This window comes from Chiloscyllium punctatum, chromosome 18, assembly GCF_047496795.1.
Source record: "Chiloscyllium punctatum isolate Juve2018m chromosome 18, sChiPun1.3, whole genome shotgun sequence".
Classification (NCBI taxonomy): Eukaryota; Metazoa; Chordata; class Chondrichthyes; order Orectolobiformes; family Hemiscylliidae; genus Chiloscyllium; species Chiloscyllium punctatum.
The window spans coordinates 33884899-33956620 of record NC_092756.1 but is presented as its reverse complement, the minus strand read 5'-3'; the positions used below and the strand labels follow the sequence as shown (position 1 = coordinate 33956620).

The 71722-nt window shown below is 44.2% G+C and overlaps 12 non-coding genes across 12 annotated transcripts; all 12 read left to right on the top strand.

Annotated features, from left to right (window-relative positions):
- Positions 1 to 47275: 47275 nt before the first annotated feature.
- trnal-aag (transfer RNA leucine (anticodon AAG)) lies at positions 47276 to 47357 on the top strand. The gene has a single exon. It is a non-coding gene; the product is annotated as a tRNA-Leu (tRNA).
- A 2861-nt stretch (positions 47358 to 50218) lies between these two features.
- trnal-aag (transfer RNA leucine (anticodon AAG)) lies at positions 50219 to 50300 on the top strand. The gene has a single exon. It is a non-coding gene; the product is annotated as a tRNA-Leu (tRNA).
- A 1130-nt stretch (positions 50301 to 51430) lies between these two features.
- trnav-uac (transfer RNA valine (anticodon UAC)) lies at positions 51431 to 51503 on the top strand. Its single transcript has one exon. It is a non-coding gene; the product is annotated as a tRNA-Val (tRNA).
- Positions 51504 to 54388: 2885 nt separating this feature from the next.
- trnav-uac (transfer RNA valine (anticodon UAC)) lies at positions 54389 to 54461 on the top strand. The gene has a single exon. It is a non-coding gene; the product is annotated as a tRNA-Val (tRNA).
- A 1659-nt stretch (positions 54462 to 56120) lies between these two features.
- trnal-aag (transfer RNA leucine (anticodon AAG)) lies at positions 56121 to 56202 on the top strand. The gene has a single exon. It is a non-coding gene; the product is annotated as a tRNA-Leu (tRNA).
- Positions 56203 to 57332: 1130 nt separating this feature from the next.
- On the top strand, positions 57333 to 57405 carry trnav-uac (transfer RNA valine (anticodon UAC)). Its single transcript has one exon. It is a non-coding gene; the product is annotated as a tRNA-Val (tRNA).
- A 1664-nt stretch (positions 57406 to 59069) lies between these two features.
- On the top strand, positions 59070 to 59151 carry trnal-aag (transfer RNA leucine (anticodon AAG)). The gene has a single exon. It is a non-coding gene; the product is annotated as a tRNA-Leu (tRNA).
- A 2545-nt stretch (positions 59152 to 61696) lies between these two features.
- Positions 61697 to 61769, top strand: trnav-uac (transfer RNA valine (anticodon UAC)). The gene has a single exon. It is a non-coding gene; the product is annotated as a tRNA-Val (tRNA).
- Positions 61770 to 63428: 1659 nt separating this feature from the next.
- trnal-aag (transfer RNA leucine (anticodon AAG)) lies at positions 63429 to 63510 on the top strand. The gene has a single exon. It is a non-coding gene; the product is annotated as a tRNA-Leu (tRNA).
- Positions 63511 to 64834: 1324 nt separating this feature from the next.
- Positions 64835 to 64916, top strand: trnal-aag (transfer RNA leucine (anticodon AAG)). The gene has a single exon. It is a non-coding gene; the product is annotated as a tRNA-Leu (tRNA).
- Positions 64917 to 67461: 2545 nt separating this feature from the next.
- trnav-uac (transfer RNA valine (anticodon UAC)) lies at positions 67462 to 67534 on the top strand. Its single transcript has one exon. It is a non-coding gene; the product is annotated as a tRNA-Val (tRNA).
- A 1658-nt stretch (positions 67535 to 69192) lies between these two features.
- trnal-aag (transfer RNA leucine (anticodon AAG)) lies at positions 69193 to 69274 on the top strand. The gene has a single exon. It is a non-coding gene; the product is annotated as a tRNA-Leu (tRNA).
- Positions 69275 to 71722: the final 2448 nt, after the last annotated feature.

Sequence of the window (71722 nt, the reverse complement as noted above, 5' to 3'; positions counted from 1 at the left end):
GTGTCTTTATACGCATATTATTAATAGACTTTTCGTTATAATACCCGTCTGGTTGAAAGAAGAAGACATCACATTTCAAGATAGATGACAACGTTACCAATTTTGTTTTGAAACTGGGATTTATTTGATCATTTTACACAGTGAACAAGTTCATTTTAAATAAAGCAAACCACATTCTCTCATCTGGAATAAAAGTGTGATTTCAACATAAACATTGTCCTTGCTAACTCGCAGTTACTCAACATGAAAAATAGGATGTAGTGTTAATTAAGCATAGATCAATTAGCACCATTATCTTACTTCGGATTGACTGCAGTATGCACATGCTAAATAAGGTTTAAGAAAGAATTACTTTTGGAAATAATGATTCGGTGGTGACTAAAAATAATATTAGCTTCTCATGATGTGGATATTCTACCAATGGCTCCAGTGGTGGAAATGTTCAGTGGGCAGTATTTCTATGATGGTATAGAAGTATGTGAGCTGCCAGGGATGGGAGCTCCCACTTCATCTGGAGCAGCGTCTTTTGACGTGGACCAGGGAGCATTGTGACATCAGTCTGGGAGTTCCAACCTGGAGCAGCTTCCATTGACATGGAGCAGCAGGGAGCATTGGCACATCCGAATGCAAAATCTAACCTCAAATGGAGCAGCTTCAGTTGGCCTGGAGCAGGGAGCTTTGGGAGATCATTCTGGGAGCTCTACTCTCACCTGGAGCAGCTTTTAAGGACATGTCGCAGCAGGGAGCATTGGGACATCAGAGTGATAGATCCAACCTCAACTGGACCACTTCTATTGACATGGAGGAGGGAACATTGGGACATCAGACTGGGAGCTCCAACCTCACAAGGATCAGCGTTTACTGACATTTAGCAGCTGGGCGCATTGGGACATCAGAGTGGTAGGTCTAACCTGAACTTCACCACTTCTACTGACATGGAGCAGGGAGCATTGTGACATCAGACTGGGCACTCCAACTTCAAGTCGAGCCGCTTCTATTGATATGGAGCAGCAAGGAGCATTGGAACGTCAGGTTGGGAGCTCCAACATCACCTGGATCAGCTTGCATTTACATGGAAGAGGAGGGTGGATTGGGACATTAGGCTGGGGGAAAGGATATTCAACTATTTTAATCTGAAGTAAAATATGTTTCAACACCTCAGATGTTAATTGATTTATGAAGAATCTTTCCCGGGAAAATAATTAATTCTTTAGATAGTAAAGACAAGTCCTGCAAATATTCAACTCAGGAAAACGTATTGGTACAGAGAGAAATGGGAGTGATGTTTCATGTCTTTGTCTTTTCTTTTCTGGCCGTCTCTGCACTGGATTACATCACCGGAAGGACGTTGTCACTCATTTCCAGCAAATACGGACAGGTCACTAACATAATCTAAAACTGAAATTAATGGAAATATGCGATGTTATGATTATGCTGGAGTTTACTTCAAATTTTGGTGAAAACGTAGCAAAGTAAGTTGCAACTTCCAAGATCAGCAGTGACCTCATTGATCGGCTGATCAGATTGTGAATGGTCGTTTTTTTGAGGACAATTTGAAGTGAATCAATGATGTTGATTATCTTTGTTCTTTGTTCGCCTTGTGACTGTTACTGCTATTGCTCATGTCCTTGTTAACACCACTTCTCTGCAGTGTGTAAAACCTCAGCTGTGCATCTGGCCAGTGGCACAACCATTCGTATCGCTGGCTACGCATCAGGCGGTTGTAAGTTCAACTTTTACTTTGCGCAAGCGCATTATGGCGATTCATCACACATCCAACCTACTCATTTTTGTTATGCTGAGGTGGGTAATATTTGAAATTTTCATCTCCACGAACGAAAATTCTTTCACTGTCTTCAATCAGTTAAACATTGCCAAGAGCTATCAGAGTAAAAATCACACAGCACCAGATTGTATTGAACAGACGTATTTGGAAGCACCAGTGTTCCATGCACTGTTTCTTCATCAGGTGTTTCTCACCACTTGGAATCTAAAATTTCTTTGTGTGATTATTAAATGTATCCACCCCAGTCCAACATCAACACCTCCAAGTCATGGGGACCGTCGACACCACGAACGGTCGGTTAAAGTCCAGATGAACTTCCAAAAGATCCCGCATATTGACACACACACCACGTTTCTGCAGAAAAACACGCACCTGATGAATGAGCGACTCTCCAAAAGCTAGTGCTTCCAAATAAACCTGCTGGGCTCTGCGCTGATATTGTGTAATTTTTAACTTTGTCTACTCAACTCAAACACTGGCACTTCCATATCATAGACAACGTCAGTCATGTCCCACCGTTGCCAGAGAAGGCAATCCTGGAATAGCCCAATACATTGCTCATAGGTACGTTTCGTTTTCAGAAACCAACGCACTCAATCGCTGCAGCTTCTATGGATGAAAAGCACAGAAAAGAAATAGCTGAGACTCAGTTTTGACAATATTTTGAAACTCTTTGGGAAGTGGAATCAGAGGAGAATGAAGGATTAACTGTCCGACTGTGCAGAGAGAGGGAAGGCACTTTTCCCTTCTTTGAAGAGCTGGGGTATTGACTGATCAAAGGCATGAAACAGATTCCTGGTAGGCCTGCGCTCTCTGCATCAGGATCAAGAAGTCCTGATTTCCTGAACGGTAATGAAACCCAGGCCACTCAGTTAAAGCGCTGAATACTAACCACTAGACCGCCAGGGATGAGGGCAGAAGCATTTGCACCGTTTCTTCATAACACAGTTTTTGGAATTATGTCACTGCAGATATGTTTCCCCTCAAAAATGATTGAATTATCGAGTGTTTACAGCACAGAAATGGGTCCCTTCATCTCATTTCCCAGCACTTGGTCTGTAACCTTGTAAACTCTGACGTATCACCTGAATGCTAATTTCTCTGTAAAGTTTTAATCTCGTAAAACACGATAAATGGGATTACAATTTGAGATGGGAACTGAAGCCCATTTTTACCCATAGACTGAAGCACGCAGACACATTTCCCCAAGTGTGACACAGGCCTCGGGAGAAAACAAGCAGAAAGTAAGATTTCACCACCTTGTATGATGTTGTCCCATTTCAGAGTTCAACACCAATGTCTGGTTACAGCAAAGAAAGGAAGTATTCAGCCCCTCCCGTCCCAGTGTTCCTTGCCCATTTGAGTGGAAGCAGCGGCTGAGTAAAAACGAACCCGGAAGACTACAGCTAAGGTAAGACAGTTTGTTTTAAAATTACTTACCTTCACAGAAGGAGCGGGAGCAGCAGAGGAAGTGACAGCTACCAGAGGGGCAGCCGGAAAGGAAAGCAGTGAGTATATAAATCAGGAAGGCGGCTAAACCTGAGATTCGACACCGGTATATCCCCCACCCACCCTCCTTTCTAACCTCCTTAACTACACTGTTCTTCTTTAAGGTAAGGATTTTCTATTTGTTTACTAGTGACTGGTTAAAAATTTACTTTGTTTGTATATATATTTTAATTCTTTATTAGGGAAAGACTATAGAAGAGAAATATCAGAAAGTATTCTATCTCAAACTTGTACAAAATAAATAAGTAATTAATTAACTAAGCAGAGATGTCTGGGCAGGTGATATGCTGTAGCTGTATGATGTGGGAGCTGGCTGATCCCATTGTGAATGGCAGTGACCACATCTGCAGCAAGTGTTGGTTGCTGGAAGAACTCCGGATCAGAGTTGCTGATCTGGAATCTGAGTTTCCAACACTGTGGCACATCCGGAAGGGGGAGAGTTACCTGGACGCTTTGTTTCAGGAGGCAGTCACACCTGGGAGATTAAGTAATTCACATTCAGCTCGTGATCAGGCTCATCAGAGTGTGACTGTAAGTGAGGCAGGTAGGGGGAACCTGAGTTCAGGAGTGGAGGAGCCTCAGCCCTTGGCCTTTTCCAACAGGTAAGAGATTCTAGCTCCCTGTTCGTATGAGGAAAGGGGCTCTGGACAGGATGAACAAACTGACTAAGGCACCATGGTGCAGAAGGCCATTCAAGAGGGGGGAGTTAATAGACAAGTAGTTGTTGTAGGGGATTCTATAATTAGGGGGAACAGATAGTATCCTGTGCAAGCCGGATTGGGAGTCTCGCAAGGTGTGTTGCCTGCCCGGTGCCAGGGTGCAGGACATAACCAATCGGCTTAAAAGGATATTGGAGCGGGAGGGGGAGGATCCAGTTGTTGTGGTCCACGTTGGTACTAACAACATAGTCAAGACTAGGGTGGAGGAACTGTTTGGGGATTACGAAGCACTGGGCAGGAAATTGAAGCACAGATCCTCAAGGTTCATAATCTCCGGATTATTGCCCGAGCCACATGCCAATTGGCATTGGGACAAGAAAATTAGGCAAGTTAACACGTGGCTAAGGGATTGGTGTGGGAAATAGGGATTCCACTTCATGGGGCATTGGGATCAGTTTTGGAACAGGGGGGGGATCTGTACCTTTGGGACGGTCTCCACCTGAACCGATCAGGTACCAATGTTCTAGCGAAGAGGATAAATAGTGTGGTCAGTAGGACTTTAAACTTCTGAGTTGGGGGGAAGTGAAAATGAAAGCAACAGGGAGTATGGCGTTAAATGCAAAGATCAGCAGCAGGATAGCATGTGTCCAGGTGGATTTAAAATTGAGGCAGACTGGGAATGCAGAAAAAAGCAAGGATAAATTAGGACATCATATGACTTCCAATATCTCTAATGATAAGAAAGTTAGCATTAAGGCACTTTACCTGAATGCTCGTAGCATTCATAACAAAGCAGATGAACTAATGGCACAGATCATAGTGAATGATTATGATGTGGTAGCCATCAGAGAGACTTGGTTACAGGGGGGTCAGGACTGGCAGTTAAACCTCCAAGGATTTTCAACTTATCGAAAAGAGAGGGAGGTCGGCAGAGGGGGTGGGGTTTCCTTGTTAATTAAGAACAAAATTAAATCTATGGCACTGAATGACATAGCGTCAGATGATGTGGAGTCTGTGTGGGTGGAATTGAGGAACACAAAGGCAAAAAGACAGAATTGGAGTTGTGTACAGACCTCCGAACAGTGGTCAGGACCAGGGACGCAAGATGTACAGGGAAATAGAGAAGGCATGTCAGAAAGGCAAGGTCACGGTGATCATGGAAGACTTCAATATGCAGGTGGACTGAGTAAATAATGTTGCCAGTGGATCCAAAAAAAAGGGAATTCATGGAATGCTTACAGGATGGCTTTTTGGAACACTTGTCATGGAGCCCACAAGGGAACAGGCTATTCTGGACCTAGTGCTTTGCAATGAACCAGACTTTATAACAGATCTTAAAGTAAGGGAACCCTTAGGAAGCAGCGATCATAATATGGTAGAGTTCAGTCTGGAGTTTGAAAGAAAGAAGGCAAAATGGGATGTAATGGTGTTACAGTTAAATAAAGGCAATTATGAGGGCATGAGAGAGGAACTGACAAAAATAGACTGGAAGCAGAGGCTAGCGGGGAAGACAGTAGAGCAAAAATGACAGGAGTTTGTGGGTATAATTAAGGACACTCTTCAGACGTTCATCCCCAAGAAAAGAAACATTATCCGGGGAGGGATTAGACAGCCATGGCTGACAACGGAAGTCAGGAAATGTACTAAAGAAAAGGAGATCCTATAAAGAGGCCAAGAGCACTGGGAATCAAAAGATTGGGAAGGCTACAAAAACAAACAGGATAACAAAGAGAGAAATAAGGAAGGAGAGGATCAAATATGAAGGTAGGCTAGCCAGTAATATTAGAAATGATAGTAAAAGTTTCTTTCAATACATAAGAAACAAACGACAGGCACAAGTAGACATTGGGTCACTTCAAACTGATGCTGGAAGCCTAGTGATGGGAGAAAAGGAAATAGCAGGAGATCATAACAAATACTTTGCGTCAGTTTTCACAGTGAAAGACATGAGTAATATCCCAACAATTCAAGGGAGTCAGGGGGCTGAGTTGAGTATGGTTGCCACTACAAAAGAGAGAGTGCTAGAAAAGCTAAAAAGTCTTAAAATTGATAAATCTCCTGGCCCCAATGGGATACATCCGAGAGTTCTGAGAGTGGTGGCTGAGGAAATAGCGGAGGCATTGGTTGAGACCTTTCAAGAGTCACTGGAGTCAGGGAAAGTCCCGGATGATTGGAAGATCGCAGTTGTCACCCCCTTGTTCAAGAAAGGATCAAGACAAAAGATGGAAAATTATAGGCCAATTAGCCTAACGTTGGTTGTTGGTAAAATTCTAGAATACATCATTAAGGATGAGGTTTCTAAATTCTTAGAGCAGAGTCTGAATAGAATAAGTCAACATTGGTTTAGTAAGGATATGTCATGCCTGCCAAACCTGTTGGAATTCTTTGAAGAGGTGACAATTGGGTTAGATCCGGGAAAACCAGTGGATGTGGTCTATCTCGACTTCCAAAAGGCCTTTGATAAGGTGCCAAACGGGAACCTGCTGAGCAAGGTGAGGACTCATGGTGTTGAGGTGAGCTACTGGGATAGATTGAGGATTGGCTGTCTGACAGAAGGCAGAGAGTTGGGATAAAAGGTTCTTTTTTGGAATGGCAGCTGGTGACGAGCGGTGTCCCGCAGGGTTCAGTGTTGGGGCCACAGCTGTTCGCATTATATATTAATGATCTGGATGAAGGGACTGGGGGCATTCTAGCGAAGTTTGCAGATGATGCGAAGTTAGGTGGACAGGCAGGTTTTACTGAGGAGAAGTGGGGAGGCTACAGAATGATCTAGGCAGTTTGGGAGAGTGGTCCAGGAAATGGCTGATGGAATTCCACGTGAACAAATGCGAGGTCTTGCACTTTGGCAAAAAGAATAAAAACATAGATTACTTTCTAAACGGTGAGAAAATTCGTAAAGCCAAAGTACAAAGGCATCTGGGAGCGGGAGTCGAGGATTCACTTAAGGTCAACATGCAGGTTGAGTCCGTGATGAAGAAAGCGAATGCAATGTTGTCACTTATCTCAAGAGGGTTGTAATATAAAAGCACCGTTGTGCTACTGAGACTTTATAAAGCTCTGGTTAGGCCTCATTTGGAGTACTGTGTCCAGTTTTGATCCCCACACCTCAGGAAGGACATAATGGCACTGGAACGTGTCCAGCGGAGATTCACATGGATGATCCCTGGAATGGTTGGTCTAAAATGAGGAATGGCTGAGGATCCTGGGATTGTATTTCTTGGAGTTTAGAAGATTAAGGGGAGACTTAATAGAGACGGACAAGATAATGCAGGGTTGGAAAGGGTGGACGCTTGAAATTGTTTCCCTTAGGCGAAGAGACTAGGACCCGTGGACACAGCATTAAAATTCGAGGGGGTAAATTCAGAACAGAAATGCGGAGACATTTCTTCAGCCAGAGAGTGGTGGGCCTGTGGAATTCATTGCCGCAGAGTGCAGTGGAGGCCAGGACGCTAAATGTCTTCAAGCCAAATATTTATAGATTCTTGTTGTCTCGAGGAATTTAGGGTTACGGGGAGAATGCTAGTAAGTGGATTTGAAATGCCCATCAGCCATGATTGAATGGCAGAGTGGAATCGATGGGCCGAATGGCCTTACTTCCACTCCTATGTCTTATGGGCTAATGGTCTTATGGCCTATTGTTTCCCCATTGCTCTGTTGTTTATACTGACTTCCCTCTTTCTTGCTGCCAAACTTGATCACTGCTCACGCCCGCTATTTCCTGTCCTGCCAAACGGTTTGTCTCAAGTTCTTGGAATGAAAAACCGCAATGGCCTATTTCAAGCCCTTTTCTAGTTTACAAGGACAGTGTTATCACCACTGAGCAAGCACAGTGCCAGCTCAGAGAGAAGGTCTCATTCTTTAGAAACTGAAATGCAAAGATGATTGGATAGCCTCAGTATTGTAAACCAACCAACAAGACCGGAATAGGGCCGAGGGGATCACGCACAGAAGGATTGGAGAATAGAATGGCGAATCTCATGATGTCCAGGGTGATGTTAACAGAAATCTTCCCTGGTAGTATAGTGATGAGGATTCACTGATTGCACTGTCATGGCTTGTTAAAGGTTAACGTTTACAGTCATCAATTTGAAATACTACCTGATATTTCGAAGCAGAATGATGTGCAGCAGACAGAATAGTTTCCCTGCATGACCTAATAAGAGAGCTCAGAAGAGCCAGAAGGAGACATTAGAAGTTGTTGGCGGATCGCATCAGGGTTAAGCCCAAGACTTTCCATAGGGATGTCAGGAATAAAAGAATGACGAGAGTTAAATTAGAGCCAATCAAGAATAATAGTGGGAAGTTGTGTGTGGAGTCAGCGGAGACATGGGAAACACTAAATAAATATTTTTGACAGTGTGCACTATAGAAAATGAAAATGTTGGCGAGGAAGATACAGAGGTACTTGCATCGAGACTCGAAGAGATTGAGGTACACAAGGAAGAAAGTATTAGAAATATTGCAGAGTGTGAAAATAGACAAGTCGTCTGGGCCGGATGGGATCTATCCTAGGATCCTCTGGGAAGCAAAGGAAGAGATAGCCGAGCCTGTGCCATTGATCTAGAAATCATCATTGTCAACAGGAATAGTGCCTGAGGACTGGAGGATAGCAAATGTGGTTCCCTTGTTCAAGAAGGGTAGTAGAGATAACCCTGGTAATTACAGACCAGTGAGTCTCACTTCAGTTGTTGGTAAAGCGTTGGAAAAGGTTTAAAGAGATAGGATTTATAATCATCTAGAAAAGAATAATCTGATCAGGGACAGTCAGCACGGTTTTGTAAAGGGTAGGTCGTGCCTCACGAATCTTATGAGGTTTTTGACAAAGTGACCAAATAGGTGATGAGAGTAATCCGGTTGATGTACTCTATAGGGATTTCAGCAAGGTGCTCGATAATGGTCCCCCAGTAGGCTATTATACAAAATGCAGAGGAATGGGATTGTGGGAGACACAGTAGTTTGAATCAGTAATTGGCTCGCTGAAAAAAAACAGAGTGTTGCAGTTGATGCAATATGTTCATCTTGGTGTCCAGTTACTAGCAGCATTCCGCAAGGGGCGATGTTGGGTGCACTGCTATTCGTCATTTTTATAAATAACCTGGATGAGGGCTTAGAAGGGTGGGTTAGTAAATTTGCGGACAACACTATGGTCGGTGGAGTTGTGGATAGTGAGGAAGGATGTAGGAGGTTGCAGAGAGACAGAGATAAGCTGCAGTTCTGGGCTGAGAGGTGGCAAATGGAGTTTAATGTGGACAAGTGTGAGGTGATTCACTTTGGCCGGAGTAATCGGAATGCAAAGTACTGGGCTAATGGTAAGATTTTTGGGAGTGCAGATGAGCAGAGAGATCTCGGTATCCATATACACAGATCCCTGAAAGTTGCCACCCAGCTTGACAGGGTTGTTAAGAACGAAAACAGTGTTTTGGCCTTTATTAATAGAGGGATTGAGTTCTGGAATCAGAAGGTTATGCTGCAGCTGTACGGCCACATTTGGAGTATTGTGAACAGTTCTGGTCACCGCATTATAAGAAGGATTTTGACGATTTGGAAAGGGTGCAGAGGGGATTTTCTAGCATGTTGCCTGGTATGGAAGGAATGAATTACGAGGAAAGACTGAGGGCCTTGATGCTGTACTCGTTGGAGAGAAGACTGAGAGGTGACTTAGTAGAGACATACAAGATAATCAGAGGTTTAGATAGGGTGGACAGGGAGAGTCTTTTTCCAAGTATGGGGACGGCAAACACGAGGGTCACAACTTTAAAGTGAGGGGAGATAGGTATAAGACAGATATCAGAGGTAGCGTCTTTACTCAGAGAGTAGTTAGGGCGTGGAATGCTTTGCCTGTAACGGTGGTAGATTCACCAAGTTTAAGTGCATTTAAGTCGTCAATGGAGAGGCATTTGGACGTACATGGAACAGTGTAGATGGGATGGGCTTCAGATTAGTATGACAGGGCGGCGCAACATTGAGGGCCGAAGGGCCTGTACTGCGCTGTAATGTTCTATGTTCTATATGCTACAGTTCCACATCAGCAATGTCATCTGCAATTGCCTGACGATCAATTTGTTTAAAACAAGAACGGAGGGGGCGTCAGGAAAACGGAAGGGGAATAGTGGTTTGTGAGAGTTAACTACATGCCTCGTGGAGCCAGGTTCAATGTAGATCATGAATATCGGTTTTCCTGTTTACCTTGGTATACTGTTCACTGCAGATCAGTTACCCAATATCGTCTGCCCTTTGTGTGTTGTTCTTTGTACATTTCACATCGGTTCAGTGCCCCAGGGGATCACGCTTTTTTAAATTTGGCACATTTTACTGAGGTCGGTTTTGCAGCATCATATTGAGGCCAACAAGTTTAGGAACAGATAGACACCATTCACACCATCAAGTCTACTCCGCTATTGAATGATTTCATATCTGATCTGATAACCTTGAACTGCACTTTCCTGTCTTTCTCCATAACGCTTGATGTCTTTGCAGTTTGAAGATCTGCCGATCTCAGCCTCATTTCACCTAATGACACTTCCTTAACAGCCTTCTGCTACAAGAAAGTCCACTGAAACAGAACTGTCTGAGAGAATAAATGCTTCTTCGTCTCTATTTTAATTGTGAGATCCGCATTCTAATACGAAGTTAAAAATCGCACAACACCATGTCATAGTCCAACAGGTTTAATAGAAGCAATAGCGTTTGGAGAGCTGCTCCTTCATCAGGTGGCTGTGGAGTACACAGTGGTAAAATACAGAATGTATAGCGAAAGGTTACATTGTAATGTCACTGAAATTATACATTGGAAAAATACCTTGATTGCTTGTTAAGTCTTCCATCTGTTAGATTGACTATGTTAGGTTCATTTCTTTCTTATGTAAATCGGAAAACTTTATTTTAACAGTTACGTTCTCAGGTGGACTTTACCAATTAGTGTCATCACAGATAATATGTTGAAGGTGTTCGTCCCTGTATGCTGCGTACATGCCATAATATTTAGACTGACGCTAATCTAAAAAAAAACAACACGCAGGCAAGAATGCCCTAAAGACATGGTACATTGGCAAAGCTGAGCACAGGCGACAACAACGGAATGGGCGATGCACATCAATCAACAGACAGGTGTGCCACTTCCCAGTTTGAGAGCACTTCAGTGATGCAGGACATTCGATCTCGGATCTTTGGGTGACAATCCTCCAAGGCGGTCTTCGGAACAGGCAGCAGCTAAAAGTGCCCCCACAGAGACTGATCGCTAACTTCGGTACCCATGGTCATTGGGTTCACGTCACAGTACAGGTGATCCCATTGTCCTATCTACAAATAGAGACCCTCCTCCACACCCACACACACACACACACACACACACACACACACACACACACACACACACACACACACATATTTACGTCTGTGGGGTGAATTTGTACTTGCAGAGTTACATTGTACTTTGCTGAAAAACTGCACGAATCCATGTAAGACTCTGGCAACTCATTTTTATAAATTAGAATCATTCTAAACATTATGGAACAGACAGCAGCACAGGGTGGGGGGGGGGGGGGGGAGCAGACACCAGTTGTTCAACTTCACCTGAGAATGAAACTTTAAAATAAAAAAGTTTTGCACTTTACATATGAAGAAAGTGAAGCTAACATGGACATTCTAACAGATCGGCGACTTAGCAAACAATCACGGTATTTTTCAATGTACAATTTCAGTTACATCACACTACAAACATATGCTATAAATTCTGTGACTTACAACTGTGGACTCCACAATCACCTGATGAATGAGCAGTGATCCGAAAGCTAGTACTTCCAATTAAACCTGTTGAAATATAACCTGGGGTTCTATGATATTCAAATTTGCATACCCCAGTCCAAAACCGGCATCTCCAAGTCATTCGATACGAGGTGCTCTGGCAATAGAACCAAACTTTCTGCATCCAACTTATTAAATCCTTGAAAATACCGATATGTTTCAATAAGGATCATTTTGTAGTACTGAGTCTGAGCAGGCAAAGGCAACTGATTTCAGCGTTTCTTCCCAATTGATTTCATCTCCGATATGAAATTCTCACTGACTCTGACAGAACTGTTACCTTTGCTGTTTTGTAATGTCAGGAACTCATGTTCAATTTAAGATTTCAATAAGGAACAACAATTTTTTTTTCCCTGACTGGAAATCAACATTGGGAAATAGCAGTGAGACAGCTGCATTTCAGCACGTTCGCACCAAGGACGACATGTGCAATGCTTGGAACTTTTCTTGATGACTTTGTTTTTTGCCTATTTTGTTCAGGTTAAAAATGACAGTTTTTTGAGTTTATAAAAGCATGGCCAATGGAACTTCAGCCTATTGCATCATGATCAGTTATCAAACATCTGGCTTGGAAACACAGTTTCAGACGTGACTCATCGCCTGGTGTGTTCTAATATTTCAAGTGTTAGTAAAATTGTTATTCAATTTCTTAAGGGCTTGAGTCGAACAAAAAACATCTCTGTGAACTAACAGTTCTGAGGAGCAATTTGTCAGTTTTCCTCATGATGCTGCAGAAAATGTTTCTGCGCTGACATCTAAATTGATTTACCCTGTTTCTTCCTCAGCTTCCTGGTAATGTTAAAGTTCGATGAATAAAACCTGGAATGAACGCCTGATCTCAGGAACAGTGGACAAGTCTTTAATTTCCTGCAATCCCATTCATGAATTTCGCTTATACAGGGGATGCTACCGTCTTTACCCAATCCTGCCTACTTGTGTCTCCAGGACCTGAACAAAATAGCTGACCCTTCATCCGACAATGATGACCGTGTGGGAAAGCAGGCCATTCGGCCCATCCAGTCCACACCATCCCTCTGAAGCACATCCTATCAGACACACACTCCATACCTATTCCGTTCCCCTTCATTTCCCATGGCTGATCCCAGTAACCTGCACACCTTCAGACTGTGGGAGGAAACTCACACAAGCAAAGAGAGAATGTGCAAACTGCACACAGTCACACGAGACTGGGATCGAATCCATGTCTTTTGTGCAGCGAGACAGCAGCGAATCTGCAAGAATAACAAATGCTGTCCTGACCAGCGACATCCACACCCTGTGGGTATATCAGGAAGAATCAAAACATATTCACAACATGGACAACGGGACTTGCGTCTGCATGGACATGATTTGAACCAATCGTTCATCCTGGGTATATGCAAGGACACCGATATCACAGAGAAACCAGGGCAATGCGGGATTCAATTACCTGCTGAAGTGAAAAATCATCTACTCAGTCAAACTGCGGACAGACTATTCAACAATCCTGCGTGTGGGAAGGGCTCAATGAGCAGAAGAAACTCCAGAGTAACCAGCAAGATTACATATCCCAGAAGGAGATCAATTAAACTGTCGATGCTGCTGTAAATTCGAACCAGCTGCCAGTTTCATAGCTTCAAAGTCATCGACTCAAACAGCATGAAAACAGGCCTTTCACTCCGACCAGCTCATACTGAACATAATGCCAAACTCAACGAGTCGCATCTGACGGCTCTTGTAACTGCTGAGGGTTCATAATGCTCTTGTGATATTATTACTGCATTGTTCATATGAATGTCCACATATAATTCTGTGGACACGGGTTCAATCCCTGGCATGGCAGATGCTGGGATTTTATTTAAATAAACACCTAGAGTCGAATGTTGATGCTGAATCAGTAGATCTGATTCATTAATGCCTGATAGGGAAGGAAACTTCCATACCTATCTGGTCTGGCTGAGATGTGACTCCAGATCCATAATTTCGTGGTTGATTCTGAACTTCGCTCTGGGCAATAAATTATGTACTAGGCATGAATGAATGGATTTTGTTAATTCCACTGATACTTTCCAATTCATTTACTGATCCAAATATGCTGTAAATATTGTAAATGTACTTTCATTCATCACTGCCTCAGGAAGTGAATTGCACACATAAACCATCCTTTGTTTAAAAAAAGACTCTCATGTCTTATTTTAAATCCCTCCTTTCACTTTAAACATTTGCCCGCTCGTCTGGAAGTCCCTCCTCCTTGGAGAAAAGACAGTTACAGTTAACTCGAGCCGAACTCTCAATAATTTATAAATTTCTATCAGGTCACGTTTCAAACTCCAGTGCTCGAGTGAAAATATTCTCAGCTGATCCAGCCTTTCGTTATAACACAAACCTTTCCCACTAGCCATACGCTGGTAAACCTGTTCTAAACCTACTCCAGCTGAATAATTTCCTTGCTATTACTGGGCGACAAGAACTGGACACAGTATTCCAGAAGAAGCATCACCCAATGTCCTATTCAACTTCAACATAACGGATCAACTCCTACGCTCAAAGGACTGAACAACGAAGGCAAGATGACATTTTTTTTAACCATTCTGTCTATATATGAAGCAAACTAAAATGAATTATGTACTTGCATTCCTGGCTTCCGTGTTGCACAACACGATGCAACGCCCAATCAGTAATTGTATAAGCCCTACTAATATTTGATGTAGCAAAATGCTATGCCTTCCATTTATCCAAATTGAACTTCATGTGACATTTTCAGCGCAAAGACGCAATGGATTAAGATCCTTCTGGAATCTTAGATCACCTTCTTTGCAGTCTCCAATTCTGCTATCCTCTGCAAGCTTATGAACCATGGCTTCTTTGAGTTCTATTGTTTACTCATATAGGTCAACGATTTTTAATTATTTGTCGTGGCCATCATTTAGCTGTTTGCAAATCAGGTAACAATTAGTCATGTCGTTAACCATGAGGAAGAAAGTCGTAGACTGCAGGGAGATTGGAAACAATTGACAAGAAAATGTGCTGAAAGGAATTCAATCCAGTGAAGTGGGTGATAATGAATTTGAGGACACACAATGAGAAAAGTGTGAATATCGAGTGGTTTAAGGTAATATAAGAGATATTGGAGTAGACATTCACGAATGTTTGAAAGTGATTGGACAAGGGATAAATTGGTCTCGATGGATTGGATATACTTTCTGGTCTTGACCGCAGGTGGGAATGAAAGAGCAGGGAAATGATGCTGGAACTTCAGCAACTGCCGATTCAAGATCAATAGACAGGGGAATCAGATGGACGGAAGTGCGTACTGCAGGTGCTGGAAATCAGAATCAAGATTAGAGTGGTGCTGAGGAAGCACAGCAGGTCAGGCAGCATCCGAGTTGCAGAAAAAAAATAACGTTTCGCGCAAACGCCCTTCATCAGGAATAAAGCTGGGAACCTCGAGGGTGGAGAGATAAACGGGAGTACTGGGTCTGGGAAGAATTTAGCTGAGAGTGCAAGAGGTGCACAGAGATGGGGTTAAATGTGATAGGTCGGAGAAGAGGGTGGAGCGGATAGGTGGAAAGGGAGATAGACAGGTGGGGCAGGTCAGTAGGATGGTGCCAAGTTAGAAAGTTGGAACTCGGATAAGGTGGCCGTGGGGAGATGAGGAAACTGGTGAAGACCACGTTGATGCCCTGGGGTTGAGGGCCCCAAGGTGGAAGATCTGGCGTCTGGTGGTGAGGGAATGGCGGTGGAGAAAACCCAGGAACTGCATGTCCTTGGGTGAGTCGGAGGGGGAGGGTGTGGTAATTGATGTTTTTGGTCATGGGGGTTTGGAGTTGAATGTTGCGGGTGCCCTGGAAATGTTCTCTGAAGCGCTTTCCGAGAATGTGTCTGTTGGCGCCAATGTAGAGGAGACCGCATCGCAAGCAACAGATGCAATAAATGACATGTGTGGAAATGCACATGCACATTTGATGGATGTGGAAGGCTCATTGGAGCCTTGGAAGGATGTGAGAGGGAAGATGTGGGTGCAGGTTTTGCAATTCCTGTTGTTGCAGGGGAAGGTGCCGCGAGGGGAGGTTGGGTCATTGGAGGGCCAGGAATTGACGAGGTAGTCGTGGTGGAAACATTCTTTGTGAAAAGTGGATGGGGTGGGGAGGGAAATATAAATTTCCCTGTCACTGCAGGAATTGTAAAACCTGCACCCACATCTACCTCCTCACCTCTGTCCAAGGCTCTAATGGAGGCTTCCACATCCATCAAAGTTTCTCCTGCACTTCCACACATGTAATTTCTTGTATACGTTCCTCCCGATGCGGTCTCCTCTGAGTTGGAGAGAGGAGATGTGTTCTCACACAACACTTCAGAGGATATCTCCAGGATACCCACAAGAATCGACCCCAGTGCCCCTTGGGGAAACATTTCATCTACCCCTCCCACTCTCCCGAGGACATGCAGGTCCTGGGCCTCCTGTATCGCCACTGCCTCACGACGCGATGCCTGGAGGAAGAAAACCTCATCATCCGCCTCGGGACCCTTCAACCCCAAGGCATCAATTTGGACTTCACCCGTTGCCTCATTTCCCCTCCCCCGACCTTACACCAGTTCCCACCTTCCAGCTCAAGACCGTCCGCCTGACTTCTCCCATCTGTGCATCTTCATTCCCACCTATCCACTCCACCTACTTCTCTGACATTTCATGTTCACCCCCCGCCTGCATCCACTTACAGCAGTCTCAGCTACCTTCTTCCCAGCCCCACACCCTTCCCATTTATCTCACCATCCCATGTGCTCCCAGTCTCATTCCTGATGAAGGGCTTTTGCCTGAAACGTCCATTTTTCCTGCTCCTCAGATGCTGCCAGACCTGCTGTGCTTCTCCAACACCACTCTAATCTGGAGGGGAGTCAGTTGATTGAGAGGGTTTTCGGGTATTTTCTATTGTTGACCACAGGCTGTGGATGATAGCAGAACTTTAGCAACCACCAGTTTAGGGAACAACTAAAGGACTGAGCACAAGTCTGGTCATCGCATAAATCAACATTTTTCTTAAATTTCTACGATAAAAGACGGAAGGCTGAAGTATGCAACTTTGCCCATCAAGACCGTTTCACCAATGAGTTTCTAACTGATTCCTTTCCAAGTCAGGGTGCTATGGGCCTTGGAGGGTAACTTGAAAATGGTGGCGTTTCGTTGCATGTTCTAATCTTGTCCTTATAGTCAGTACAACTGTTGAGCTTTGAAGGTTGTCAAAAATGCCCGAATGACTTACTCCAGTGCATCTTATAGTTGGTGCACTCTGCTGCAATTGCGCCTTGGTGGTGGGGGGAATGAATATTGCAGGTGTTGAAGAGGATACACTCAAGTGACTGCATTCAGTGGACGGTGTCCAGTTCCTTAAGTGTTGTTGAAGTTATACCTATCTAGGCAAATGGAGAGAGTTATATTCCACGTCTCATTTGTGCCTTGCAAACGATGTCGGATTCACGGAACAATGAGTTGAGTTTATCATCAAAAAATGTCTCAAGAACAAGTTGTTGTTGTCTAAGTGTTTATGTAGCCAGTTTCGATAAGTTTTCCCCCCGAAATAATAGCTCTATGGACGATTACACGGGGTAATTTGTTTACAGTAAAGTTATTGAATGTCAATGAGATGTGATTAGATTCTCATTTGTCAGAGTGATACTTACTCTATTTCGTCCTTGTGTGGACAAATCTGATTCCAGTGGCTGTCTAATTTCAAGATCCAATTCCCGTCTGTGATTGAAATTTCAACCGTTTCTTCACATAAATGTCTCCACCTGCCTTAACAATATGTAGGGTCGCTGCAGGGGACAGCAGAGATTAAAGAACATGTTGTCAACACTGGAGAAAATGGAGCTTCGTGGAATGATTGGTCAGGCTGGGATTATTCTCCTTGAAACAAAGGAGACAGAGGAGAGCTCTATAATCACATAGTAACATTTATAAACGTTCAATATTCATGGGATCTTGACAGGGTAGATACGGGCAGGTGGTTCACCCTCTGATATGAGGAGAGCACCAGAGGACATGAACTCAGAATTAGATGTTGCCTATTTAATTCAGAAATGAGGAGTAATTTCTTTGGTCAGGGGCCAGTGGATCCGTTGAACTCCTTGCCGAAGTTGTTGTTGAGGCTGAGTTGTTGTGTACTTTCAAACTGTGCCAGACAGATATTTAACCAGAAAGATGATGAAGCTTTGTCGAGGCAATGCTGGAGAATGGAGTTGAGGATTATCAGATCAGCCATGAGTTCGTTGAATGGTGGAGCAGACTTGATGGGATGAATGGCCGATTTCCAATCCTACATCATTTGGTCTAACGCCCTATTTTATTGATATTTTAAGAATTCTGAGGGATGGGATGAAGTGATAGAAAAGTTTTCTCAAACTGATCAGACAGACCAGGAACTAAGCTCATAAGTTCATGAACAAGAAATGTGCTGTGGCCTGGATACAACAAATGGCACTGGGCACACCGCAGATGGGTATGTGCAAATGTTGTGATTGCTGAAGAAAATTGGTGGATCTAATATTGTTGCCAACTTGGTGATCACGCTGGATGATGGATCGCGGTATGATTCACACTGCAAATGGTTGTGAAAGAATGAAACATTCGTTTCATTGGAAAGATTTTCTGCGGTTTCAATTCAATTGACTGTTTAAAATACTGATTAGAACTTTGTGTGGAGTATTACATTAAAATTCACAATCCCACTGGATAAACTATTGCACCCGATCTCTCCTTATTTGTTCCCCTATCATTCGATGTAAATTCATAGAAAGTCAAGATGGAATGAAAGGAGGAAAGAAACGTTGCCCTCCTTTTCATTATCCCAATGTAACATACAACAGAAACAAATTGCTTTACTTCGACTTTGATGAGGTACCGATTTATCACTATTCTCCGGTGCAATGAAGGACAAAAGCAAGATTCTCCATCCAAAGTATCCGAAAGATGCGAGGCACAAAGGGAAACCACAGCTGCGTTTCATAGAAGTAACAGCCAGAGAAGGGTTCAAATCCACACATGCGCAATGGAAGAGAACCCATCGCCTGAACCCCTGGGAGACCTCAGCCCACTGTGAAGGGGCTCAAATGTGACCCCGTCAAGATTACATATGGTGCTCCTAGGCGGTAAGAAATTACCTGAGCGGAATCGAATCCACATCATTATCTTTCTGCTTTCGACGGAATAATAATACCTGCAAAATCCAAGAGATTCACCATGTCCTTGGAAGGAATACCTTGTCCTTGATTTATTCCGAGTCGGAACTGTCTCAGAACGAACCAGCAAACATGAAATTCCCGTCACATTCACACGCACATTTAGTCTTGACGCATAATTTCTTCTGACAGTTTCTCTCTCACGTGAGGAAGTATGCACGGAGAGAGAAGTGAAGGTGATGTTTTAGCTTGATGGGCTTTCTCATATGGCTGAACCTGAACTGGGTAAAATTCCCAGAATGCAGTTTTGTTCGTTTCGTTTTATTAATGTTGCTGCAACTTCACTCTGTTCATTCCAATGATCGGAAGTGAATTGGATTTATATGATTGGAACGCTCAATGTTGTGTTCAATTTTGGTCGGAATTTATTTCAGCTTAAAGAAAATACTGATGAGAAAAACAGAAGGTTAAACTACAAAACAAGATGCCAGTTTTGATGCTCAGTTACTTTGGTAGATTTCAGTGGGTATCAAATGAACCCAACATCATGGTGATCGTCCTCCCACCTTTAAGGCATGGGGTTAAAGCAGGAAATCGATCTCTAAGAGACTGGTCACTTCCTATTCATTATGAAATAGCTTGCCTTGACAATATGCCAAATCTGCTCAGTTCCATTTATAAAGCTTCATATCGAATATTAATAGAAATCTTTCTAAACTCTGAGGTTTTTTGCTGAATCTTACTCAGCTGCAGACGTTTCTGATATTTCTTTGCATCTGAAGTCGTCCAAATTAGATACTGTTTCCTCGCACCTTCTACCCCCCACACCCCACTTTTACACTTTTACCTGTCTCTCACCTGCAGGCTGTCTCTCACCTGGTGAAACTCATTGTTTGTGTGTCTCCAAATGTGCCTTTACAAATATTTTGGAAACGGATTCTCAGAGTGACAGAAATTCTGCTCCCATCATTTATTTGTCCTACATCGATGGTTTTGAAAGCCTGACATTCAGAAATATATGAACTTGAAAGAGTGAATTTTCCATATGTTGACTCTGTCCAAACCTCAATTACGCTGGAAAAATTCCATTCGGTTTTCCTTGGTTCAGGGTCAAATTTCCAAAACACAAATAAATAAAACTCCATCCCCAATAAACGCCGTCAGCATCGTCTCTAATGTCTTCGCGACCCAGTAAACGCTGGCAGTGTCCTCGCTGATAGAATCACAGATTTCCGACAATGCAGAAAGTGCAGTTCAGTCAATCAGGTCGGTAGGGAAACTCTGAACAGCATCTCAACCAGACCTAGCTCCCATCTCTATCCCCGCAGGCCTCTGGCTTGTGATTTCAAATATACCTGCTGGAATAAAACTTGGCATCGTGTGACTGCTGAACTTATCACTGGGTTACCCATGGCTAACTCACTTAACTTACTGAATTCACTCCCTGGACACATCAGCGCAATTTAACAGGCCAACCCACATAACCGACAGACTTAAGAGCAGTGCGAACCACTGAATAAATGTACCATCACATTGAACACTATCTGTATCATGTGTAATGGCTTTTCACACTGGCAGCTCTGCCGAGTGAAAGCAAGCTGCGCCCACAAACCCGAATTCAATGCATCCAAACGCGATTCTACGCTGTACAACCTCAGTAGTTCTGCTGGAAATGTTTCTGCACTCAGATCTGAATGGGTTTATTCTGTTTTCTTCCTCAGATTCCTGCTTTAAATAAACATATCAGTTAGGAGCAACTCTATTTCATGGTTTTCATTGCAACACAAACACAATGTGCAGTTGGCTGAAGTTACGTGTTTGCACTTTCACTGACACTCTCTCTCCCCAGGAGCTGCAGTCCTTCCCCACGCTGATTCAGACAGCACTGTCCTTCCTGTGACATGTCCCATCGACAATGGAAAGCCAGGCATGAATAACCTTCACTGGGGAACAGAGCGACAGGCTTAAAACATTCACGATTCCCCAGCGGAGAATTGAGCCCTGTGACAGGAGGGGACACTAACCACGATACTGTGGAGGATATCAACATCGAAGGAGACCCTTCAGCCTGTTGTGGCCGCACTTGTCCAACACAACTGCTTAACGACCTGAATCAAGTTCCATCGTTTAGCCCATAATCTTATATGTTTTGGCATCACAAATTAACATCTCAATTCTTTTAAAGGTTAGAATGATTTCCGCCTCTCTGACCCTTTCCACAAATCTACTCAAACCTTTCTGCCTTTTCCCAACATCTCTTGGCCCCGGTGTTCGATCCCTCCATCAATAACAAAGGCTTCTTTCGGTCAATCCTATCCATATTCCTCAGTATTTATTACATCTCAGTCATGTCTTCTCCAATCTCCTCTCCTCGGCGACAAACAACCCCAGTCTGTCCAATCTCTCCTCACAACTGAAACTCTTCAGCCCAGACAATATCCCAGTGAATCTCTCCTGCAACTTTCCCAGTGCGATCACATCGATGCAGTACTCTGAATTGCAGAACTGCACACTGTAATCTCGCTCGGGCCGAATGAACTTTTTTTTCTATTCTGTTACAGTATGAGGGCGTCGCTGGCTCGGCAGTATTGATTGCTATCCCTAATTGCACAGCGGGTAGTTGAGACTCAACCATCTTGTAGTGAGTCTTGAGTTACATGGAGGCCCGAGCAGGTCAAAATGGCAGTTTCATTCCTTAAATGACGTCAGATTGTTTTGTTTTATTTTCAATAATTGAACATGGATATATAGGGGTTATTAGATTCATAATTCCAGATATTTATTGAATCCCAATTCTACCACCTAGCATGGTCAGAGTCAAATCCAGGTCCGTGGTGTCTGAATTAACAGTTCAGTGTTCAGTGGTAATAGCGCTTGGCCATTGCAGAAAAGTAGTGAAACTGATCTTATCCAATTAAGTCGCTTTTCCCCGAAACTGTTCTGTGCCATTTTCCTGAGCTGGACTCCCCACCCCCACCCCCCAATAATATCTGGTCTCTATCAGTAAAAGCTGCTACATGAGTATTGATCTCACAATAGTGGTAACCAAATGGATCAAATTGTCTGCAGGTCCCGATGGTGGGGTTGGGGAACGTTCACCCAGCAACAGTGACCACAGCCACACAGACTAATCGGTATCAATGTGAGAGTGTGTATGAGATTCTGCAATGCCTTAGTGAAATAGGAAATGACTCTGCAAACACATGATGAAACAACAGCTCTCCGAAAGCTAGTGCTTCAATAAAACCTGTAAGACCATAACCTGGTGTTGGGTCATTTTTAACTTTGTACTCCATCGTCCAACACCGGCATCTCCAAATTAATGAGGTGGGGGTCTGGGATGGAAAGTTCGGTTAGTGATCGTAGGAGGGAAGAAATCTCTGAGAACACGTGGATTTGAATTCTGACACATGAAACACGGAGATGTGAGCGATCAGAGCTTGAAGGAAAAAAAAAATCACCTTGGAGAAAATCAAAACTTTCAAACAACTGATTCCTTTGTGTTTCACAAAAGCCTGGGACACATAGAGCAATTACTGCCTTGACTCGGATCCGAACCGAGGTTGCTGTGGCCACAACGCAGCAGACGAACCACTATACGATCACGGCAAACCACAGATGAACACGCAAAACGCTCATAATAAGCAAAGTATCATAAGAAATATTAGGCAGAGCAACAAATACACAATATCAGTGCTGAGCGAACAGTGGCAGATATGTGGGAACTCAGAATGGGCTGACCGTTTAACATCGGTTCCCCCAGTGGCTGTGGTGATTCCATCATTAATGTGTTGAAGGCTGAGACAAATAGATTTCTCCAAAACATCAAAGACTCCGGGTACAGTGCAGCTTTTGTTACCTGCACATCCACCAATATCATTTATTGAATCGGTTGCTCCCGGTGCAGTCTCCTGTACATTGGGGAGACTGGGCGCCTCCTACCAGAGCGCTTTATGGAACATTTCTGGGACAACCGCACCAATCAACCATACCACCCCGTGGCCCAACATTTCAACTCTCCCTCCAACTCTGCCCAAGACATGGAGGTCCGGGGTCTCCTTCACAGCCGCTCCTTCACCACCAGACACCTGGAAGAAGAACGCCTCATCTTCCGCCTCGGAACACTTCAACCCCAGGGCATTAATGTGGACTTCAACAGTTTCCTCCTTTCCCCTTCCCTCACCTCACCCCATTTCCAAACTTCCAGCTCAGCCCTGTCCCCATGACTTGTCCTGACTTGTTCTACCTGCTTATCTTCTATTCCACCTATCCATTCCACCCTCCCTCCCGACCTATCACCTTCATCCCCTCCCCCACTTAACTATTGTACTCTATGCTACTTTTTCCCCACCCCCACCCTCCTCTCACTTATCTATCCACTCTTCAGGCTCTCTGCCTGTATTCTTGTGGAAGAGCTTTTGCCCGAAACGGTGATTTTACTGCTCCTCGGATGCTGCCTGAACTGCTGTGCTCTTCCAGCACCACTAATCCAGAATCTGGTTTCCAGCATCTGCAGTCATTGTTTTGACCAAGCTTTTGTTGAAATGTATACTTCAATAACAATGCAGTTTAACATCGGCTACTTCTCGAGTTTCCCGACACAAGGCAGTAACCAGTGCTGCCACATAGTCCCAGTTCCTAGCCCCAGAATCAGAGGGACTGAGTGGCGCAGTCGCGAATAACCAACTTGAAATCGAGATGGGAATGAGGTCGCAGAGATACTCGATGGCTCAAGTGACGCAACCGGAGAATGTCCGGTATTTCTATGATGGTTTAGAGGTGCAAGCAATTCCGAGGTTGGGAGTCCTTCTGGTCAAAGGCGGGGTAGAAGGGAACATTTGTTCCCGTTTATAATAACAGCAATCTGCAGTGCATCTTGCTGAGACAGCTGAGTGCCACAGCTGAAGCCTGGGCAGCTGGTTTGAAGTTTAATTTTGCCTCATTATCACCCAATTCCCTTGAATGAATTGCTTTCACCAGTTTTATTTCAAATTGTTTGATATCTCCCTGCAGTCTGCGGCTTTCTTCCTCATGGTTAATGGTATGGCTCACTGTTGTATGATTTGCACACTGCAAAATCACGGCCACTCCAAGTAAATATGAATCATTGATCTATATGAGAAAACAGTGGAACTCAGAGCAGGCATGCAGCGTAGGTTTGCAGGCGACGCCAGAATTGTAGACAGTGAGGAAGATTATCTAAGTTTCAAAAGGATCTTAATCCAATGAGTCGTTGGACTGAAAAATGTAACATTGAGTTCAATCTGGATAAATGGAAGGTATTGCATTTTGGTACAACAAAAAGAGTATGGCTTTGCCTATGTTGGAGAACAGGAAAGCTCGGTGTGCAGGTACATAATTCCTTGTAATTTGCATTACCAACAGACAAGATGGCTCAAAGGCATTTAACATACTTCCCTTCATTGCTCAGTCCTTTGGGTATAGGAGTTGGGACGTTATGTTGAAGTTTTGCAGGACATTGATGAGGCCCTTTCTGGAATATTATGTCCAGTTCTGGTCGCCCAGTTGTAGGAATGATATTATTCAGCTGGAGTAGGTTCACAAAAGGTATACATGCTTGTTGCCTGTGGAAGGTTTGAGTTCTAATGAAAGGCTGGATAGGCTGAGACTATTTTCAGATTCGAGATCGGGGTGCTGGAAAACCACATCAGGTAAGGCAGTATCCCAGGAGCAGGAGAATCAATTTTCTTTCGCGCAAGTGTCCTTCACCAGGCTCTTCCCCGAAACGTCGATTCTCCTGCTCCTCAAATGCTGCCTGATCTGCTATGCTTTCTCAGCACAACACTCTTGACTCTGATCTCTCATCTGCAGTTCTCACTTTCTCCTCGTTGAGAGTGTTTTCACTCTAGGTTAGGGTTTTGAGCGGCGACCTGACAGAAGTTTATGAATTATTGAGAGGGAAGTTTAGAGTTAACGATAGCTGCCTTTTCCCAGGAGGGGGATTTCAAGACGAGAGGGCATATGTTTCAATTGAAAAGAGAGATTTTTTTAAAAAAAAAGACATAAGGCATTTTTTTAGGAACGGTGTTTTACGTGTGTAATTAACTTGCTGACGAAGTGATGGATGAGGGTATGTTTGCAACATTTAATGGACAATTAATTCCAAATATGAATGGGAAAGTGGGATTTTTAAAATAAATTTATTCATGCCTAGTGCATCAGTTATTTCCCAGAGGGCATTTAAGAGTCAACCACGGTACTATCCATCTGGAGTCTCCTGTGGGACAGAGCAGATGAATATGGCAGGATGCTTCCCAAACTGGCATGAGTGAATCAGATGGGATTTTCCACACAACTGATTCAGGTCACCACGAGACTCTTCATCTCCAGGTGCTTATTGAATTCAAACTCCATTATCTGTCATGCCAGGACCTGAACCCCTTGTCCCCAAAATATTGCCTGGGTTTTGGATTAACAACACAGTCATAAAACTACAAGGGCATTATCACCACTCAGCGGGTACAGGAGGAGGCAGACGGGAATGGGTTCGTTTGGCAATATGCTCAGCATGGATCGGTTAGACTGACAGGCCTGTTTTTCTGCTGTATGACTCTGACTGACACTATGGAGCAGGCAGCTGGTTGGGATTAACAGCAGCATTGACAGCATAACCGAACACCTGATGGGATACGTAATCCTGCTGGAGTCTCCGGAGGTTGTTTTGCTCAGTCATCCCTTCCCACACGCGGGACTGGTGAACGGTCTCACCCCAGTGTTCCTGATTTAATGAGTTTCCATTTCTGCCTTTAATTGATTCCCTTCCAACAGATCCCAAATTGCCCTGCTTTCTCTGTGGTATCAGTGTCCTTTGTTCCACACAGGGTGAATGATCGTTTCAAATTGTGTCCACACAGATACAAACATTTCATGTTGTGAATGTCTTTTCATTCTTCCTCATTCACCTACCGGGTGTGAGTATGACTGGCCTGAACAATATTTATTCTTCGCCCCTCGTTCGTTGCTGTCTGGCTTCAACACAAACCCGGGTTGTGATCCCAGCCTCGGGTGTCTGTCTGTGGGCACTCTACACATTCTCTGTATGTTTGAGCTTTTATTTCTCCCTCAGACCAAAGATGTACCAGTTACAGGGATCAACAATGGGAAATGCAGGCTTATGGGACAGAGAATACCCTGGGGTCTGGTGGGATGCGCTTCTGATGTACCGTGTGGACTGGAAGGGCCGATTAGAATGCTTCCCCACACTGTGGAGATTCTTGAATTAAGGGTCAGCTCATATTTTTCTGGTCCTGGAGTCTCTCGTGGGCATGACTGGGTGAAGATGGTTGAATCCCCTGCATAAGGGTCATGAATGAATGGGATTGCAGTAAATTAAAGTCATGATCTCTGATCCTGAGGTCAGGCTTGTATTTCATGATTTATTCGTCGAAAGTAAACATCACCGTTTCCATGTCCCAACCCCCAAGGATGACGAGTTTAAAATATCACCCCAACACCACCTTCTCCAGGTTGAAGTCTTGACTGTGTGCAAGAAGCTGATACTGAGCTGATGCGAGCAAATGTAGCTGCCACCGCCAGTGTCGGAAACACAGATCCAAGCAGCAAAATCATCTTTTAAACCCACCACTGCAAAGTTCAGGGCTCAACACTCTCCACTTGTGCCATTCAGCTGTCTTAGAAAGATGAACCGGAAATCGCTATGATAGTATAAACGGGGACAACCATTCCCTTGAGCAGGAGCACAGTCAACCGAGGAATTTCTTGCGCCCCTATACCATCACAGAAGGACAGGACGCTCACCTGTTTCATCACAGGAGTCAGAGAATAACTCCGTGCATACATTCCCATCCCCATTTCTGGTTCGGTCTGGGCAGCTGTGCCGATGTTAAGCTAAAATGCTATTGAAGCATACATTTCAACAATATCCTGTACTGTCCCCCGAGTCTTTGATGTTTTGTCGAAATCGATCAATCTCATCTTTCAACATTCTCATTCAAGGGATCTCCACAGCCTCTGAGGACATCAAACTGAAAGATTCAGCTCATTCCCATTTCCCTCATGTCTGTCACTGTTCCCTGGGTACTGATATTGAACATGTGCTGTTCTTCCGAACATTTCCTCTGCTAGTATACTTATTGCTGCTTGCAAGCATCCTGTTCTGTGGTTACTGTGATCGTGGTTGACGGTATTTTGAAATGTGACCACAGCAACCTCGATTTGAAACCAAATCACGGCACTTAGTATTCTCTCTGTTGTCCTTTTTTTGACAAATGCTAAGAAATTAATCGTTTTACCTTCAAATTCCGCTCTCTTACATCTCTGCGTTTCATTTATCAGGATTCAAACACACCCGTTGTCGGAGACTACTCTCCTTCCCACGATCATTAAACCGCATTTCCGTCCCTCCCCCCATTTCTCTGAGGCAATGCACAATCTATCACTCTCTTTCACATTCATACTGTTCTGTCTGTGCTGCTTCTGCGGTCACTGTTGTTGGGTGAACGTGCCCCAGTCCCACCATCGGGACCTTCAAACAAGCCGATCCATTTGGATACCGCGGTTGTGAAATCAATCCCCATGTAGCAACATTTACTGACATAGGCCAGAGACAATTGGAGCGTCAGGCTCATGGAAAATACGCAGGGCAGTTTGGGTGCAAAGACATTTTATTGGAAAAGATCAGCTTTTGTGGCTTTCTGCGTTGGTCTTGTGGTAATTTCATAGGACTGATAATCCAGAGACCGAGGTAATAGTCTGGGTACTCGGGCTTGAATCCCACCACGCCATGATTGTCAAATTTGGATTCAAAAAATATCTGCAAGTAAGAATCTCATGATACTATAGATCCATTGACAATTGTTGAAAAAAAAATCTGTTCCACTGATGTCATTTCGGGATGGAATTTGCTATCCTTACTTGGTTTGGGCTGCATGTGACTTCAGACACATAGCAATATGGTTGAGTCTCAACTGCCCTCTGGGCAATTCGGAATGGCTAATAAATTCTGCTTCGCCAGAATCGGCATCATTCGAATCCAGAAATTTTAAAACAAATGCTCATTAGACTCTAGCAAGAGTGTTGTGTGCAGTTTTGCAAGTCACATTACAGCAGGGATGTGATCACACTGAGAAAATTGCAGGAGATATTTCCCGGGATACTGTTTGGGCTGAAGAGTTTCAGTTGTGAAGAAAGACAGGACAGAGTGGAGTGTTTGTCGCAGCGTAAAGGAGATGTAGAGGAGACATAATTGAGTTAGGGTATGGACAGGGTTGACTGAACGAGTTTCCCATTGATGGAGGGATCGATTAGCAGGGGCCAGAGACTTAAGGAGAAAGGCAGAATTGTTTGAGAAGATGTGCGAAAAAGCTTTATTAGCCAGTGGGTGGTTGGAATTTGGAATACACTGTCTGCATTTTTCAGAGCGGCAGAAACCCTTAGAACCTGAATAAATATTCAGATTTGAACTTGTGATACCAAGACATATAAGGCTGTGGGATAAACATTGTGAAATGGGATTCAGTTCGTTAGGCAGTTGTTTTTGACAAGTGTCACCACACTTGGTTGAAGGCCCTCCTTTGACACTCTTGTTCTCGGTGGTATGGTTAGTGTCCACGCCTCTCACAGGGCTCAATTCTCCACTGGGGACAGTGTAAATGTTTAAAAACTGTCACTCCATTCACAAGTGCGGGTATTGATATTTGTCCTTCCATTCTCGATGGGACATGTCACAGGAAGGACAGTGCTGCCTGAATCAAGTGAGGAATAACAGCAGCTCTCAGGGAGGCAGATTGTCAGTGAAAGTGCAAACACGTGACTTCTGAAAACTGCACCTTGTTACGGTCTTGGAATGAAAAACATTCGGCAGACTTGTTCCGAATTGAAGTGCTTATTGAAAGCAGGAAAATGAGGAAGAAATAGCATTCAAATATGACTGCATAAACATTTCGCGTAGCACAAATCAGATTGTAAAGCACAGAGTAGCGTTTCGATACATTGAATTTGGGTTGATTTGCTTTGATGAGGCTGAGTTACCAGGGTATAAAGCGATTAAAAATGATTCAGGTTTTGCTCACTATGATGGAACATTGGCTCAGTAATTCGCATTGCTGTTCGTTCTGAGGGTTATGTTGATTGGCCAAGTTAAATTGCCCTCTCGTGTGCAGGGATGGAATTAAGTAAATTAAGTGAATTAGCTTGGGTAATGCGGCGACAATGTCAGAAGTCACAGGACGCCAGGTTATAGCCCAACAGCTTTATTTGACATCATAATGGGGAGAGTTGCCCCTCTTCTGGTGAATTATAAGGGAATGGGGAGGAGAGATAGGTCTTGCAGAGATGCTCTTCAGAGAGTCAACACCGGCTCGATTGACTGAAATGCTCTTTCTGAGGTGGAGGATTCTGTGATTCTCTCGGAGAGGGTAATGACGGTATTTACTGGGATGTAAATCCATTAGAAACGATGCTGACGGGGTGGACTGAGGATGAGATTTTATTCACGTGTTGTCTTCGAAAATTTAGAACAGTTCTCCCTGAACCATGAAAGACTTAGTTGGGTTTTTTTCAGGTTATGAAATGTTTATACAGAGTCAGTCGGTGAAAAATTCCCTCTTTCAAGTAAGTAAACATCGAGACGCTAGACATTCAAAACCTTTGATAAAACCTTTGAAGGACAAAGAAATGAGGAGAACAGAATCGCTGTCGCTCCGAGAATCTGTTTTTCAAAATATTTGGAAAGGCACATTTGGTGACATACAAGGAATAAATTTCACAAGGAGGGAGACAGCGTGTGGCTTGGTAAAGGTGTAGGGGTGCGATGTTGTAGGTCGGAAGTTTTGGGGGAACAATGTCTAAGTGGGTTGACTTTAAATGTAAAGAAATTTCGTGAACGTGTGCAGCTGAATAAAATTCGGTTTCAAAAACTCTGGATGTTTAATGATTTGGCATAATATTCTACCTGAAGCATTGTAAATGGATCTGAGTGGATTTTTCTCGTTGTGAAGGAATGATATTAATAATAAGAAGAAGTGACCAGTTGCTTGGAGATCGAATTCCAGCTTTAATCATATGCATTAAAGATGTGAGGAGAAGCACCATAATGTTTGGTCCATTTTATACTCGGTGAAATCTTCCAAAGCAACGAGCAACAAAACTGGTGGGTTTTCTTTTGCATTTTAACACTCTGATTTTCTAAGCAATATTTTCCTTAAGCTGAAATAAAGTCGGAGCAAATTTGAATACAATATTAATCGTTACAATGAGATTTATCTAATTCACTTCTGATTATTACAATGAACATTGTGAGGTTCCAGCAAAATTAAAATGAAACGAACAAAACAGCGTTTCTTGCAATTTAATCCAATTCAGGTTCAGCCATGTCTGAAAGGCCATTGAGCAACAACATCGCCTTTATTTCCCTCTCCATGGCTCCTTCTTCACGTGAGGGAGAAAGTGACTGAAGAAATTATGAGTCAAATATAGGTATGAATATGACGGAAAATTCTTGTTCTCTGGTTCATTCTGACACAGTTCTGATTCAGAATGTATCAATGACAGCTATTCATTCTGTCGTGCATGGCTATTTATTGGAATTTGCTATTATTATAATTCTGGTGCATACAGAAACACAATGGCGTGGATACGATTCCGCTCAGCAAATTTCTCATCTCTTACTTTCACCACATGTATCCTGATGAGGTGACATGTCACCGCTCTACGAAATGTGTTGCGAATACTGAACGATTATGGTGGTGGGTTGTTACACCGCTGTGCTCCACATTCACGAGTTCGAGTTACACTCTGGTCGCTAACATCACAAACCACGCCCGCAGTTTTTATTCGCACCTCACACGTCTGGTATACACTGGATAGAGAATCTTGTTCTTGCCCCTCACTGCACGGGAGATTCACAATAATCGACACCACATTAAAGTCGAAATGCAGAGTGAGAGAAGTCATTCTATTAAATTGTAGATTAACTTGGTGTAATGAGAAAGAACGCATTTTTCTTTCCGCCCATATTCCATCTTGTCTTTCTATGAATTTGCATCGAAAGAATGAGGAGCACAAGTTTATCCAGTGGGGTTGCACATGAGTATCTTAACCTAACACTTCACACAATGATCTGATCAGTAAGTCAAACAGTGACTCGGAATTGGAACCGCAGAAAACTTCTCCAATTGAACGAACCTTTCATTCTTTCACAAATTTCTGCTGTGTGTGAATCATACAACGAACCATCATCCAGCGTGATCACTGACTTGCCAATTGTATAAGGTCAATCAACGTTCTTCAGCATTCACTGCTTCTGTACACAGCCACCTGTGCGGTGCCCAGTGTCATTTGTTATCCCCAGGTCACAGTACATTTCGCCTTCCTGAGTTTATGAACTTTTTCTGATCTGTCTGATCTCTTTAATAAACCTTTTCTATCACTTCATCCCATCCCCCCACAATTCTGAACTTATGAATAAAATAATGAGTTAGACAAAATGTTAAATAAGTGGGAGTTTGCCACTCAGCCCATGGAGTCTGCCCCACCATTCAACGAACTGATGGTTGATCTGATAATCTTAAACTCCTTTCTGCTCACTTTCCTCGACAAATTTTCATCATATTTCTGATTAACTATCGGGCACAGTTTAAAAGCACCCAACAACACTGATGGCACAGATTGTTTGGCCCCTGAGCAAAGAGATGACTCCTCATTTCTGAATTAGATGGGCACTCTCTAATTCTGAGATTATGTCCTCTGGTGCTCTCCTCACAGCATGGGGCAAACCACCTGCCTGTATCTACGCTGTCAAGATTCCACGAATATTGAACGTTTATGATTGGTGTTACATGATGAGAGAGTACCCCTCCACCTCCATTGTGTCGAGGAGAATAGTCCCAGCCTAACCAATCATTCCACGAAGGTCCATTTTATACAGAGTTGGCAACATCCTCGTAAATCACTGCTGTCCCCTGCAGCGTCCTTACTTATTATAAAGACAGGTGGAGAAATTTCGGTGATGAAATGGGCTGAAATTTCAGGCGCAGACGGGAATTGGAACTCGAAATCAGAAAGTGATTGGAATCGGATTGATCCACAGAAGGAGCAAATACAGCGATGATAACACTGACAAATGAGAATCTAATCATATTCGATTGACATTCAAAGGCTTCATTGGAACTGAAGTCTTCCGTGTAATCCTCCTGGGAGCGAGTATTTAGGAGAAATGGAACCTGATCGCGCATATAAGAAGTTGACGACAAAAACATGTCCGTCGGTCGACTTTGTTTGATTATTAACTCAACTCTTATCTCCGTGAAGCCTACATCGTCCGCAACGCACAAATTAGATGTTGAACAGAACTCTCTCCATTTGCCTAGGTGAGTGCAGCTTCAATATCACTTAAGGAACTGGACTCCCTCCACGACAATGCAGTCACTTAACTGTACATTGTTCAACGCCTGAACATTTATTCCCTTAACTGCTAAGGCACAATTTCAGCAGAGTGCACCACATAGAAGATTCACTGGAGAAAGTCATCCAGGCTTTGTTGACAGAACCTTCAAAGCTCAAAGACTGTACCGACCATAAGGACAAAGTTTAGATGCACTGAAACGTCACCATTTATGAGTTACCCTCCAATGCACATACCAGCATGACTTGGAGAGGAAGCAGTGATAAATTCGTTGAGTGGTGAAGCGGTCTTGATGGGAAAAGAGTTATACTCGAGCCCTTCACATTTTATTTTACAATTTTGAAAAATGTTGATTATCGCATTGACCAGACTTGTGCTCATTCCTTTAGTTGTTTCCGAAACTGGCGTTTGCTAAAGATCGAATATCATTCTCAGACTGAGGTCAACAAAGAGCCTCTCGTACTACTGATCTCCCTGTTCAACAATCTTCAGAGATCTGTGAATATCTACTCCAAAATCTCTTTGTTCCTGTACACCACTCAGAATCCTCACTGTTATTGTTTCAATTCTCCAAATTCCTTACCACTTATTGGTCTGGATTCAAATCCATTCGTCGTTTTTCCTTTCCACCTGATTGATACATCACTGCGATCCCTGATATTATTCATCACAGTCACCTACACGACCAATTGTTGCATCGTCTGTAAACATCTAAAAGTGACTCCTACAACTAAGTTTGAATTATTGATCTACACCAGGAAACAGTGGTACTCCACTGGAAACAGGCATCCAAGCATGGTTCATTGCTGCATGGGATGAACACCTGCAATAACAACAGAATCGGACCCTTGCTATCATTCGTAAACCTGAAGGCAACTCTGCAGGATGGTTTCCTGACTGATTCCTTCTCACATTGGGGAGTGGTGAATGACCTGTCCACGTTGTGACTGAGGAAGTGAGTTTACATTTCAGCGGGTAATTGAATCCCTTCCTGCAGACCCAGCCCCCATGGACCTGACTTCATGGAGGCGTCGGTATCCTTGTGTCTATATAGTTTGGATAATCAGCTGAATTTGAGACCACGCTGAGACGATTCCCAATTTTCCCCATCATCCATGCATCTTTTTTATCCTTCCTTATTCTCCCACGGAGTGTGGCCATCATAGTCTGAACAACATTTGTTGTTCATCCTTAAATCTCCTTGAACTGAGTCAGAAGGAATTTATGGGTGAATCGTACTATTGTTGGTCTGAAGTTATATGTTGGCAAGTCTCGTTAAGGACAGCAGATTCCCCTTTTGAAAGGTCATGACTGCATAGGTTTTCAGCAAAGTAAAACTTTTTGTCACTCGTCCTCTGAGCGGGTTTATATTCCACATTTTATTCATCGAATCTAATTACCAGTAGCTGCCATGCTCCAGTCTCCAAGGGTTGCTGGCTCAAATATCGCCATTGCATTTGCAGATGAAACAAAGATTGGTGGAGTAGCAGAAAGCATAGGGGACTGTCAAAGAATGAAGGATAATATAGATAGGGCAGTTGAGCGGAGAAGTGGCTGATGGAGTTGAATCCAGACAAATGTGAGTTGATGCATTTTGGGAAGTCTTATTCTAGAGCCTAGTATACAGTAAACAGAAGAGTCTTGGGTAAAATTGCTGAGCAGCTTGATGTGAGAGTTCAGGTTCTTTGTACCTGTAGGTGGCTGCACAGGTGCATCGAGTAGACAAGAAGGCATATGGCAAGCTTGCTTTCATCGGTCCAGGCGTTGAGTGTTGAGCTGGAAGGTCATGCTAAAATTGTACTAGATTTTGGTTCAACCGCACTTAGAATGCTGTGTACAGTTCTGGTTGCCAAATTACCAAAAACGACGTGGACGTTTAGGAGAGGGTGCAGAGAAGGATAATGAGGATGTTGCCTGGTATGGAAGATGCTAGCTCTGAAGAAAGGTTGAGTAGGTTACGTTTGTATTCATTAGAAAAAACGAGATTGAGGGGGACCTGATTGACGTCTACAAGATCATGAAGGGTATAGACAGTGTGGATAGAGAAAAGCTTTTTCCCAAGGTGAGGGATTCAATAATGAGAGGTCACACGTTCAAGGTGAAAGTTGAAAAGTTTAAGACAGATAGTCATTGGAAGTATTTTACACCGAGGGTGATATGTGCCTGGAACGTGTTGCCAGCAGATGTAGTAGAGGCAAGCACTGTAGAATACATTTCAGGTGCGCCTGGACAGATGCATATGTAGGAAATTTGCAGAGGTATTCAGATGCTTTGGAATTGGGTGATAGGTTTAGACAATGGATTTGGATCAGCTCAGGCTTCGACATCCAAAGGGCGTGTTCCTGGGCTGTAAATTTTCTCAGTTCTTTGTTCTTCTTTGTTCACTACTCTGTCAACTTCATGCTACATTACTGCATCTCAGAGAATGATATTGTCAATTCTAATTATCACAGAGGGAATGAGAATATGACATGTAGCTGTGTCGGAATGAAAGTGATGTACGCTGGTCTGGAGTTTTTAATGGGAGCAAGAGGCTGATGTGGAGACGATGTGATCAAAAACAGCTTACTGTCAACGTAACAAAACAGCGCATTGTTCAGGAAAATTTCAGAGAATGCTTTCAATTAACCGACCTCTCGCTGAAGGCTCCAGCACACTTCAGCTGAGCCAATCTGTCGTGCGGGTTAATGCTGGTGTTGAATCCTAACACAACAATTATGCTCTTCGTCCCCGCCTTTGACCAGGAGCACTCCCAGCTTTGGCATTTCTTGCGCCTCTGTGCCGTCATAGAAGAACCATGTGCTCACCTTCAAGCCAATCAATCCATTTCGATACTATGGTTGTGAGATCAATTCTCATGTAACAGCTTTTACCACATGGACCAGAGATTATTAGAAAACCAGGCTCTGGAAAAGGACACAGGGCAGCACTGAGGAGAAGAAAATGTATTCGAAAATACTTCTGTCTGTGGACTTCTACATCATTTATTTCACTTGCTCATTTAGCTCTGTCTTGTCTATTGTGTGCAGTTCTGCAATTCGCATTATTAAACGGATATGATAGCACTGGAAATGATGCAGGAGAGATTTACCAGGATATTGTCTGGGTAGAAGAGTTTCAGTTGTGAAGAGAAATTGGACAGACTGGCGGTGTTTTTCTTAGAGTCGAAGAGATTGAGAGGAAACATGATTGAAATGCATAAAATAATCAGTAATATGGATGGCATAGACTGAAATCAATGTTTCTCGTTGATGGTGAGATCGATCACGGGAGGTGGGGCAAGGTGGCATAGATTTAAGGATAGAAGAGGAAAGATTTGAGTGAATGTGCAGACAAATGTCTTGAAACAGCCGTGGGTTGAAATCTGGAACTCAGTGCATGCAAAGGTTGCAGAGGCAGAAATCCGCATAACTTTCAGAAGTTTTCAGATGTGAATTTGTGATGCCAAGACATACAAGGCTATAGGCCAAGTAATTTTAAAAAGTGTTCCGATATTTAAACGAATGTTAATTTCCAGTATAAACAAATAGGCTTATTTTTGCATACAATTCCTGGGCAGTACCACCGCCTGTCACTGCATGAGGTCGGGTTCAATTTGCTTCCAGGACAGGCGCTTGCATATTGGGAGGGCTCAGTGGGTAGAACTGCGCCATTCAGCGTCAGAAACCCGCCTTCGATTCAAGTCTTGTGTGACTGACTGTGTGGAATTTGCACACTCCTGCTCTCTCTCTCTCTCCCGTGTGAGATTCCTCTGGCTGCTCCGATTGCTTCCCACAATGCAAATGTGTGCAATTCAGGTAAATGGCAAACAAAGTCTGAATGGACTGTAAGTGCTGTAAATAAGAGACAAAATTCAGAATTGCAGCTCGGGGAAAACAGAATGACCATTTCGTGTCAACAGACCCTTCGATGGAACTGATTTTAATTCTCAATGTTAACTCTGATTTCTCTCCACTGATGCTGCCTGACTCGCCGAACTTTTGGAGTAATTTCTATTTTTGTAGGTGCACCATAAATGCTGGTTTAGAAAGATAGAGTGGGGAGTGTGAATCTCTTCCACGGCACAGTGCAGACTCAACTGGCCACATGGTATCTGTATGCACTGTATCTAATTCCATTAACTCTGAATCTATAAGTTTTTGTGCTTCTTTTAGTCTTTGGTTTTCACATCTCTCCTGTCATGTGAATTGCAGAGCAGGACAATCGACGGTTTGGGCATAAGCCACCACCAAAACTTTCCCAAATGACGCCTGGAAGATGACCGCCTCATATTCTGCCTTGGGACCCTGCAACCACACGGGATAAATGTGAATTTCAGCGGCTTCCTCATTTGCCCTCCCCCCACAGTATCACAGTCTGAAACATCCATCTCAGCACCACCCTCCGGACCTATTCATCTGTACCCCTCTGACTTATCACCTTCTCCCCGCCTCCATCCACCATTTGCTTTCCCAGCTACCTTGCACCCAACACCAACCCCCTCCCAATTATCTCTCAGTCCCCACCCTCAAGCCTCATTCCTGATGAAAGATTTATGCCAGAAACGTTGATTCTCCCGCTCCGTGGATGCTGCCTGACCTGCGGTACTTTTCCAGCACGACATTATTGCCATGGCGAAGATAGACAAGCTATGTTCAGGCTCTTTATCTGGGAGCAGAGAAGGCTAAGTGAGGATGTGACTAAGGTGCACATTAAGGGGATCGGTATGTGTGATAGGAATGAACTTCTTATGGAAAGAGTTAACATCCAGGGTTTTCTGTTAAACGCAAGGGAGAGGATGTTCAGAGGAGATATAGGAAAACGTTTTCACTCTGAGAGTATTGTATAATTGGAACTCACTGTTTGAACGTGAGGTAAAGCTATGAGTCATCAAAACATTCCAGGAGTATTTAGTCGAATACTTGAGAAGCGAGAGCACACTTGGATAAGGACCAGTTACTGGAAAGTGGGGTGAAGATGTCTGATGAAAGATCGCAACACTGCACAGAAAATACAGAGCATGAAAGCATGGGAAGTTTAAAGGCATAGAAACTACTGGCAATCTGTTACAAGGGGTCCATGGAATGCTACATTCGTCAAAAGATCACTGGGGCAGGATGGGGCCACTGTGGCAGGATGGGATAAGAACAGTGGAATGATCCTACACCAGTTAGCAGAGTCAGACTGAGGCTGAAAGGTTACAATGGCAGGCTGAGATAATAACAATTAGTAAAGTCAGCCTCGCCTACTAAATATTTTCATGGCAGTTTGGGAAACGTCGTGACAGTACATACTTAGGACATGGCTTTCAATAATTAATTGATAATAGAGTCAGCCTGCTTGAGACACTTGTAGCAGGATCTGGCATTAAATACCTAATTAGTAGTTAGTAGAGTCTGCTTGGGACAGGAAAACATTGTGATAGATGGGGGAGCTAAATATCTAATCATGACAGGTTAGTCTGGGATGGAGGTTCATTGTAGCACAGGTGGCAGTAGAATACTTAATAGTTACAGTAGAATAAATTAGGAAAAACAATAGTGGCAGAAGTAGAACGATAATGGGAATTATCACCATTGGTTTATTGTATAGCTGGAGTGAGGTAATTCTGTACTAACACAGTTGGCATTCTGATAAGCTAACAAGACATGATTAAAGAAAAAGGTATAAAGTGATGGAGTTTAATTCAGATACATGTGAGGTGCTGAATTTTGGGAAAGCAAATCTTAGCAGGACTTATACACTTATTGGAAAGTCCCTAGGGAGTGTTGCTGAACAAAGAGACCTTGGAGTGGAGGTTCATAACTCCTTGAAAGTGGAGTCGCAGGTAGATAAGATAGTGAAGAAGGCATTTGGTATGCTTTCCTTTTTTGGTCGGAGTGTTGAGTACAGGACTTGGAACGGCATGTTGCGGCTGTACAGGACATTGGTTAGGCCACTGTTGCAATATTGCGTGCAATTCTGGTGTCCTTCCGATCGGAAAGATGCTGTGAAACTTGTAAGGGTTCCGAAAAGATTCACAAGGATGTTGTCGTGGGTTGGAGGATTTGAGTTATAGGGAGAGGCTGAACAGGCTGGGGCTGTTTTCCCTGGAGCTTTGGAAGCTGAGGGGTGACATCATAGAGATTTACAAAATTATGAGGTGCATGGAAAGGATAAATAGACAAAATATTTTCCCTGGGGTTCGGGCAGTCCAGAACTAGAGGGCATAGGTTTAGTGTGAGAGGGTTAAGATATGAAAGACACCTAAAGGGCAAACTTTTCACACAGAGTGTGGTACGTGAATGGAATGAGCTGCCAGAGGATGTGGTGGAGGCTTGTACAATTGCAACATTTGAGAGGCATGTGTCTATGAAGGGTTTGGAGGGATATGGTCCAGGTGATTGCAGGTGGGACGAGACTGGGTTGGGATATCTGGTCGGCATGGACAAGTTGGACAGCAGTGTCTGTTTTGATGCTGCACATCTCAATGACTCTATGCCATGGACCCTGAGGTTCGTGCGAGTCAAAAATTTGTTTTCTGAATGTCACTGTTTTAGTTTGCAAATAAAAGATCTACTCCTTGAAAAACTCCGCATCTCCTGGTGATTGTCGACATTTTATCTACGACAACCGCAACTTTGGGTGCAGTAAAATTGTGGCGAGTGCAACTCTGTGTCGCACTGAAAAGCGTGTTAGATTTCTACAAATTTGGTAACTTTGCAATTCAATGTTTGTTGTTTTGAACCGCATTAGAATTGGAGTTTAGTTCAGTTTTCCGCTGAATCATTGAGTGTTGTGCTGATTCATCGCCAATTCCTGTTGTCTGGAGTTCTCATCCCTGCTACTGACCAGAGGAAATTCATTACCTTCTTGGTTGTGAGTTTTTACAGAATCATATCGTTTGAAACATGATCAGACCAGAATCAGATGCTCATCCGCAAAACCTGCAAATTTCGTGCAGAAGCCCACTGTGCAACGTGTTCTTGGATGTCGGAATGGTGAAGAATATTGACGATTGCAATATGTTTCATGTTACCTGTATGAACAGAAATTTTCGATTGCTTAAATGTTTTTATCCCATTGTACGACAGGTTGTTGTGGATGAGCTGGGCAAAGACATTGACGTGTTTGGTCAGCCATGATTATATCAAACGGCGGGTAGACAGTGAGAGAATTAATCCCACGCTGTTGGTCTCACTTTTCTCACAAACCAGTTAGTCAGCGAACTGAGCTAACCGACTTCCATTCAATGCAGAGCTAAACCAAACAGATCAGTGCATTTGAATTCTATAATATTTCATGTAGAATGAGCTGCTGCACCTTCCAACCCCATTAGCTCTTCTTACATTTAACATTTTCAATTGCAGGTGTTATGCAATTTCTTTCCTATGAATGTTAATGACTTCCAGAGTGTTTCCCTTTTGCACCCCCATCCAGGCAGCCCAGAATCACTGTCGCTGTTTAATTCACTCCTTGTGTGCCTGCACGCGCTTTTCGAATATTCTGGAATCAGCTCCTAAAATGTTTTTATTTCTGAAAATTCATCTCTGAATGCAATAACTCTCAGAATATAAAATGCCTGACCAAAATTATTTATCGTGCCCTACTGGGTTTGAAGTTCTAACGTCTAGTTTCCACTCACTGAAATGAGGAAATGTCCCTCATATTTACTCTTAAGATCTTCACATCAGCTGTATAACCTTCATTCGAACACAACTAAGTCTTTCTTGATTTCTCCCACATTATTCTTTATCTATGCCATCATCCCATGAAACCGCCTCTTTTCTTTTCTGGTAGCTTTGTCTCCCAGTAAACCTCATTTCCTTCATTTCGAACGACATGGTATCATGGGCGTATCATTCCTAACGTCTTTGTAATTCAGTAAACGGTGCCCGTGTTATTATTCATGTCATTATATCCCTGCAAATTTCCACCTGAGAAAGGATGCATGAAAACTCATTCAATGCATGAAAACACACCACTACACTGTGCAAACTTTTTACTGAAACAGGAAAGGTGGAAGCAATTACAGCTGCAACAGAATCGGGTAAATTCGCAGTCACATACTTGACTGTTGTTCTTATAGTTATTTCTTATCTACGTGTGCTGAAGTAACACAGTGAGGGATCAATTACTATTGCCAGACATACATAAGGGACGTATGAAATGCTGATGTTGTGAGACCAGAGCAGGTTTTTATTGACATAGACCATTCACTGTTCGAATATCAGTCTTAGGAATTAGACAGAGCGCGATTTTGAGCAAAATTTGAGCAGGGACGTTTACGCCATGACGTAATACCAAATTGTGTGGTTACTTTGTTGTTTACCTCATTGGTGTGTTTTGCCTCATTGAGGATTTTGAATTTATCCTCTCTATACAAAAGTTTCGTGCTTTTGCACCATTATACAAAAGATGCAGTACAATAACACCCAATGCTGTTTCAGTCTACTTGTACAGATATTGACCCCTGGAAACAGCACTATGCACTCGCCTCGAGTCTGGAAAATAACTTGTTACATTCCCATTCTTATTGCTCTTTTCATTACACCGGCTTCTGTTCTTCACAGATCCGATTCAGCAGATCTGGTCACTGAGTCATTACTTTGTATGTGTTCAGATCATGTGAGCGGAATATCACAGTCCATAACCCAGAAGTCAGACCATACTCAGGGAACCGTACTCTGCTCTAGATCATTTCATGAACACCAGGAAGAAATATCTATGATCTTCAAAATTTACTCACCTGTTTTTCAGAAGCAAGATAAACAATTCCAGGTTTCTGCTTTTGTTGTCACACCGACAAGGTTATAATTGCTGGAACCAGTTGAGACTGTCCGCTCTTCCACATCAGTTTTCTCCCCAGGAAGTGTTAAGATGATGGTCTGAATGTGATTCTTCTAAAAAGAAGAATCTTTTTATCGATTGATTTCTGGTTTAGGGCCGACCAGGCTCCCGCTGGGCCTCCACGCTCGCGCTGATCACAGCAGATTCCCGCAGTCTTCAGCGTTTTTGTAGCAAGTACCTTCGAGGATGACATCAAAAGATATTTGCTGTTACTGGATGATACTCGTCCAATAGAGACAGCTCTATCAATGGAGGCAGCTCAGTCCGCTGGGATGGGATAATTTCTGCTGTGTGTCCTGCGGATCAGATACAATGCACTTTATCATTTAGATCATACAGAGTGAGAGTGCTCGAAAAGGCCAAGCGAGATTTCCCCACAGGAGTTTATTGTAGGTGGAACAATACCAGTGGCACTACCCTAACCGAGGAAAGAACAGTCTCAGAAGTCCATTTGGCAAGTTTACTTTTCAGACTCTGGTCAGCATGCTCCACGAGCCCTGCAGCCTGTGGGCAATAAGCACAATGAAGTTGGTGGTGAATCCCAAAATGAAAGTATAATTCTTCATTAATATGTCCAATAAAATGGGGGTGAGGGGATGGGCATTGTCAGAATGTAGACAATATCAAATACCAAAGCAGGTTATAATCTCCTTGAGTAAAATATTTACAACAGTTTTAGCAGTAGTGTTGGAAGTGGGGTAAGCTTCAACCCATCAAGGAAAAGCAAATCAACAATGACCAAAACATAATTATAATGCTGACACCTTTGCAACTCACTGAAGTCTTTAAACATCTTTTGCAGTTGGCATTAGGTGGTCAGAAGTCGACTCACACTTGTCAGAGAACATAGAACATATAAACTACAGCACAAAACAGGCCCTTTCATCCACAATGTTCTGCCGAGATTTAATCCTAATGTAAACTATAATAACAACCTACACACCCCTCAATTCACTGCTATCCATGGGCAAGTCGAGAAGTTGCTTAAATGTCCCCAATAACTCTGCTTCCACCACTACCACTGGTAACGTATTCCATGCATTCACAGCTCTCTGTGTTAAAACAAAAACTACTTCTGACATCTCCTTTATACCTTCCTCCTAATATCTTCAAACTATGAGTTCTCATACCAGTCAATCTTGTCCTGGAGAAAATACTCTAGCTATTGACTCTATCTATTCCTCTCATTATTTTGTACACGTCTATAAGGTCTCCTCTCTTCCTCCTTCTCTCCAGAGAGATATCCGAGCCTATTCAACATTTTTTCATAAGCCAAGCCCCCCAGTTCAAGCAGAATCCTGGTAAACCTTCTTTGCACCCTCTCCCAAGCCTCTGTATCTTTCTTACAGTAGGGCCACCAGAACTGGACACAATATTTCAAGTATTGCTTCACCAGGGACTTGTAGAGCTGCAGCAAAACCTCATGGCTCTTAAACTCTATCCCCCCGTTGATGAAAGCCAAAACTCCATATGCTTTCTTAACAACCGTATCCACGTGTATTACAACTTTCAGGGATCTATGTACTTGCACATCCAAATCCCTCTATTCCTCCACACTGCCTTAAATCCTATCTTTAATCCTATATTCAGCATTCGAGCTCCACCTTCCAACATGCATCATTTCGCATTTATCCAGGTTGAACACAATCTGCCATTTCTCAGCCCAGCTCTGCATTCTGTCTATGTCGCGCTGCAGCCTACAGTAGCCATTTATACTATCGCTGACACCTCCAAACTTTATGTCATCTGCAAATTTACTAACCCTCCCCTCAACCTACTCATCCAAGTCATTTAAAAAAACTACAAAAAGCAGAGGCCCAAGTACAGAACCCTGGGAGACCCCACTCAGCACTGTCGTCGAGGCAGAATACTTTCTATCTACAGCCACTCTCTGCCTTCTGTCAGCAAGCCAATTCTGTGTATATCTGTTTAATGCCTGGAAACAGAGTGTTGATGGAGGGTTGTCTGTTTATGTCTGATTAATGGTCAGTGATAGGGGGTGGTGCAGGGTTGTGTGTGTTTTTCTGTATATATCTGCTTAATGACAGGAGACAGACTGGTGGTGGTCGAATGCTGTGTGTGTATTTATGTGCATATCTGCTCAATGGAAGGATAACAGGGCAGTGGTGGAGGGTTGTGTGTATGTGTTTCTGTGTATATCTGTTTAATGGCACGAGATAGTGTTGTCCTGGAGGGGTGTGCCTGTGATTCTGTGTATGTCTATTTAAGGGCTGGAGACAGGGTGGTGATGTGTGTGTTTCTGTGTATACCTGTTCAGTGGCAGGAGACAAGGTGGTCATGAAGGGTTGTGTGTGTGATCCTGCATAGACCTGCTCAATGGCAGGAGGCACGTTGTTCATGGAATGTTGTGCTTGTATGTGTGTGTTTCTGCGTGTATCTATTTAATTGCAGGAGATAGGGTGGTGGTGGAGGATTGTGTTTGCATGTGCGTTTTTGTGTATATCTGTTTAAGGGCAGTAGGCAGGGTGGTCGTAGAAGTTTGTGTGTGTATATTTCCGTGTATAACTGATTAATGAGAGGAGACATGGTGGACAAGGAGGTTTGACTGAGTGTGCGTGTGTGTTTCTGTGCATATGTGCTTAATGGCACGAGACAATTTGGTGTGTGTATGTTATTGTGTATATCTGTCCAATGGCAGGAGGCAGGGTGTTCATGGAGTTTTGTGCATGTCGGTGTTTCTGCGTATATCCTTTATAATGGCATGAGACAGGGTGGTGTTGGATTGTAAATGCCTGTGTTTCTGTGTCTAAGTGCTTATTGGTAGGAGACACGTTGGTGGTGGAGGTTTGTGTGTGTGTGTTTCTGTGCATATCTGTAAAATGGCAGGAGACAGAGTGGTGGTGGTGGAGGGGTATGTGTGTGTTTCTGTGTATATCTGTTTAATACCAGGAGACAGAGTGTTGGTGGAGGGTTGTCTGTTTGTTTGTTTGTTTTTCTGTGTCTGTCTGTTTAATGCTGGTGTTACGGTCGTGGTGCAGGGATGTGTATGTTTTTCTGTAAGTATCTGCTTAATGACGGGAGACAGACTGGTGGTGGTGGAGGGTTGTGTGTGTCTGTTTCTTTGTGTATCTGATTAATTGCAGGAAACAGTGTGGCGGTGGAGCGTTCTGTATGTATGTGTATTTCTGTGTATATCTGTTTAAGGGCAGGAGACAGGGTGATGGTAGAGGGATGTGTGCGTGTTTCTGTGTATATCTGTTTTATGGGCTGGAGAGAGTGTAGTGGTGGAGGGGTGTGCGTGTGTTTCTGTGTATATATGCTTAATTTCAGGAGACAGGGTGGTGGTGGAGGATGGTGTGTGTGTGTTTTAGTGTATATATGCTTAATTTCAGGAGACAGGGTGGTGGTGGAGGGATTTGTATATGTGTTACTGTATATATCTGTTTATGGGTCAGAGATGGGGTGTCATGGAGGTTTGTGTAAGTGTGTGTGTTTCTGTGTATATCTGTTTAAGGACTGGTGACAGGGTGGTGGTGGAGGGTTGTGTGTGTATTTCTGTATATCTCTGCTTAATAATAGGAGAACAAGGTGGTGTTGGAGGATTGTGTGTGTGTTTCTGTGCATAACTGTTTAATAGCCGGAGACAGGGTGGTGCTGGAGTTTTGTGTGTGTATTTCTGTACATATCTGTTTAATTACAGGAGACAGGTGGAGGGTTGCGTGTGTGTTTCTATGTATACCTGCTCAATGACAGGAGACAATTTGGGTGTCAAGGATTGTGTGTGTGTGTGTGTGTGTTCCTGTGTATATCTGTTTAATGGCAGAAAACAATGTGGTGGTGAAGGGGTTTGTGTGTGTTTCTGTGTATATCAGTTTAATTGCAGGAGACAGCGTGGTGGTGAAGGGTTGTGTGTGTGTGTTCCTGTGTATGTCTATTTACTAGCAAGAGACTGGGGGATGGTGTCGAGATGTGTGTGTGTTTCTTTTTATACCTGTTTAATTGCCGGTGAGTGTGTGATGGTAGACCATTGTGTGTGTGAGTGTGTGTGCGTGTGTTTCTGTGCAGATCTGTGTAATGGCAGGAGACAGTGTGTTCGTGAATGATTGTGTGTGTGTTTCTGGGTATATTTGTTTAATGGCAGAAAACAATGTGGTAGTGAATAGTTATGTGTGTGTGTGTTTCTGTTATATTTGTTTAATGGCAGGAGACAGGAAGGTGTTTTAGAGATTTGTGTGTGTTTCTGTGTATATCTGCTTATTGTTCGGAGGCAAGGTGTTGGTGCAGGGTTGTGTGTGTATGTGCTTCAGTATATATAGACAATAGACAATAGACAATAGATGCAGGAGTAGGCCATTCTGCCCTTCGAGCCTGCACCGCCATTCAATATGATCATGGCTGATCATTCCTAATCAGTATCCTGTTCCAGCCTTATCTCCATACCCCTTGACTCCACTATCTGTAAGAGCTCTATCCGATTCTTTCTTAAATGAATCCAGAGACTGGGCCTCCACTGCCCTCTGGGGCAGAGCATTCCACACAGCCACCACTCTCTGGGTGAAGTAGTTTCACCTCATCTCTCTCCTAAATGGTCTACCCCGTATTTTTAAGTTGTGTCCTCTGGTTCGGCACTCCCCCATCAACGGAAATATGTTCCCTCCTGCCAGAGTGTCCAGTCCTTTCATAATCCTATACGTTTCAATCAGATCCCCTCTCAGTCTTCTAAACTCAAGGGTATACAAGCCCAGTCGCTTCAGTCTTTCTGTGTAAGGCAATCCTGCCATTCCAGGAATTGACCTCGTGAACCTACGCTGCACTCCCTCAATAGCCAGAATGTCTTTCCTCAAATTTGGAGACCAGAACTGTACACAATACTCCAGGTGTGGTCTCACCAGAGCCCTGTACAGCTGCAGAAGCACCTCTTTGCTTCTATACTCAATCCCTCTTGTTATGAAGGCCAGCATGCTGTCAGCCTTCTTCACGACCTGCTGTACCTGCATGCTTGCCTTCATTGACTGGTGGACAAGAACACCCAGATATCTGCTTGATAGCATGAGACAACGTGGCGGTGGAGGCTTGTGTTTTGTGTTTTAGTGTATATCTGATTAGTGGCAAGAAACAGGGTTTTGGTGGAGAGTTGTGTGTGTTTCTGTGTATATCTACTTAATGGAAGGAGACAGTGTGATGATGGAGGGTTGTGTGTGTTTCTGCATATATCTGCTTATTGGCAGGAGACAGGGTAGTGGTGGAAGGTTGTGTGCTGGTGTTTCTGTCTATAACAGTTTAATAACAGGAGACAGGTATTGGTGCAGGTTGGTGTGCATGTTTTTCTGCATTTTACGTGAACCGTGCAATTTGCTGCAGAGACATTCACACCTTGACACGAGCCACAATGACAATAACTGAGTTGGAAACGTGTTGGAACTGAGTTGGAAGAGTGTCTTTTTTTTAACGTTTTCAAGATGTCACTTACAGCAACGCGCTGTTGGAAACAGAAAGGTGAAAGGTACAATGGCTTCAACTTTCAGTGCTGAATGCCACTGAGCCGCAGGAGGGGCGACTGTGGATTGTTTCTGCAGTGTAGCAGTCATCACGTTCGCCTGACGCGAGAAACGTCCCCAGTTCGAAAGTGGGCACAAACTGCTTTGTACTACAACTGCAGTATTTGACATAGTCAATAACCGAGTTTCCTTGCTTGCTTTCCCATTTGCAAACCTGCCTTCGAATTTGCTAGAACAAATCTGCTCTCGAAGTGAACTGCAATACAATCCCATTCAAATACTGTGGAAAAAATTGTAAATGATGATATGCCTTCAGTTTGAGAGTGTAGTTACACACTTCTGATGCTTCCACGAAGAATTACCGCATTTACATTCCTTGCGCAGGCGGCCCGGTTCAAAGACAGGGAAGAAGCGGATGCGCTGGTGTCACAGTGCACCACGGATTCCTCAACTACTCTGTCTGTATTCTCACGCACTCACAGATACATTTGTAGCTGAATCCAGTCTGAGAAGATAGACTCAGTTTACCGGTGATTTTTGTCTGGATTGATGGGCTATCGTTAACTGCTGAGAAATTGATATTGTAGACGGGCACATCCCAGCAGCTGTGCGAGTCGGAGAGGGATCATTCAACCCTTTTCACGTCAGTTTGAATCTGTTGTTATGCAGGAACACAATTGGAAGTGCAAGAAAATGCACTCGCGGACGTGCTGGTAGTGTGGCCGAGCGGTCTAAGGCGCTGGATCAAGGCTCCAGTCTCGACAGAGGCGTGGGTTCGAATCCCACCGCTGCCATTTCTGCTGAACAGCTCCAACGAAACAATCCTGCTTCAATCCCTGCCTCATTTCTGTTTATAACAGAAGAAAAATGAGTTTGCTTCCCGGGGAATTGACTGCGGTGTGGAGAAGTGCCGAATTTTCCAAAGTGTCTGTGCTGTCGTGATCGTGTTCGCTTCCCGCACGGAAAATCGCCAGCAGCTCTACTGTTGCTTTCTGTTCCAGGCAAGTTGAGCTTTTACTGGAACCGAATAGAGACTGTTATTTCATCGTTGTTGCGAAACAGAGTCCTACGGTGACTCGACTCGTCGTTATTTGGTTTTCTGGCCAATGAGAAAATCGTTCCAATGTATTTCGATGTCATATGTTATTGAATTTCTCCCACTTCAGTCATTTCCGTCCTGGAGACATCGGAAGGGAAAAGTAATCTAATCGAGACTGTGATTGGTGAAATTCACTTTTTATGGCCCATTCTTATTACGTTCTTTCTTTGTCTCTTTGCAGCATTGTCTGGGAAGTGGTGGTGCACTCAGGCTCCAGTATGTTTGAAAGAGTAGTTTGGAATTGCCCTGTTGTTAGTTGTGTGATTACTTTGTGGCTCATGCCCCCGGACTGTCTCACATTTAGCATTCATGCTTGCTGTGTCTGAAAATGCATTTGGTTTTCCAGTTTTGTTTGTGTTCCGTGTTAAGTGCTTTCTGTTTTGCGATTCGCTCAATACATTACGAATTAACAGGGTTTCCGAGGTAACTTCCAGCTGCAAAAATCCTCAACTGAGAATCTGGGAAACTTTCACGGAGTATGGTCAGTCGGAGCAAAAGTAAGGAAGTCGTTCGTTTCTGCAGTGTTTCACAATGCTACCTTTCCCGTGAGCAGTCGAACAGACTAAATGATTTTGCCACAGACTGCGACGGTAAGCTCCGCAAAAACGTAATTCTTTAAAGCAGGTGTAAGCAACACAACGTTATTGGGGTACACCGCGTGGAAACAGACACTTCGGTGTATCTCGTCCATGCTCACCACATCGCCAAAATTAAACAAGTCCCATTAAACAACGAGCTCACGGAAACAGAAAGGTGAAAGGTAGAATGGCTTCAACTTTCAGTGCTGGATGCCACTGAGCTGCAGCGAGGGCGACCGGGGTTTGTTTCTGTAGTGTAGTGGTCATCACGTTCGCCTTACACGCGAAAAGTCCCCAGTTCGAAACTGGGCCGAAACTGCTTTGCTCTTCAACTGCAGCCTTTGACGTCGACAAGAACGGAGCTTTATTGCTTGCTTTCCCATGTGCAAGCCTGCCTTCAAGTCTGCTTGAACAAATCTTCTCTCGTAGTGCATTGCAATTCCATTTAATTACTGTGCAAAGCATTGTAAAGTTTTTTCTCCAACCTGTTTCCTATCATATGCCATTCTGTTTGATAGTGGAGTTACCCCCTTCTGATCCTTCCACGAAAAGCATTACCGCATTCGCATTCCTTGCGCAGGCGGCCCGGTTCAAAGACAGGGAAGAAGCTGATGTGCTGGTGTCACAGTGCACCACGGATTCCTCAACTAGTCTGTCTGTCAAATGTATCCCAAAGTCGTCTCTGAAAGACCTCATTTGGAAGGTGTCTGTCGTTATTCAACGTGCGAGAATTGGCACCAGAGGTCCTGAATCATGTTTTGGAGCAGTTCGCACGTTAGTGGCTCATTCAATCAGCAACAGCAATGAAAGAAATTCCACTCTCAGAGGAACCTCTGGACCTGTGCTTTCATAGCGTCGCTAGTATTAAGGTGCGCCCCGAGATCTAAGCCACGTTGGAACTGAAACGGAGGAATCGACAGAGAGGCGACAGAATGACATCGCATCCATTTGGTTTTCTTTAAATCACTGACGAGCAGGAAAATGGAAACGGGGAGGGCGAGTGGGGAAGTGAGGCAGTTGCAGCTCTGGAGAACGTCCTTCTTTGTGATTCACTCAGCAACCAGAGACGTGACGGTGACTCAGGCGTGAGAGCTCTTCACATCGTGAACAAAAAGCAATCAAGGTCAGTTAGCACCTCTTCCGTAGTGGGGGTGGGGTGAGGTAATTACCTTTTGACTTCTGTTACTATGTTCAGAAACTGCCTTTTGGATTGGGGTGAACAGAAACTGCATTTCTAAAAAGCACCATGGAACTTGTTAAACTTTATTGAGTCGCTTTTTTTAATCGATTCACACACAGGTTTCCAACTCTTTTGGTATCGATGAGGCTCATGTCCAGGTGTGATAATCTCTGCAGCAAATTGCACGGTTAAGGTAAAAGGCAAGGGAAGTGGCATCTCGAACCGGCCCCGAGGTCAGACCTTCCTCACAATGTAATCTGTCGTTCTCGGATTGTAATGCTACCTCCGGTTTTAGGGTGGAACATTCTTTGGGAACCTTATTCTGCAAAACAGACACAGTGACTGAAACTGTGCAGCACGGTATGATTTGGGACACGGCCTGCTCAGCTTTGTGCATTTTCCCTGTAGTCCGGTGTGTTTCATGTTCCGTGTAAACGTGAAAGTTGTCCTGTTTCGAGCAATGGGTGAAATCATTTAGCAAAGCAAGAATCGAAATTGCAGTAATGTCAAGTAGCTCATGGTAATTTGACCCAATCATAACCGATCATATATTCTCACGCACTCACAGATACATTTGTAGCTGAATCCAGTCTGAGAAGGTAGACTCAGTTTACCGGTGATTTTTGTCTGGATTGATGGGCTATCGTTAACTGCTGAGAAATTGATATTGTAGACGGGCACATCCCAGCAGCTGTGCGAGTCGGAGAGGGATCATTCAACGCTTTTCACGTCAGTTTGAATCTGTTGTTATGCAGGAACACAATTGGAAGTGTAAGAAAATGGAGGCGCGAACGTGCTGGTAGTGTGGCCGAGCGGTCTAAGGCGCTGGATTAAGGCTCCAGTCTCGGCAGAGGCGTGGGTTCGAATCCCACCGCTGCCATTTCTGCTGAACATCTCCAAACCATTTTTTTGGTTTAAATGCTGCTTCAATCCCTGCCTCATTTCTGTTTAAAACAGAAGAAAAATGAGTTTGCTTCCCGGGGAATTGACTGCGGTGTGGGAAAGTGCCGAATTTTCCAAAGTGTCTGTGCTGTCGTGATCGTGTTCGCTTCCCGCACGGAAAATCGCCAGCAGCTTTTCTGTTCCAGGCAAGTTGAGCTTTTACTGGAACCGAATGGAGACTGTTATTTCATCGTTGTTGTGAAACAGAGTCCTACGGTGACTCGACTCGTCGTTATTTGGTTTTCTGGCCAATGAGAAAATCGTTCCAATGTATTTCGATGTCATATGTTATTGAATTTCTCCCACTTCAGTCATTTCCGTCCTGGAGTCATCGGAAGGGAAAGGTAATCTAATCGAGACTGTGATTGGTGAAATTCACTTTTTATGGCCCATTCTTATTATGTTCTTTCTTTGTCTCTTTGCAGCATTGTCTGGGAAGTGGTGGTGCACTCAGGCTCCAGTATGTTTGAAAGAGTATTTTGGAATTGCCCTGTTCTTAGTTGTGTGATTACTTTATGGCTCATGCCCCCGGACTGTCTCACATTTAGCATTCATGCTCGCTGTGTCTGAAAATGCATTTGGTTTTCCAGTTTTGTTTGTGTTCCGTGTTAAGTGCTTTCTGTTTTGCGATTCGCTCAATACATTACGAATTAACAGGGTTTCCGAGGTAACTTCCAGCTGCAAAAATCCTCAACTGAGAATCTGGGAAACTTTCACGGAGTATGGTCAGTCGGAGCAAAAGTAAGGAAGTCGTTCGTTTCTGCAGTGTTTCACAATGCTACCTTTCCCGTGAGCAGTCGAACAGACTAAATGATTTTGCCACAGACTGCGACGGTAAGCTCCGCAAAAACGTAATTCTTTAAAGCAGGTGTAAGCAACACAACGTTATTGGGGTACACCGCGTGGAAACAGACACTTCGGTGTATCTCGTCCATGCTCACCACATCGCCAAAATTAAACAAGTCCCATTAAACAACGAGCTCACGGAAACAGAAAGGTGAAAGGTAGAATGGCTTCAACTTTCAGTGCTGGATGCCACTGAGCTGCAGCGGGGGGAGACCGAGGCTTGTTTCTGTAGTGTAGTGGTCATCACGTTCGCCTTACACGCGAAAGGTCCCCAGTTCGAAACTGGGTAGAAACTGCTTTGCTCTTCAACTGCAGCCTTTGACATCGACAAGAACGGAGCTTTCTTGCTTCCTTTCCCATGTGCAAACCTGCCTTCGAGTTTGCTTGAACAAATCTTCTCTCGTAGTGCAATGCAATGCAATTCCATTTAATTACTGTGCAAAGCATTGTAAAGTTTTTCTCCAACCTGTTTCCTATCATATGCCATTCTGTTTGAGAGTGTAGTTACCCCCTTCTGATCCTTCCACGAAAAGCATTACCGCATTCGCATTCCTTGCGCAGGCGGCCCGGTTCAAAGACAGGGAAGAAGCTGATGTGCTGGTGTCACAGTGCACCACGGATTCCTCAACTAGTCTGTCTGTCAAATGTATCCCAAAGTCGTCTCTGAAAGACCTCATTTGGAAGGTGTCTGTCGTTATTCAACGTGCGAGAATTGGCACCAGAGGTCCTGAATCATGTTTTGGAGCAGTTCGCACGTTAGTGGCTCATTCAATCAGCAAATGCAATGAAAGAAATTCCACTCTCAGAGGAACCTCTGGACCTGTGCTTTCATAGCGTCGCTAGTATTAAGGTGCGCCCCGAGATCTAAGCCACGTTGGAACTGAAACGGAGGAATCGACAGAGAGGCGACAGAATGAAATCGCATCCATTTGGTTTTCTTTAAATCACTGACGAGCAGGAAAATGGAAACGGGGAGGGCGAGTGGGGAAGTGAGGCAGTTGCAGCTCTGGAGAACGTCCTTCTTTGTGATTCACTCAGCAACCAGAGACGTGACGGTGACTCAGGCGTGAGAGCTCTTCACATCGTGAACAAAAAGCAATCAAGGTCAGTTAGCACCTCTTCCGGAGTGGGGGTGGGGTGAGGTAATTACCTTTTGACTTCTGTTACTATGTTCAGAAACTGCCTTTTGGATTGAGGTGAACAGAAACTGCATTTCTAAAAAGCAACATGGAACTTGTTAAACTTTATTGAGTCGCTTTTTTTAATCGATTCACACACAGGTTTCCAACTCTTTTGGTATCGATGAGGCTCATGTCCAGGTGTGATAATCTCTGCAGCAAATTGCACGGTTAAGGTAAAAAGCAAGGAAAGTGACATCTCGAACCGGCCCCGAGGTCAGACCTTCCTCACAATGTAATCTGTCGTTCTCGGATTGTAATGCTACCTCCGGTTTTAGGGTGGAACATTCTTTGGGAACCTTATTCTGCAAAACAGACACAGTGACTGAAACTATGCTGCACGGTATGATTTGGGACACGGCCTGCTCAGCTTTGTGCATTTTCCCTGTAGTCCGGTGTGTTTCATGTTCTGTGTAAACGTGAAAGTTGTCCTGTTTCGAGCAATGGATGAAATCCTTTAGCAAAGCAAGAATCGAAATTGCAGTAATGTCAAGTAGCTCATGGTAATTTGACCCAATCATAACCGATCATATATTCTCACGCACTCACAGATACATTTGTAGCTGAATCCAGTCTGAGAAGATAGACTCAGTTTACCGGTGATTTTTGTCTGGATTGATGGGCTATCGTTAACTGCTGAGAAATTGATATTGTAGACGGGCACATCCCAGCAGCTGTGCGAGTCGGAGAGGGATCATTCAACCCTTTTCACGTCAGTTTGAATCTGTTGTTATGCAGGAACACAATTGGAAGTGCAAGAAAATGAACTCGCGGACGTGCTGGTAGGTTGGCCGTGCGGTCTAAGGCGCTGGATTAAGGCTGCAGTCTCGACAGAGGCGTGGGTTCGACTCCCACCGCTGCCATTTCTGCTGAACAGCTCCAAACCATTTTTTTGGTTTAAATGCTGCTTCAATCCCTGCCTCATTTCTGTTTAAAACAGAAGAAAAATGAGTTTGCTTCCCGGGGAATTGACTGCGGTGTGGAAAAGTGCCGAATTTTCCAAAGTGTCTGTGCTGTCGTGATCGTGTTCGCTTCCCGCACGGAAAATCGCCAGCAGCTCTACTGTTGCTTTCTGTTCCAGGCAAGTTGAGCTTTTACTGGAACCGAATGGAGACTGTTATTTCATCGTTGTTGTGAAACAGAGTCCTACGGTGACTCGACTCGTCGTTATTTGGTTTTCTGGCCAATGAGAAAATCGTTCCAATGTATTTCGATGTCATATGTTATTGAATTTCTCCCACTTCAGTCATTTCCGTCCTGGAGTCATCGGAAGGGAAAGGTAATCTAATCGAGACTGTGATTGGTGAAATTCACTTTTTATGGCCCATTCTTATTATGTTCTTTCTTTGTCTCTTTGCAGCATTGTCTGGGAAGTAGTGGTGCACTCAGGCTCCAGTATGTTTGAAAGAGTATTTTGGAATTGCCCTGTTCTTAGTTGTGTGATTACTTTATGGCTCATGCCCCCGGACTGTCTCACATTTAGCATTCATGCTCGCTGTGTCTGAAAATGCATTTGGTTTTCCAGTTTTGTTTGTGTTCCGTGTTAAGTGCTTTCTGTTTTGCGATTCGCTCAATACATTACGAATTAACAGGGTTTCCGAGGTAACTTCCAGCTGCAAAAATCCTCAACTGAGAATCTGGGAAACTTTCACGGAGTATGGTCAGTCGGAGCAAAAGTAAGGAAGTCGTTCGTTTCTGCAGTGTTTCACAATGCTACCTTTCCCGTGAGCAGTCGAACAGACTAAATGATTTTGCCACAGACTGCGACGGTAAGCTCCGCAAAAACGTAATTCTTTAAAGCAGGTGTAAGCAACACAACGTTATTGGGGTACACCGCGTGGAAACAGACACTTCGGTGTATCTCGTCCATGCTCACCACATCGCCAAAATTAAACAAGTCCCATTAAACAACGAGCTAAAGGAAACAGAAAGGTGAAAGGTATAATGGCTTCAACTTTCAGTGCTGGATGCCACTGAGCTGCAGCGGGGGTGAGCGCGGCTTGTTTCTGTAGTGTAGTGGTCATCACGTTCGCCTTACACGCGAAAGGTCCCCAGTTCGAAACTGGGCAGAAACTGCTTTGCTCTTCAACTGCAGCCTTTGACATCGACAAGAACGGAGCTTTCTTGCTTGCTTTCCCATGTGCAAACCTGCCTTCGAGTTTGCTTGAACAAATCTTCTCTCGTAATGCAATGCAATTCCATTTAATTACTGTGCAAAGCATTGTAAAGTTTTTCTCCAACCTGTTTCCTATCATATGCCATTCTGTTTGAGAGTGTAGTTACCCCCTTCTGATCCTTCCACGAAAAGCATTACCGCATTCGCATTCCTTGCGCAGGCGGCCCGGTTCAAAGACAGGGAAGAAGCTGATGTGCTGGTGTCACAGTGCACCACGGATTCCTCAACTAGTCTGTCTGTCAAATGTATCCCAAAGTCGTCTCTGAAAGACCTCATTTGGAAGGTGTCTGTCGTTATTCAACGTGCGAGAATTGGCACCAGAGGTCCTGAATCATGTTTTGGAGCAGTTCGCACGTTAGTGGCTCATTCAATCAGCAAATGCAATGAAAGAAATTCCACTCTCAGAGGAACCTCTGGACCTGTGCTTTCATAGCGTCGCTAGTATTAAGGTGCGCCCCGAGATCTAAGCCACGTTGGAACTGAAACGGAGGAATCGACAGAGAGGCGACAGAATGAAATCGCATCCATTTGGTTTTCTTTAAATCACTGACGAGCAGGAAAATGGAAACGGGGAGGGCGAGTGGGGAAGTGAGGCAGTTGCAGCTCTGGAGAACGTCCTTCTTTGTGATTCACTCAGCAACCAGAGACGTGACGGTGACTCAGGCGTGAGAGCTCTTCACATCGTGAACAAAAAGCAATCAAGGTCAGTTAGCACCTCTTCCGGAGTGGGGGTGGGGTGAGGTAATTACCTTTTGACTTCTGTTACCATGTTCAGAAACTGCCTTTTGGATTGAGGTGAACAGAAACTGCATTTCTAAAAAGCAACATGGAACTTGTTAAACTTTATTGAGTCGCTTTTTTTAATCGATTCACACACAGGTTTCCAACTCTTTTGGTATCGATGAGGCTCATGTCCAGGTGTGATAATCTCTGCAGCAAATTGCACGGTTAAGGTAAAAAGCAAGGAAAGTGACATCTCGAACCGGCCCCGAGGTCAGACCTTCCTCACAATGTAATCTGTCGTTCTCGGATTGTAATGCTACCTCCGGTTTTAGGGTGGAACATTCTTTGGGAACCTTATTCTGCAAAACAGACACAGTGACTGAAACTATGCTGCACGGTATGATTTGGGACACGGCCTGCTCAGCTTTGTGCATTTTCCCTGTAGTCCGGTGTGTTTCATGTTCCGTGTAAACGTGAAAGTTGTCCTGTTTCGAGCAATGGGTGAAATCATTTAGCAAAGCAAGAATCGAAATTGCAGTAATGTCAAGTAGCTCATGGTAATTTGACCCAATCATAACCGATCATATATTCTCACGCACTCACAGATACATTTGTAGCTGAATCCAGTCTGAGAAGGTAGACTCAGTTTACCGGTGATTTTTGTCTGGATTGATGGGCTATCGTTAACTGCTGAGAAATTGATATTGTAGACGGGCACATCCCAGCAGCTGTGCGAGTCGGAGAGGGATCATTCAACGCTTTTCACGTCAGTTTGAATCTGTTGTTATGCAGGAACACAATTGGAAGTGTAAGAAAATGGAGGCGCGAACGTGCTGGTAGTGTGGCCGAGCGGTCTAAGGCGCTGGATTAAGGCTCCAGTCTCGGCAGAGGCGTGGGTTCGAATCCCACCGCTGCCATTTCTGCTGAACATCTCCAAACCATTTTTTTGGTTTAAATGCTGCTTCAATCCCTGCCTCATTTCTGTTTAAAACAGAAGAAAAATGAGTTTGCTTCCCGGGGAATTGACTGCGGTGTGGAAAAGTGCCGAATTTTCCAAAGTGTCTGTGCTGTCGTGATCGTGTTCGCTTCCCGCACGGAAAATCGCCAGCAGCTTTTCTGTTCCAGGCAAGTTGAGCTTTTACTGGAACCGAATGGAGACTGTTATTTCATCGTTGTTGTGAAACAGAGTCCTACGGTGACTCGACTCGTCGTTATTTGGTTTTCTGGCCAATGAGAAAATCGTTCCAATGTATTTCGATGTCATATGTTATTGAATTTCTCCCACTTCAGTCATTTCCGTCCTGGAGTCATCGGAAGGGAAAGGTAATCTAATCGAGACTGTGATTGGTGAAATTCACTTTTTATGGCCCATTCTTATTATGTTCTTTCTTTGTCTCTTTGCAGCATTGTCTGGGAAGTGGTGGTGCACTCAGGCTCCAGTATGTTTGAAAGAGTATTTTGGAATTGCCCTGTTCTTAGTTGTGTGATTACTTTATGGCTCATGCCCCCGGACTGTCTCACATTTAGCATTCATGCTCGCTGTGTCTGAAAATGCATTTGGTTTTCCAGTTTTGTTTGTGTTCCGTGTTAAGTGCTTTCTGTTTTGCGATTCGCTCAATACATTACGAATTAACAGGGTTTCCGAGGTAACTTCCAGCTGCAAAAATCCTCAACTGAGAATCTGGGAAACTTTCACGGAGTATGGTCAGTCGGAGCAAAAGTAAGGAAGTCGTTCGTTTCTGCAGTGTTTCACAATGCTACCTTTCCCGTGAGCAGTCGAACAGACTAAATGATTTTGCCACAGACTGCGACGGTAAGCTCCGCAAAAACGTAATTCTTTAAAGCAGGTGTAAGCAACACAACGTTATTGGGGTACACCGCGTGGAAACAGACACTTCGGTGTATCTCGTCCATGCTCACCACATCGCCAAAATTAAACAAGTCCCATTAAACAACGAGCTCACGGAAACAGAAAGGTGAAAGGTAGAATGGCTTCAACTTTCAGTGCTGGATGCCACTGAGCTGCAGCGGGGGGAGACCGAGGCTTGTTTCTGTAGTGTAGTGGTCATCACGTTCGCCTTACACGCGAAAGGTCCCCAGTTCGAAACTGGGTAGAAACTGCTTTGCTCTTCAACTGCAGCCTTTGACATCGACAAGAACGGAGCTTTCTTGCTTCCTTTCCCATGTGCAAACCTGCCTTCGAGTTTGCTTGAACAAATCTTCTCTCGTAGTGCAATGCAATGCAATTCCATTTAATTACTGTGCAAAGCATTGTAAAGTTTTTCTCCAACCTGTTTCCTATCATATGCCATTCTGTTTGAGAGTGTAGTTACCCCCTTCTGATCCTTCCACGAAAAGCATTACCGCATTCGCATTCCTTGCGCAGGCGGCCCGGTTCAAAGACAGGGAAGAAGCTGATGTGCTGGTGTCACAGTGCACCACGGATTCCTCAACTAGTCTGTCTGTCAAATGTATCCCAAAGTCGTCTCTGAAAGACCTCATTTGGAAGGTGTCTGTCGTTATTCAACGTGCGAGAATTGGCACCAGAGGTCCTGAAACATGTTTTGGAGCAGTTCGCACGTTAGTGGCTCATTCAATCAGCAAATGCAATGAAAGAAATTCCACTCTCAGAGGAACCTCTGGACCTGTGCTTTCATAGCGTCGCTAGTATTAAGGTGCGCCCCGAGATCTAAGCCACGTTGGAACTGAAACGGAGGAATCGACAGAGAGGCGACAGAATGAAATCGCATCCATTTGGTTTTCTTTAAATCACTGACGAGCAGGAAAATGGAAACGGGGAGGGCGAGTGGGGAAGTGAGGCAGTTGCAGCTCTGGAGAACGTCCTTCTTTGTGATTCACTCAGCAACCAGAGACGTGACGGTGACTCAGGCGTGAGAGCTCTTCACATCGTGAACAAAAAGCAATCAAGGTCAGTTAGCACCTCTTCCGGAGTGGGGGTGGGGTGAGGTAATTACCTTTTGACTTCTGTTACCATGTTCAGAAACTGCCTTTTGGATTGAGGTGAACAGAAACTGCATTTCTAAAAAGCAACATGGAACTTGTTAAACTTTATTGAGTCGCTTTTTTTAATCGATTCACACACAGGTTTCCAACTCTTTTGGTATCGATGAGGCTCATGTCCAGGTGTGATAATCTCTGCAGCAAATTGCACGGTTAAGGTAAAAAGCAAGGAAAGTGACATCTCGAACCGGCCCCGAGGTCAGACCTTCCTCACAATGTAATCTGTCGTTCTCGGATTGTAATGCTACCTCCGGTTTTAGGGTGGAACATTCTTTGGGAACCTTATTCTGCAAAACAGACACAGTGACTGAAACTATGCTGCACGGTATGATTTGGGACACGGCCTGCTCAGCTTTGTGCATTTTCCCTGTAGTCCGGTGTGTTTCATGTTCCGTGTAAACGTGAAAGTTGTCCTGTTTCGAGCAATGGGTGAAATCATTTAGCAAAGCAAGAATCGAAATTGCAGTAATGTCAAGTAGCTCATGGTAATTTGACCCAATCATAACCGATCATATATTCTCACGCACTCACAGATACATTTGTAGCTGAATCCAGTCTGAGAAGATAGACTCAGTTTACCGGTGATTTTTGTCTGGATTGATGGGCTATCGTTAACTGCTGAGAAATTGATATTGTAGACGGGCACATCCCAGCAGCTGTGCGAGTCGGAGAGGGATCATCCAACCCTTTTCACGTCAGTTTGAATCTGTTGTTATGCAGGAACACAATTGGAAGTGCAAGAAAATGGAGGCGCGGACGTGCTGGTAGTGTGGCCGAGCGGTCTAAGGTGCTGGATTAAGGCTCCAGTCTCGACAGAGGCGTGGGTTCGAATCCCACCGCTGCCATTTCTGCTGAACAGCTCCAAACCATTTTTTTGGTTTCAATGCTGCTTCAATCCCTGCCTCATTTCTGTTTAAAACAGAAGAAAAATGAGTTTGCTTCCCGGGGAATTGACTGCGGTGTGGGAAAGTGCCGAATTTTCCAAAGTGTCTGTGCTGTCGTGATCGTGTTCACTTCCCGCACGGAAAATCGCCAGCAGCTCTACTGTTGCTTTCTGTTCCAGGCAAGTTGAGCTTTTACTGGAACCGAATGGAGACTGTTATTTCATCGTTGTTGTGAAACAGAGTCCTACGGTGACTCGACTCGTCGTTATTTGGTTTTCTGGCCAATGAGAAAATCGTTCCAATGTATTTCGATGTCATATGTTATTGAATTTCTCCCACTTCAGTCATTTCCGTCCTGGAGTCATCGGAAGGGAAAGGTAATCTAATCGAGACTGTGATTGGTGAAATTCACTTTTTATGGCCCATTCTTATTATGTTCTTTCTTTGTCTCTTTGCAGCATTGTCTGGGAAGTGGTGGTGCACTCAGGCTCCAGTATGTTTGAAAGAGTATTTTGGAATTGCCCTGTTCTTAGTTGTGTGATTACTTTATGGCTCATGCCCCCGGACTGTCTCACATTTAGCTTTTTTTAATCGATTCACACACAGGTTTCCAACTCTTTTGGTATCGATGAGGCTCATGTCCAGGTGTGATAATCTCTGCAGCAAATTGCACGGTTAAGGTAAAAAGCAAGGAAAGTGACATCTCGAACCGGCCCCGAGGTCAGACCTTCCTCACAATGTAATCTGTCGTTCTCGGATTGTAATGCTACCTCCGGTTTTAGGGTGGAACATTCTTTGGGAACCTTATTCTGCAAAACAGACACAGTGACTGAAACTATGCTGCACGGTATGATTTGGGACACGGCCTGCTCAGCTTTGTGCATTTTCCCTGTAGTCCGGTGTGTTTCATGTTCTGTGTAAACGTGAAAGTTGTCCTGTTTCGAGCAATGGATGAAATCCTTTAGCAAAGCAAGAATCGAAATTGCAGTAATGTCAAGTAGCTCATGGTAATTTGACCCAATCATAACCGATCATATATTCTCACGCACTCACAGATACATTTGTAGCTGAATCCAGTCTGAGAAGATAGACTCAGTTTACCGGTGATTTTTGTCTGGATTGATGGGCTATCGTTAACTGCTGAGAAATTGATATTGTAGACGGGCACATCCCAGCAGCTGTGCGAGTCGGAGAGGGATCATTCAACCCTTTTCACGTCAGTTTGAATCTGTTGTTATGCAGGAACACAATTGGAAGTGCAAGAAAATGAACTCGCGGACGTGCTGGTAGGGTGGCCGTGCGGTCTAAGGCGCTGGATTAAGGCTGCAGTCTCGACAGAGGCGTGGGTTCGACTCCCACCGCTGCCATTTCTGCTGAACAGCTCCAAACCATTTTTTTGGTTTAAATGCTGCTTCAATCCCTGCCTCATTTCTGTTTAAAACAGAAGAAAAATGAGTTTGCTTCCCGGGGAATTGACTGCGGTGTGGAAAAGTGCCGAATTTTCCAAAGTGTCTGTGCTGTCGTGATCGTGTTCGCTTCCCGCACGGAAAATCGCCAGCAGCTCTACTGTTGCTTTCTGTTCCAGGCAAGTTGAGCTTTTACTGGAACCGAATGGAGACTGTTATTTCATCGTTGTTGTGAAACAGAGTCCTACGGTGACTCGACTCGTCGTTATTTGGTTTTCTGGCCAATGAGAAAATCGTTCCAATGTATTTCGATGTCATATGTTATTGAATTTCTCCCACTTCAGTCATTTCCGTCCTGGAGTCATCGGAAGGGAAAGGTAATCTAATCGAGACTGTGATTGGTGAAATTCACTTTTTATGGCCCATTCTTATTATGTTCTTTCTTTGTCTCTTTGCAGCATTGTCTGGGAAGTAGTGGTGCACTCAGGCTCCAGTATGTTTGAAAGAGTATTTTGGAATTGCCCTGTTCTTAGTTGTGTGATTACTTTATGGCTCATGCCCCCGGACTGTCTCACATTTAGCATTCATGCTCGCTGTGTCTGAAAATGCATTTGGTTTTCCAGTTTTGTTTGTGTTCCGTGTTAAGTGCTTTCTGTTTTGCGATTCGCTCAATACATTACGAATTAACAGGGTTTCCGAGGTAACTTCCAGCTGCAAAAATCCTCAACTGAGAATCTGGGAAACTTTCACGGAGTATGGTCAGTCGGAGCAAAAGTAAGGAAGTCGTTCGTTTCTGCAGTGTTTCACAATGCTACCTTTCCCGTGAGCAGTCGAACAGACTAAATGATTTTGCCACAGACTGCGACGGTAAGCTCCGCAAAAACGTAATTCTTTAAAGCAGGTGTAAGCAACACAACGTTATTGGGGTACACCGCGTGGAAACAGACACTTCGGTGTATCTCGTCCATGCTCACCACATCGCCAAAATTAAACAAGTCCCATTAAACAACGAGCTAAAGGAAACAGAAAGGTGAAAGGTATAATGGCTTCAACTTTCAGTGCTGGATGCCACTGAGCTGCAGCGGGGGTGAGCGCGGCTTGTTTCTGTAGTGTAGTGGTCATCACGTTCGCCTTACACGCGAAAGGTCCCCAGTTCGAAACTGGGCAGAAACTGCTTTGCTCTTCAACTGCAGCCTTTGACATCGACAAGAACGGAGCTTTCTTGCTTGCTTTCCCATGTGCAAACCTGCCTTCGAGTTTGCTTGAACAAATCTTCTCTCGTAATGCAATGCAATTCCATTTAATTACTGTGCAAAGCATTGTAAAGTTTTTCTCCAACCTGTTTCCTATCATATGCCATTCTGTTTGAGAGTGTAGTTACCCCCTTCTGATCCTTCCACGAAAAGCATTACCGCATTCGCATTCCTTGCGCAGGCGGCCCGGTTCAAAGACAGGGAAGAAGCTGATGTGCTGGTGTCACAGTGCACCACGGATTCCTCAACTAGTCTGTCTGTCAAATGTATCCCAAAGTCGTCTCTGAAAGACCTCATTTGGAAGGTGTCTGTCGTTATTCAACGTGCGAGAATTGGCACCAGAGGTCCTGAATCATGTTTTGGAGCAGTTCGCACGTTAGTGGCTCATTCAATCAGCAAATGCAATGAAAGAAATTCCACTCTCAGAGGAACCTCTGGACCTGTGCTTTCATAGCGTCGCTAGTATTAAGGTGCGCCCCGAGATCTAAGCCACGTTGGAACTGAAACGGAGGAATCGACAGAGAGGCGACAGAATGAAATCGCATCCATTTGGTTTTCTTTAAATCACTGACGAGCAGGAAAATGGAAACGGGGAGGGCGAGTGGGGAAGTGAGGCAGTTGCAGCTCTGGAGAACGTCCTTCTTTGTGATTCACTCAGCAACCAGAGACGTGACGGTGACTCAGGCGTGAGAGCTCTTCACATCGTGAACAAAAAGCAATCAAGGTCAGTTAGCACCTCTTCCGGAGTGGGGGTGGGGTGAGGTAATTACCTTTTGACTTCTGTTACCATGTTCAGAAACTGCCTTTTGGATTGAGGTGAACAGAAACTGCATTTCTAAAAAGCAACATGGAACTTGTTAAACTTTATTGAGTCGCTTTTTTTAATCGATTCACACACAGGTTTCCAACTCTTTTGGTATCGATGAGGCTCATGTCCAGGTGTGATAATCTCTGCAGCAAATTGCACGTTTAAGGTAAAAAGCAAGGAAAGTGACATCTCGAACCGGCCCCGAGGTCAGACCTTCCTCACAATGTAATCTGTCGTTCTCGGATTGTAATGCTACCTCCGGTTTTAGGGTGGAACATTCTTTGGGAACCTTATTCTGCAAAACAGACACAGTGACTGAAACTATGCTGCACGGTATGATTTGGGACACGGCCTGCTCAGCTTTGTGCATTTTCCCTGTAGTCCGGTGTGTTTCATGTTCCGTGTAAACGTGAAAGTTGTCCTGTTTCGAGCAATGGGTGAAATCATTTAGCAAAGCAAGAATCGAAATTGCAGTAATGTCAAGTAGCTCATGGTAATTTGACCCAATCATAACCGATCATATATTCTCACGCACTCACAGATACATTTGTAGCTGAATCCAGTCTGAGAAGATAGACTCAGTTTACCGGTGATTTTTGTCTGGATTGATGGGCTATCGTTAACTGCTGAGAAATTGATATTGTAGACGGGCACATCCCAGCAGCTGTGCGAGTCGGAGAGGGATCATCCAACCCTTTTCACGTCAGTTTGAATCTGTTGTTATGCAGGAACACAATTGGAAGTGCAAGAAAATGGAGGCGCGGACGTGCTGGTAGTGTGGCCGAGCGGTCTAAGGTGCTGGATTAAGGCTCCAGTCTCGACAGAGGCGTGGGTTCGAATCCCACCGCTGCCATTTCTGCTGAACAGCTCCAAACCATTTTTTTGGTTTCAATGCTGCTTCAATCCCTGCCTCATTTCTGTTTAAAACAGAAGAAAAATGAGTTTGCTTCCCGGGGAATTGACTGCGGTGTGGGAAAGTGCCGAATTTTCCAAAGTGTCTGTGCTGTCGTGATCGTGTTCACTTCCCGCACGGAAAATCGCCAGCAGCTCTACTGTTGCTTTCTGTTCCAGGCAAGTTGAGCTTTTACTGGAACCGAATGGAGACTGTTATTTCATCGTTGTTGTGAAACAGAGTCCTACGGTGACTCGACTCGTCGTTATTTGGTTTTCTGGCCAATGAGAAAATCGTTCCAATGTATTTCGATGTCATATGTTATTGAATTTCTCCCACTTCAGTCATTTCCGTCCTGGAGTCATCGGAAGGGAAAGGTAATCTAATCGAGACTGTGATTGGTGAAATTCACTTTTTATGGCCCATTCTTATTATGTTCTTTCTTTGTCTCTTTGCAGCATTGTCTGGGAAGTGGTGGTGCACTCAGGCTCCAGTATGTTTGAAAGAGTATTTTGGAATTGCCCTGTTCTTAGTTGTGTGATTACTTTATGGCTCATGCCCCCGGACTGTCTCACATTTAGCTTTTTTTAATCGATTCACACACAGGTTTCCAACTCTTTTGGTATCGATGAGGCTCATGTCCAGGTGTGATAATCTCTGCAGCAAATTGCACGGTTAAGGTAAAAAGCAAGGAAAGTGACATCTCGAACCGGCCCCGAGGTCAGACCTTCCTCACAATGTAATCTGTCGTTCTCGGATTGTAATGCTACCTCCGGTTTTAGGGTGGAACATTCTTTGGGAACCTTATTCTGCAAAACAGACACAGTGACTGAAACTATGCTGCACGGTATGATTTGGGACACGGCCTGCTCAGCTTTGTGCATTTTCCCTGTAGTCCGGTGTGTTTCATGTTCTGTGTAAACGTGAAAGTTGTCCTGTTTCGAGCAATGGATGAAATCCTTTAGCAAAGCAAGAATCGAAATTGCAGTAATGTCAAGTAGCTCATGGTAATTTGACCCAATCATAACCGATCATATATTCTCACGCACTCACAGATACATTTGTAGCTGAATCCAGTCTGAGAAGATAGACTCAGTTTACCGGTGATTTTTGTCTGGATTGATGGGCTATCGTTAACTGCTGAGAAATTGATATTGTAGACGGGCACATCCCAGCAGCTGTGCGAGTCGGAGAGGGATCATTCAACCCTTTTCACGTCAGTTTGAATCTGTTGTTATGCAGGAACACAATTGGAAGTGCAAGAAAATGGAGGCGCGGACGTGCTGGTAGTGTGGCCGAGCGGTCTAAGGTGCTGGATTAAGGCTCCAGTCTCGACAGAGGCGTGGGTTCGAATCCCACCGCTGCCATTTCTGCTGAACAGCTCCAAACCATTTTTTTGGTTTCAATGCTGCTTCAATCCCTGCCTCATTTCTGTTTAAAACAGAAGAAAAATGAGTTTGCTTCCCGGGGAATTGACTGCGGTGTGGGAAAGTGCCGAATTTTCCAAAGTGTCTGTGCTGTCGTGATCGTGTTCACTTCCCGCACGGAAAATCGCCAGCAGCTCTACTGTTGCTTTCTGTTCCAGGCAAGTTGAGCTTTTACTGGAACCGAATGGAGACTGTTATTTCATCGTTGTTGTGAAACAGAGTCCTACGGTGACTCGACTCGTCGTTATTTGGTTTTCTGGCCAATGAGAAAATCGTTCCAATGTATTTCGATGTCATATGTTATTGAATTTCTCCCACTTCAGTCATTTCCGTCCTGGAGTCATCGGAAGGGAAAGGTAATCTAATCGAGACTGTGATTGGTGAAATTCACTTTTTATGGCCCATTCTTATTATGTTCTTTCTTTGTCTCTTTGCAGCATTGTCTGGGAAGTGGTGGTGCACTCAGGCTCCAGTATGTTTGAAAGAGTATTTTGGAATTGCCCTGTTCTTAGTTGTGTGATTACTTTATGGCTCATGCCCCCGGACTGTCTCACATTTAGCTTTTTTTAATCGATTCACACACAGGTTTCCAACTCTTTTGGTATCGATGAGGCTCATGTCCAGGTGTGATAATCTCTGCAGCAAATTGCACGGTTAAGGTAAAAAGCAAGGAAAGTGACATCTCGAACCGGCCCCGAGGTCAGACCTTCCTCACAATGTAATCTGTCGTTCTCGGATTGTAATGCTACCTCCGGTTTTAGGGTGGAACATTCTTTGGGAACCTTATTCTGCAAAACAGACACAGTGACTGAAACTATGCTGCACGGTATGATTTGGGACACGGCCTGCTCAGCTTTGTGCATTTTCCCTGTAGTCCGGTGTGTTTCATGTTCTGTGTAAACGTGAAAGTTGTCCTGTTTCGAGCAATGGATGAAATCCTTTAGCAAAGCAAGAATCGAAATTGCAGTAATGTCAAGTAGCTCATGGTAATTTGACCCAATCATAACCGATCATATATTCTCACGCACTCACAGATACATTTGTAGCTGAATCCAGTCTGAGAAGATAGACTCAGTTTACCGGTGATTTTTGTCTGGATTGATGGGCTATCGTTAACTGCTGAGAAATTGATATTGTAGACGGGCACATCCCAGCAGCTGTGCGAGTCGGAGAGGGATCATTCAACCCTTTTCACGTCAGTTTGAATCTGTTGTTATGCAGGAACACAATTGGAAGTGCAAGAAAATGAACTCGCGGACGTGCTGGTAGGGTGGCCGTGCGGTCTAAGGCGCTGGATTAAGGCTGCAGTCTCGACAGAGGCGTGGGTTCGACTCCCACCGCTGCCATTTCTGCTGAACAGCTCCAAACCATTTTTTTGGTTTAAATGCTGCTTCAATCCCTGCCTCATTTCTGTTTAAAACAGAAGAAAAATGAGTTTGCTTCCCGGGGAATTGACTGCGGTGTGGAAAAGTGCCGAATTTTCCAAAGTGTCTGTGCTGTCGTGATCGTGTTCGCTTCCCGCACGGAAAATCGCCAGCAGCTCTACTGTTGCTTTCTGTTCCAGGCAAGTTGAGCTTTTACTGGAACCGAATGGAGACTGTTATTTCATCGTTGTTGTGAAACAGAGTCCTACGGTGACTCGACTCGTCGTTATTTGGTTTTCTGGCCAATGAGAAAATCGTTCCAATGTATTTCGATGTCATATGTTATTGAATTTCTCCCACTTCAGTCATTTCCGTCCTGGAGTCATCGGAAGGGAAAGGTAATCTAATCGAGACTGTGATTGGTGAAATTCACTTTTTATGGCCCATTCTTATTATGTTCTTTCTTTGTCTCTTTGCAGCATTGTCTGGGAAGTAGTGGTGCACTCAGGCTCCAGTATGTTTGAAAGAGTATTTTGGAATTGCCCTGTTCTTAGTTGTGTGATTACTTTATGGCTCATGCCCCCGGACTGTCTCACATTTAGCATTCATGCTCGCTGTGTCTGAAAATGCATTTGGTTTTCCAGTTTTGTTTGTGTTCCGTGTTAAGTGCTTTCTGTTTTGCGATTCGCTCAATACATTACGAATTAACAGGGTTTCCGAGGTAACTTCCAGCTGCAAAAATCCTCAACTGAGAATCTGGGAAACTTTCACGGAGTATGGTCAGTCGGAGCAAAAGTAAGGAAGTCGTTCGTTTCTGCAGTGTTTCACAATGCTACCTTTCCCGTGAGCAGTCGAACAGACTAAATGATTTTGCCACAGACTGCGACGGTAAGCTCCGCAAAAACGTAATTCTTTAAAGCAGGTGTAAGCAACACAACGTTATTGGGGTACACCGCGTGGAAACAGACACTTCGGTGTATCTCGTCCATGCTCACCACATCGCCAAAATTAAACAAGTCCCATTAAACAACGAGCTAAAGGAAACAGAAAGGTGAAAGGTATAATGGCTTCAACTTTCAGTGCTGGATGCCACTGAGCTGCAGCGGGGGTGAGCGCGGCTTGTTTCTGTAGTGTAGTGGTCATCACGTTCGCCTTACACGCGAAAGGTCCCCAGTTCGAAACTGGGCAGAAACTGCTTTGCTCTTCAACTGCAGCCTTTGACATCGACAAGAACGGAGCTTTCTTGCTTGCTTTCCCATGTGCAAACCTGCCTTCGAGTTTGCTTGAACAAATCTTCTCTCGTAATGCAATGCAATTCCATTTAATTACTGTGCAAAGCATTGTAAAGTTTTTCTCCAACCTGTTTCCTATCATATGCCATTCTGTTTGAGAGTGTAGTTTCCCCCTTCTGATCCTTCCACGAAAAGCATTACCGCATTCGCATTCCTTGCGCAGGCGGCCCGGTTCAAAGACAGGGAAGAAGCTGATGTGCTGGTGTCACAGTGCACCACGGATTCCTCAACTAGTCTGTCTGTCAAATGTATCCCAAAGTCGTCTCTGAAAGACCTCATTTGGAAGGTGTCTGTCGTTATTCAACGTGCGAGAATTGGCACCAGAGGTCCTGAATCATGTTTTGGAGCAGTTCGCACGTTAGTGGCTCATTCAATCAGCAACAGCAATGAAAGAAATTCCACTCTCAGAGGAACCTCTGGACCTGTGCTTTCATAGCGTCGCTAGTATTAAGGTGCGCCCCGAGATCTAAGCCACGTTGGAACTGAAACGGAGGAATCGACAGAGAGGCGACAGAATGAAATCGCATCCATTTGGTTTTCTTTAAATCACTGACGAGCAGGAAAATGGAAACGGGGAGGGCGAGTGGGGAAGTGAGGCAGTTGCAGCTCTGGAGAACGTCCTTCTTTGTGATTCACTCAGCAACCAGAGACGTGACGGTGACTCAGGCGTGAGAGCTCTTCACATCGTGAACAAAAAGCAATCAAGGTCAGTTAGCACCCCTTCCGGAGTGGGGGTGGGGTGAGGTAATTACCTTTTGACTTCTGTTACCATGTTCAGAAACTGCCTTTTGGATTGAGGTGAACAGAAACTGCATTTCTAAAAAGCAACATGGAACTTGTTAAACTTTATTGAGTCGCTTTTTTTAATCGATTCACACACAGGTTTCCAACTCTTTTGGTATCGATGAGGCTCATGTCCAGGTGTGATAATCTCTGCAGCAAATTGCACGGTTAAGGTAAAAAGCAAGGAAAGTGACATCTCGAAACGGCCCCGAGGGCAGACCTTCCTCAAAATGTAATCTGTCATTCTCGGATTGTAATGCTACCTCCGGTTTTAGGGTGGAACATTCTTTGGGAACCTTATTCTGCAAAACAGACACAGTGACTGAAACCATGCTGCACGGTATGATTTGGGACACGGCCTGCTCAGCTTTGTGCATTTTCCCTGTAGTCCGGTGTGTTTCATGTTCCGTGTAAACGTGAAAGTTGTCCTGTTTCGAGCAATGGGTGAAATCATTTAGCAAAGCAAGAATCGAAATTGCAGTAATGTCAAGTAGCTCATCGTAATTTGACCCAATCATTCCGATCATATATTCTCACGCACTCACAGATACATTTGTAGCTGAATCCAGTCTGAGAAGATAGACTCAGTTTACCAGTGATTTTTGTCTGGATTGACGGGCTATCGTTAACTGCTGAGAAATTGATATTGTAGACGGGCACATCCCAGCAGCTGTGCGAGTCGGAGAGGGATCATTCAACCCTTTTCACGTCAGTTTGAATCTGTTGTTATGCAGGAACACAATTGGAATTGCAAGAAAATGAACTCGCGGACGTGCTGGTAGTGTGGCCGAGCGGTCTAAGGCGCTGGATTAAGGCTCCAGTCTCGACAGAGGCGTGGGTTCGAATCCCACCACTGCCACTTCTGCTGAACATCTCCAAACCATATATTTGGTTTAAATGCTGCTTTAATCCCTGCCTCATTTCTGTTTAAAACAGAAGAAAAATGAGTTTGCTTCCCGGGGAATTGACTGCGGTGTGGAAAAGTGCCGAATTTTCCAAAGTGTCTGTGCTGTCGTGATCGTGTTCGCTTCCCGCACGGAAAATCGACAGCAGCTCTACTGTTGCTTTCTGTTCCAGGCAAGTTGAGCTTTTACTGGAACCGAATGGAGACTGTTATTTCATCGTTGTTGTGAAACAGAGTCCTACGGTGACTCGACTCGTCGTTATTTGGTTTTCTGGCCAATGAGAAAATCGTTCCAATGTATTTCGATGTCATATGTTATTGAATTTCTCCCACTTCAGTCATTTCCGTCCTGGAGTCATCGGAAGGGAAAGGTAATCTAATCGAGACTGTGATTGGTGAAATTCACTTTTTATGGCCCATTCTTATTATGTTCTTTCTTTGTCTCTTTGCAGCATTGTCTGGGAAGTGGTGGTGCACTCAGGCTCCAGTATGTTTGAAAGAGTATTTTGGAATTGCCCTGTTCTTAGTTGTGTGATTACTTTATGGCTCATGCCCCCGGACTGTCTCACATTTAGCATTCATGCTCGCTGTGTCTGAAAATGCATTTGGTTTTCCAGTTTTGTTTGTGTTCCGTGTTAAGTGCTTTCTGTTTTGCGATTCGCTCAATACATTACGAATTAACAGGGTTTCTGAGGTAACTTCCAGCTGCAAAAATCCTCAACTGAGAATCTGGGAAACTTTCACGGAGTATGGTCAGTCGGAGCAAAAGTAAGGAAGTCGTTCGTTTCTGCAGTGTTTCACAATGCTACCTTTCCCGTGAGCAGTCGAACAGACTAAATGATTTTGCCACAGACTGCGACGGTAAGCACCGCAAAAACGTAATTCTTTAAAGCAGGTGTAAGCAACACAACGTTATTGGGGTACACCGCGTGGAAACAGACACTTCGGTGTATCTCGTCCATGCTCACCACATCGCCAAAATTAAACAAGTCCCATTAAACAACGAGCTAACGGAAACAGAAAGGTGAAAGGTAGAATGGCTTCAACTTTCAGTGCTGGATGCCACTGAACTGCAGCGGGGGCGACCGAGGCTTGTTTCTGTAGTGTCGTGGTCATCACGTTCGCCTTACACGCGAAAGGTCCCCAGTTCGAAACTGGGCAGAAACTGCTTTGCTCTTCAACTGCGGCCTTTGACATCGACAAGAACGAAGCTTTCTTGCTTCCTTTCCCATGTGCAAACCTGCCTTCGAGTTTGCTTGAACAAATCTTCTCTCGTAGTGCAATGCAATTCCATTTAATTACTGTGCAAAGCATTGTAAAGTTTTTCTCCAACCTGTTTCCTATCATATGCCATTCTGTTTGAGAGTGTAGTTACCCCCTTCTGATCATTCCACGAAAAGCATTACCGCATTCGCATTCCTTGCGCAGGCGGCCCGGTTCAAAGACAGGGAAGAAGCTGATGTGCTGGTGTCACAGTGCACCACGGATTCCTCAACTAGTCTGTCTGTCAAATGTATCCCAAAGTCGTCTCTGAAAGACCTCATTTGGAAGGTGTCTGTCGTTATTCAACGTGCGAGAATTGGCACCAGAAGTCCTGAATCATGTTTTGGAGCAGTTCGCACGTTAGTGGCTCATTCAATCAGCAACAGCAATGAAAGAAATTCCACTCTCAGAGGAACCTCTGGACCTGTGCTTTCATAGCGTCGCTAGTATTAAGGTGTGCCCCGAGATCTAAGCCACGTTGGAACTGAAACGGAGAAATCGACAGAGAGGCGACAGAATGAAATCGCATCCATTTGGTTTTCTTTAAATCACTGACGAGCAGGAAAATGGAAACGGGTAGGGCGAGTGGGGAAGTGAGGCAGTTGCAGCTCTGGAGAACGTCCTTCTTTGTGATTCACTCAGCAACCAGAGACGTGACGGTGACTGAGGCGTGAGAGCTCTTCACATTGTGAACAAAAAGCAATCAAGGTCAGTTAGCACCTCTTCCGGAGTGGGGGTGGGGTGAGGTAATTACCTTTTGACTTCTGTTACCATGTTCAGAAACTGCCTTTTGGATTGAGGTGAACAAAAACTGCATTTCTAAAAAGCAACATGGAACTTGTTAAACTTTATTGAGTCGCTTTTTTTAATCGATTCACACACAGGTTTCCAACTCTTTTGGTATCGATGAGGCTCATGTCCAGGTGTGATAATCTCTGCAGCAAATTGCACGGTTAAGGTAAAAAGCAAGGAAAGTGACATCTCGAACCGGCCCCGAGGTCAGACCTTCCTCACAATGTAATCTGTCGTTCTCGGATTGTAATGCTACCTCCGCTTTTAGGGTGGAACATTCTTTGGGAACCTTATTCTGCAAAACAGACACAGTGACTGAAACTATGCTGCACGGTATGATTTGGGACA